Here is a 72,089-nt window from a genome sequence, read left to right as displayed (position 1 = left end):
CATAGCAAAAGTTAAAAGACAACACCAGCCATAGTATTAAAAATCATTACAATTTTACAATGGGTTTGAACAACTTTTAAAAGAAATTACAATGTAAATTGAAATACAACACATGCGAATGCTCCTAAAAGTGAAGTGTCCCTAAGTGCCACTTACTCGATGATTCCTGAAAAAGCATGTAAAACGAGCGTCAACTATAAAAATAGTTGGTGAGTACTCACAGATAAACAAAATAATATTGGTTCCATGAATTGAAATCAAAGTTTTGATAAAAGTTTCCAATAATAAAAGTATATTGTTAAAATGAGTAAATAAGTTTGTAAAAACAAAGTTCTTTGTCATCATGAGAGATAAAGTATGTTGCCCAAATAAGATGCAACATTCATATTCTCATGGAAGATAAAGTTCGTTACTCAAACGAGTAAACAAGTTTCATTGCTAAAATGAGCAATCAATTTCGTTGCTACAAGGAGCAAACAATTTCATTGCTAAAACATGTATATAAGTTTTCAGAAATAAAAGTTCGTTGTTGTAATGAGAAACAAAGTTCATTGCTATAATTAATAACAAGTTTATTGCTATAACGAGAAACGAGTTTGTATGTGTATGAGCAAACAATGAGTCTCAACCAAACCTATGACTGAAGCCCTATCAAGATCTATGCTTATCGTTCCATAGATGAATATGGTATCATGCACTCCAGCAATAGGGCGAGTGAGGAGTTGTCAATTCCTAATAGCGCTATCCATAATGACCATTGGCTCAAAGAGTTAATGGTTAGAGATAAGGGAAGGGCCTTAGTACGATAAGTTCTCATGTTCCGTGTTGCATAGACATACATAGAGAGACATAGCAATAAAATAACAATCATGTTTGATACAAATCAATATAAATACAACATTCAAATAATAGTTTTTCGGGACATGCTTTTCCACCCCAAAACATAAAAACTGAAAATAGGGGAGTGCATGAATACTCACAATGCATTTAGATGATGCAAATGGTGCCTTGAACTACGTTCCACGTGTACCACTACCGATTCCTACAATAATGGTATTCGCTAGTGAGTCTCTAATCGAGATCTAACACTAGTATACTTACTACTACGATAGAATAATGCCAATAATGTGTCAAAATTTAATATTGATAAGTTACAAACATTTTTCTGTGGAAATTAAGTTTCAAAGAATCAATTGTTATATAACAATTTAAGTGGAAAATTTCCATTATTGAAATGTTAATATTTAACATTTTAGAGGTGTTCCAATGATTAAATATTCAAAACTAAATCAATTTAGTTCTAAACTTTCCCAAACTTTGCATTTAAGTTTTAATTGAAGTCAAAGACCTTAAGATAAATTTTCTTGAATTTTTGATTTGTCTGACTATTTTTCACGATTTTAGTTTCTTGAATAACCATAAAATCATGAAAAATACTAAACAGTTAATAAAAACTACCAAACTTCAGATTTCGGTTCTAAATGTACTAAAAGACTTCTAGATAAATTTTCATGGATTATGAATATGTATAACCATTTTTCACATATTTAATTCTCTAAATAGATACAAATTCATGAAAAATAGAAATCAGTTATGAAAATACCCCAAACTTTTTATAACAATGTCATTACACATACTTAAGCTGGGAAAAATATAAAAAGGGGTTTCTAAACTGTTTAACCCAATTTTATGATTTTTATGCATTTATTCTAATAAAAATAGGGATAAATAGAAAACAGTTTCCAAAATTACCCAAACTTTTTGTGATATTGTTATTAAACATTCTTAAGTTGGGAAACATATAAAAATTGATTTCTAAACTGTTTAACCCAATTTTATGATTTTTGAGCATTTATTCTAATAAAAATTGAAATAAAGAGAAAACATTTTCCAAAATTGCCCAAAATTTTTGTAACACTTTTATTATACATGTAGAAGCTACGAAAAATATAAAAGATATTTTTCAATTAGTCTTTCTATTTTTCTTTGTTTTATCCTCTTAAATAATCATTAATTGGAGAATAATTATTAAACAGTTAAAGTAAATTACCAAAAATTTTGTAAAGTTCATGTACAGTGTAAATAATCTGGGAAAAATCCCAAATGTGGTTTTTATCTCCTGGAATCCGATTTTGTGTATTTAAGTGTATTTAATCTTAGAAAATAGGAGAAAAATAGTATATAGAAGGGAAAAGTCATCAAAAATTTTATGTAGCCTCCTAATGTACTAGAAGGTGTTCTGGTAAATTTTTATGAATTTTGGATAAGCAGAACTATTTTCCTGTTTTTAGTCCATAATATACACAAAAATCGGGGAAAAATAGGAATACATTATGAAAAATTCTGAAAATATTTTTCTAAGTCTTCCACAGAGAGTATAAGCTGTGAAAATTAATATATAACCTTTTCAAATTATCTAAAGCGGTTTTATGATTTATTGGGGCTAAACAAAAAGAAAATTCAAAACCATATTAAACAGTAACAAAAATCGATGAAGCTTAATGAGGTATCATTATTTAGCATAGGGGTCGTCCACGAATTTAACTAGGATTTATAGACCCTAGAAAGTATTTTATATGATTTATTGCCCTATTTTCTTTCATTAATTATAATAATTCTAGAAAAATGAATTATTTTCTGGAAATTTACAGATCATCTTATTTTGTTGATGGGAATCTAGGAAAAATCGGATTTGGTCAGAAAAGGAGTTTTAGATATTTATTTGGAAATAAATCCTTCATGAACATATTTGAAAGCTTTTAACAACATACTTTGATGATCTAGCATATTAGCTTGAAGATCATCACAAGGATGTTGGTTTGAAGATCATTCATGAGTTTGAAATGTTCAAAAATCGTTTTTGATAGAAAACATAGGGTGCATGTGGTGTTTTTCCACCAAAACATATAGAAAAGTGCATTTCCATGGTTTTGACTTAGGTTTAGGTCATCGATCTTCACCATTTTGTAACATGCAAGATGTTTTTGGTGAAAATCTACCACCATCATCATCAAAACTGAAGTGAATGAATATTCACACAAATTTTCTAAGAGAAAGGTGTAGAAGAAGAAGGAAATGCAAGAAAAACCTTGAAAACATGGAGGAAAATGAAAGGAAATCGTGTTCTACCTTAATGAACACCACTAGATGATGAAGATTTTGAGTTTGAGGTGTGTTCTTGGACTTATTCTCTGGAAAATTTCGTGGGTATAGAGAAATGAAGAGAGAAATGGAGTGGTGGTGATGAAGAGTGTGAGAGAGAATGAGGGGTAGAGTGAGAGAGAAGATGGAGTGTGAGGGTGAAGTGAATGATTAAAATTTTTGGGAAGAGGGTGCCTAGGAAAGAGGGGGGACGAATTTTGATGAGCAGAGAGGTTCCCTCACTCTTCCATTTTTATAAAATTCTAATTATTTTATAAAAACACCAAATTTTTATAAAATATGCACCTTAATATAGTTTTTACTCATAAAATATTGATTTTTGACTTATAAATTAAGGGTAAATGTTAATGACTTAAATTTTTATTTCCTTGATTATATTTCCTTGAATTTAATTATTTTAAGATAATATTATAAGTTTCATAAATAATTTTATAAAATTATTGATGTTAAACTTTATAAAATTTAGGTTTTAGGGCTTTTAGGGTTTTGGAGTTTAATAAACTTTGAATATCAAAATAAATTGAATATTTGAGACTTCAAATTATCTTATGGTATTATAACTCTTTTATAGTTATAAATAATGTTTGTAATTTATTTTTATCGGTTTATTGGCATTCTATGTAGTGATTCCGAGATTCAAGCGAAATTGAGGAATCAAGTATACTAGTCTTAGTCTTCAACTTTGACTTAAGTTTCTATGAGACTCTGACCTAATTTCTACCACTAGGTAAAGTGCATGATGTGTGTATATGATTCATGAAAAGGTGTTCGAGTCAAAGAGTGACCTAAATATGGATATTCACTATAGTTAAGTAGTTGTAGAATTCACATATCAATGTGAAATCTAAGTATACTATCCATTGATTCTAATTGTTTCCAAGCTTCTAGTAGGTTATAACTTAGTTTCTAGTTACTTAGTCTAGTATGTGTCGTGCCTATACGTGCAACTAAGTTTAGTCAAATCTAGAACCGAATCGAATTTTGACGGTTGTCACAGTCTCCCCTGGTTGAAAGAATTTCGTCCCGAAATTCAATTCGTGACGTATTCTATTAGAACTCAGTCAAATACAATTGTATAGCTGGAGAGGTGGTGACTTCAAGTGTTCTTTGATTATTTTGGGTTTATTTCCTCAAAGGAAGAACCCAATTCTTTAGCTATAGTCAAATTAATGTTTCCTTAATTCGAGTTCTTTCGTCTAGATTATGGAAAATTTGATTCATGGAATCATGTTCCAACCACGGCGACCTAGTCGAAAAAGATCATCTAGTTAGATATTATCTGAATTAAGAGAGCGGTATAAGTTTTGCTGAAGCACCAACTACACTAAGCGTTAAATCCGCATTGATCCTTAAGTCGCGTTCTCAATCAACACTACGTGTAAATTTTCCGCCTAATAACGAAAAGATTAGGAACAATTTGTTCGCTTCCAGGTTGGCTACTAAATTCTAGAAAAAGATATATTCCAAAATACAAAGGGGTAGCACGAATGAAAAAGAAGCGATCGACGGTAAGTTCCTATTGATACACATTAAGGATAGGCAACGAAGTTTTGGTACATCTCGAATGTAAAGGCTATTTAACTCCCATCTACAAAAGAAATTACGAAACGATAAAGGATTTCTGAAGCTATAATTTCTACTACAGGTACTCTAACTATAATAGAACCATGATTGAAGAATACAGTTAGAGAGTCGTTGTTTCTAATGAAGGCGGTGAAACTTTATGATATTTTAAATCACATTATTTAGGTAGCATTTTGAGCGTTTAAAATGATAAGTAATCTCACTGCTCTCAAAATGTGTGTTTAGAAATGATAATTAATTTCACTATTATCAAAATGTGTAATAATTCCAAGATAATGAAGATACATGTGTGACGATCAAACGAAGTAGTAAAATAATATAAAGATTAATTAAGGTTAAAGGTTTAAGTCGCCATTAAAGGAATCTGTATAGAAATATTTGTATTTTTTTTTTTTTTGAGAAATTGTCCAATTGTCTAACTCAGGACAAATTCAAGTTTACGAGGATTCAGAATACTTATTAAAACAAGTTTGAGAGTTTAGGAATTCACTGAAATTTGCAAAGTAAAATACTATTTTAAGAAAGGTGTAAAAATGTCGATCATCGAAAACACTGCATTCTTAATTTAGTGATTCTACAAAAATATTCATTTGAAGGATAAATAATCATAACTTTTAAAACTTTTCATATTTTTAAAGAAAAGATGAAACATATGAAATGTATTCTTCACATATATTTTCTGGATTTTGAAAAATGATAAGAACAAGGCGGTCACCTTGTATATTAATTGTAAGGAAATACAATGAAAATTGTGCGTTTAATCAAAATTTTAATTTTAGAGCAAAAGGAGGAAATGTAATTAAGGATTACTTGTTTATTGTATATTTCAAAATAAAAAAAAACAAGATGTATATGATAAAAAGCGTAATTGAATATATCAAAGTTGACTAAATCAAAATTATGCCTCACAACTATACACGTATTAATCGCTCAAAACGCAAGGGTAGACTTCTAGTCTTTATGTATACAAACATGATACCAGGTGAAGCAAAATAGACAGAAACAAAGTTAGACAATGTATTATGTTAATATTATGGTGTGCGACATCTAAAGTCAGAAGGAGAGCGAAAAATAAGTTCGGGGGAAAGAAAAAGTAAAGTAGCGGCGGCAATGATTGTTATTGTTAAAATTATAAGAACAATACATATAGGTAAATTTAAAACCAGGTTGAGATATATTTCAAACTTCAATATTTTATGTATATTGATGATTAAATAGAAATGCAGAAGTTTCAAAGTGTTTTCTAAGGTTTGCTTAAAATTCACGATTTATCTATTAAGTTAAACTCCATTTGTGAAAAAAGAAGAAACACTAAAACTTGTAATTGAAAATCTGACAATTTTGACCTTTTTGACTGGAGTCTAACAATGGTTAAAACGGATAAGGTAAAGACTTAACATGTTTAGATGAATAATTATGCATTGTCAAAAGTACGTCGCTGGAAGTTTAAAAGTGAACACTAAGTTTTGCAATGTTGTAAGTTTTATAAACACAGATTATAAAACTAATTTGAAATAAAATAAACAAATAAGGTGTGTTTTGAAATGTAGGTATCAGTGATGTCTTGTAAACACATTTGGATTAGAAAGTTGTAAAAATACCATGTTAGGTTACTAGAAAACACATTTAAGTTAAGTACAATGCCTAAATGAGAAAGTAGTCAAAAGACTTAAAACAAAAGTGGTTTGAAGATCCGATGAAGCTTTTACACATACTATGAACTTTAATGTCATATGTTTAAGTTTTATAGCATAGAGTTTAAACACTTTTATAAAAGAAAATGTTTCTAAGTTTTTCGAAAACGTGTCAAAATGGTATGCAAGGTTTAAAATGGTTTATATGCCATTAAAAGCACATCTATCCATTGAAATGGATTTGAAATGAAATTGAAATAGCAAGGTTAAAACCAATATTGGTTAAATTGTGTTTTAAAGAAAATGTTAAGTTAAAACAAGTTGTCAAAAGTTTTTAGCGAGAATACGACTTACATTGTTAGGAAAGGTCTAGTAAGTTGTATGAAGTGGTTATAAAATATTTTATCGATGATAAGTAAAACCGATGAAGAGAATTAATTTTTCGATGGATGATTAAGAAGCGCAGAATAAGTATGTTAGTGTAGTTGATCGTACCTAAATACTAAGGCGAGTACAAGGCGAGTCTAAGGCGAGTACCAGTGTCTTTTCCTCAAAATAAAGGACAAGAAAAATTGTTTGTAAAACGTTTTATGGTGTCAATGTAGTTTCGTGGCCTTTTATAGAGGTCAAAGGGGCATCCTATGTTAAGTTTTAAGCTCAAGGTGGAAACAACCTAAAGCTAAATTCGTAGTGTAGGAGAGAAGTCTCATGTATGGGTTAAACCTCCTTGTGTCTCCTCGTTAGTCGAATCCAGAATGCCCGCCAATGGTATCCAAGTGATTACTTAGTGGTGACTCATCTACCTTTTTACGCGATGCTCTGATTCTCATCCGTGTTGGTATCGAAACGCTTTTTCCTAGTTGTAACTCTAGTACGAAGACGATGAAGAGGTATTGAGGAATAATTGGCATATGTTTCGACTTAAGATTATTACTAGTGTATATCTAACTACTAACCTTACATCTAAAGTCAATAGCTACCGATGAATACTCATTCTCAGTACTAAGTGCATTGCTACTAGAGTGGCTAGTGATACAACCTAAGTGGTTAACCTAGCACTTGATAAGGGGTAAGAATATTTCTAAATAAAGGCATTGTTATAAAAGTGCACTTAGTTTCTAAGTGTATCTAGATGAATGCCTATAATATGCAATGCCCGTACGCACACCGAAAAATTTTGTTTTTCAAAATTTTAAGTTGAAAATCGTTTTGAATATAATTCTACTATAACCGTTTCAAGCCTCACATTAAGTTTCCTTAATTAAGCATAGTTGGCCAGACTATACTTAATTAAAGTCTGATAATGCGTACTCGAATTAGTTATACCAGTAGTATGTTCAGTATTTTAAAAACGTTTAGAAAATTTTTGGCTATAGTTGTGGTTTTCCAAAGGAAAACCGGTATTCTCTATAACCTTCGGCTCTGATACCATTTTCTGTCACACCCCGCTAAAGCGGAAACACGACGCGTGGAAGTATAAAGGGTTTCATAGCAAAAGTTAAAAGACAACACCAGCCATAGTATTAAAAATCATTACAATTTTACAATGGGTTTGAACAACTTTTAAAAGAAATTACAATGTAAATTGAAATACAACACATGCGAATGCTCCTAAAAGTGAAGTGTCCCTAAGTGCCACTTACTCGATGATTCCTGAAAAAGCATGTAAAACGAGCGTTAACTATAAAAATAGTTGGTGAGTACTCACAGATAAACAAAATAATATTGGTTCCATGAATTGAAATCAAAGTTTTGATAAAAGTTTCCAATAATAAAAGTATATTGTTAAAATGAGTAAATAAGTTTGTAAAAACAAAGTTCTTTGTCATCATGAGAGATAAAGTATGTTGCCCAAATAAGATGCAACATTCATATTCTCATGGAAGATAAAGTTAGTTACTCAAACGAGTAAACAAGTTTCATTGCTAAAATGAGCAATCAATTTCGTTGCTACAAGGAGCAAACAATTTCATTGCTAAAACATGTATATAAGTTTTCAGTAATAAAAGTTCGTTGTTGTAATGAGAAACAAAGTTCATTGCTATAATTAATAACAAGTTTATTGCTATAACGAGAAACGAGTTTGTATGTGTATGAGCAAACAATGAGTCGCAACCAAACCTATGACTGAAGCCCTATCAAGATCTATGCTTATCGTTCCATGGATGAATATGGTATCATGCACTCCAGCAATAGGGCGAGTGAGGAGTTGTCAATTCCTAATAGTGCTATCCATAATGACCATTTGCTCAAAGAGTTAATGGTTAGAGATAAGGGAAGGGCCTTAGTACGATAAGTTCTCATGTTCCGTGTTGCATAGACATACATAGAGAGACATAGCAATAAAATAACAATCATGTTTGATACAAATCAATTTAAATACAACATTCAAATAATAGTTTTTCGGGACATGCTTTTCCACCCCAAAACATAAAAATTGAAAATAGGGGAGTGCGTGAATACTCACAATGCATTTAGATGATGCAAATGGTGCCTTGAACTACGTTCCACGTGTACCACTACCGATTCCTACAATAATGGTATTCGCTAGTATACTTACTACTACGATAGAATAATGCCAATAATGTGTCAAAATTTAATATTGATAAGTTACAAACATTTTTCTGTGGAAATTAAGTTTCAAAGAATCAATTGTTATATAACAATTTAAGTGGAAAATTTCCATTATTGAAATGTTAATATTTAACATTTTAGAGGTGTTCCAATGATTAAATATTCAAAACTAAATCAATTTAGTTCTAAACTTTCCCAAACTTTGCATTTAAGTTTTAATTGAAGTCAAATACCTTAAGATAAATTTTCTTGAATTTTTGATTTGTCTGACTATTTTTCACGATTTTAGTTTCTTGAATAACCATAAAATCATGAAAAATACTAAACAGTTAATAAAAATTACCAAACTTCAGATTTCGGTTCTAAATGTACGAAAAAACTTCTAGATAAAATTTCATGGATTATGAATATGTATAACCATTTTTCACATATTTAATTCTCTAAATAGATACAAATTCATGAAAAATAGAAATCAGTTATGAAAATACCCCAAACTTTTTATAACAATGTCATTACACATACTTAAGCTGGGAAAAATATAAAAAGGGGTTTCTAAACTGTTTAACCCAATTTTATGATTTTTATGCATTTATTCTAATAAAAATAGGGATAAATAGAAAACAGTTTCCAAAATTACCCAAACTTTTTGTGATATTGTTATTAAACATTCTTAAGTTGGGAAACATATAAAAATTGATTTCTAAACTGTTTAACCCAATTTTATGATTTTTGAGCATTTATTCTAATAAAAATTGAAATAAAGAGAAAAAATTTTCCAAAATTGCCCAAAATTTTTGTAACACTTTTATTATACATGTAGAAGCTGCGAAAAATATAAAAGATATTTCCATGCATGTTGGTTTGAAGATCATCACATGCATGTTGGTTTGAAGATCATTCATGAGTTTGAAATGTTCAAAAATCGTTTTTGATAGAAAACATAGGGTGCATGTGGTGTTTTTCCACCAAAACATATAGAAAAGTGCATTTCCATGGTTTTGACTTAGGTTTAGGTCATGGATCTTCACCATTTTGTAACATGCAAGATGTTTTTGGTGAAAATCTACCACCATCATCATCAAAACTGAAGTGAATGAATATTCACACAAATTTTCTAAGAGAAAGGTGTAGAAGAAGAAGGAAATGCAAGAAAAACCTTGAAAACATGGAGGAAAATGAAAGGAAATCGTGTTCTACCTTAATGAACACCACTAGATGATGAAGATTTTGAGTTTGAGGTGTGTTCTTGGACTTATTCTCTGGAAAATTTCGTGGGTATAGAGAAATGAAGAAAGAAATAGAGTGGTGGTGATGAAGAGTGTGAGAGAGAATGAGGGGTAGACTGAGAGAGAAGATGGAGTGTGAGGGTGAAGTGAATGATTAAAAATTTTGTGAAGAGGGTGCCTAGGAAAGAGGGGGGGGCGAATTTTGATGAGGAGTAAGGTTCCCTCACTCTTCCATTTTTATAAAATTCTAATTATTTTATAAAAACACCAAATTTTTATAAAATATGCACCTTAATATAGTTTTTACTCATAAAATATTGATTTTTGACTTATAAATTAAGGGTAAATGTTAATGACTTAAATTTTTATTTCCTTGATTATATTTCCTTGAATTTAATTATTTTAAGATAATATTATAAGTTTCATAACTAATTTTATAAAATTATTGATGTTAAACTTTATAAAATTTAGGTTTTAGGGCTTTTAGGGTTTTGGAGTTTAATAAACTTTGAATATCAAAATAAATTGAATATTTGAGACTTCAAATTATCTTACGGTATTATAACTCTTTTATAGTTATAAATAATGTTTGTAATTTATTTTTAGCGGTTTATTGGCATTCTATGTAGTGATTCCGAGATTCAAGCGAAATTGAGGAATCAAGTATACTAGTCTTAGTCTTCAACTTTGACTTAAGTTTCTATGAGACTCTGACCTAATTTCTACCACTAGGTAAAGTGCATGATGTGTGTATATGATTCATGAAAAGGTGTTCGAGTCAAAGAGTGACCTAAATATGGATATTCACTATAGTTAAGTAGTTGTAGAATTCACATATCAATGTGAAATCTAAGTATACTATCCACTGATTCTAATTGTTTCCAAGCTTCTAGTAGGTTATAACTTAGTTTCTAGTTACTTAGTCTAGTATGTGTCGTGCCTATACGTGCAACTAAGTTTAATCAAATCTAGAACCGAATCGAATTTTGACGGTTGTCACAGCTTCACAGGAGCATCTCTTGGATTGGACTTCTTGGCCGACATTCCCTTTTTGCCCTTGGGATTTTGATTCTTGGCCTTTTGCGCGTTCCAGTCGCCATTGTCTGAACGTTGCCTCAAAGGGTTTCTTTTGAAAGATCTCCCTCTTGGCGCGTTCTGCCAGCCTTGTGCGTAGTAGGGAACGTATGCGCGATTTGGACAATTTCTGGCAATGTGTCCAGGTGTTCCACAGTGAAAAAATGTCCTTTTCTTCCTGCCCCTGGTGGCGTATCCTTGCCTTGTCTTTTATTGTTCCCACAAACACACTGGCAACAGGCACTCTGTTTCACTGGAATTGGTGGCATGTATTTCTCAACAGCAGGTTGATCAGAAGCAACTGAGTTCGAAGCAACAGATTCAGAGTTCAAGGAGACATTGGTTTGTTCAATAGTTTTCTCCTTGTTCTCATCTTCCGTTACTTTACCTGCACAAGAAGTAGAAGCATTAGAATCGTTCAGCTCAACACTTTCTGGCACAACCACGGTAGAATTATCAAAGATATCATCAAATCTATCGAAAAAATTTAAGTCATCAGACTTTGATACAATTTCATTATCATACACACTCTCTTCAGCTGCTTGATTTGATTGACTTAAAGATTGATCTGCATGGGAAGTAGAAACATTAGTATTTTCAACATTAATACTACCTCCTGACACAAATCCATATTTAAGAAATGGCTCTCTGTCCTTTTCCTCTTTTGTCAAAGGGTTATTACAATAGGTATGATTAAAACGAGGAGGCACTTTATCATACCCTAAACCCTTTGACTGATTATTTTTAAATCTCAAATTATTTTCCATCGTTGTTTCACTCGACACATCAAATTTTCTAAAATTAAAATCTGCATTTTTAAATTTGTTTTTCCATGTGTCAAGCTCAGCAGTTAACTCAACATGTTGTTCAGTCACAAATCTATAGTTTGCACATTTATTACTGTATTCTTCTTGAAGTTTTCTAAATTCTTTTGTTTTGGTTTCTAATTGTGCTTTTAAGGGTTTTTGTAACAACGTAAATTTTCGAACAATTTTTCATTTTTCAAACACAATAAAACTCATATAATATACTCAAAATCTCATGTGTATCAAATGTCATCACAATAAAACATATCCCAGAATCTCAAAAACATAATCCTCTGCCAGTGTGTACAAATCATGTCGGCGCCTTCCCGCGATCCTCGCTAGTACCTGAAACACATATCACATAACACGGTAAGCATAAATGCTTAGTGAGTTCCCTAAAATACCACATACAACACATAAGCCACTCGAGGCTATAACTCGATAAGACCCTCTGGTCAATGTGTCTCAGCAGGACCCGCCAGTCCCGTAGCTCGTTCGACCCTCCGGTCCTGTCTAGCTCGTTGGACCCTCTGGTCCGGTCTAAATCGTTGGACCCCCCGATCCGTTCTAAATATCACATAGCATACATGAATCACAATACACATAATCTCAAGTAAACACATAACACATAAGACCCTCCGGTCTGCACATGGATACCACTCTAGGTAATGTATAGTGAGAAGACTCACCTCGGGTAATCTCGGAAAGTCTCGAACTTGAAATACTAATCTAGCCTCCGCCTAATCACATAAAGTAATTTACCTCTAATTATGAACGATTCTCAAAGGCTAGACTAATCCCTTCCTATAATCTCACAGAAGGGGAAAAAGACCATTTTACCCCTCCAATGGTCCAAATGTCCACTTGTTGACCAAACCCTAAAAGTCAACGAAAGTCAACTCCAGTCAACGGTCCAACATTGACCAGACTCGTCGAGTGCACTCGGGTGACTCGACGAGTCCATGCTCGTCCTCTGAATCCTTCTAAGGCCTCACTCAACTCCTCGAGTTATCCTTTCACTCGACGGGTTACCACTGATCACGAATCGCGGGGCAACCCGATCCGACTCGTCAAGTCCTCTCATGGACTCAGCGAGTTTCCTCCATGACAATGTTGAAAGGACCTTCTGAGGTCAAATCTGTTTCTCTAACTTATAGATCTGACCTTTTAACACCCAAAAGTCACGTAAAGGTCTGAACTTGGTGACCATGCATGGTGTATCTTGCATTATATACCATTGAAACCCCATTAATGCTTTCTAGCTTCAAAACCCCATGATTGCTCGACTAAATCTTCATACTTTATGGCTCTCTGGACCTAGAAAGGTCCAGATCTATAACACAACTAGGAAGAGGGATTTGATGCATTCAAGACCCCAAAAATGAAGTGATTCAAGCCCTAACCCCAAAAATGAAATCTACACAATAGGGAAGAAGAGGGGTTCGATTTGGTACCTCAGAATGAAGCTCCTTGCTTGACTAACTCAGAACAACAACCTCCTGTGGTCCTTCTTGCTGGAACTCTTCTCCTCCTTTGCAAAATCACACAAAAAAGCTCAAGATAGTTCTTCCTCTCACTCTACACACTCAAACTCGCTAGGGTTCTCTCTTCTGGAAAGGTAGCCGCAATTGAGGGCCATAAGTGCCTTTAAATAGGGCTCAAGCCTAAAGATTTAGGGTTTCTGCCAACAACGTGGACTCGTCGGGTCGACTCTCTGACTCGTCGAGTCTATTCATTAATCCGAGTCATCAGTCACGATCCTACTCGACGAGTTTAGGAGTCAACTCATCGAGTCCCTCTTCTCATCTAAAAAATAAATAATTAAATTATGATACCTGGAAATCCGGATGTTACAGTTTTTGACCTTTCCTAAGTTGATATCCTTCGTATTTTAGGTCCTCGTTCTCTCTGCATAATAATTCGATATGCTCAAGTAAATTTTTAACATTATCAATGCATGTTTGAGAACAAGAGATTTCATTGACTTTGGTGTTTGAAGAAGTCATTTTTTTATAAAAAAAATATGCCCTTTGACTAAAAACTCAAAAGTCAACTTGTTATATCTGCTCAGTCGTCTTAAGCACTATCTCAGTGCTACCCATCACTCGCTGCCCTACCTCTCCCCAACAGATGGGAGTCCGACACCTCCTCCCATATAAAAGCTCAAAGGGAGGCATACCAATACTCGAATGGTTGCTGTTTTTGTAAGAAAACTCAGCCAAAGGTAGTTATGCGTCGCAACTTCCCCCGAAGTCCATAACACATGCTCGAAGCATGTCCTCGAGTGTCTGTATCATTCGCTCACTCTGGCCATCCGTATGTGGGTGGTAAGCAGTACTGAAGTGCAATCTCGTACCCAACTCCTCAAGGAACTTCTTCCAGAACCTGGAAATGAAACGTACATCTCGGTCTGACACAATCGAGATCGGCACTCCATGTCGCGACACCACTTCTCTCACATATGTCTCTGCCAGTCTCTCCACAGAAAAGCTCTCACTGATAGCAAGGAAGTGAGCGCTCTTCGTCAGTCGGTCCACAATCACCCAAATCATATCAACACCTCTCGCAATCCTCGGCAACTTGGTGATAAAATCCATAGAAATATGTTCCCACTTCCACTGTGGAACCTCTAATGGCTGCAATTTGCCATGCGAACGCTGGTGCTCGGACTTAACCCGGCAACAGGTCAAGCACCTCTCGACTACCCATGCAACATCCCTCTTCATACAGGGCCAACAGTAGTCTCTCTTCAGGTCCAAATACATCTTAGTGGCCCCGGGATGGATCAAAAATCTCAATCTATGCGCCCCCTCCATCAAAATGCTACATCCCCGCCCGTATACGGCACCCAAATCCGACCACGAAAGGTGATAAGCCCTCGGCTATCCATCACAAACTCGGATACTTGTCCAATCACCCGCTCCCTCTTGCGGTTCTTCGGTCTCACGGCCTCTGCCTGGGCCTCTCGAATGGTATCCAACACCGGAGTCATTAACGTCATCCTCATACATATATCTCGAATCGGGGCACTCTCCGCCCTGCGGCTCAGAGCATCGACTACCACGTTAGCCTTGCCCGGGTCGTACATGATCTCACAGTCGTAATCCTTTACCACATCCAACCATCTCCTCTGGCGTATATTCAGGTTGGGCTGATCCATCAGATACTTCAAACTCTTGTGGTCCGTGTATATGGTACACCGAACCCCATACAAATAGTGGCGCCATATCTTGAGGGCGAACACCACTTCCCCCAACTCCAAATCATGGGTGGGATACCTCGTCTCATGAGGCTTCAGTTGCCTCGATGCGTATGCTATCACGTGCCCTCTCTGCATAAGCAGCGCACCCAACCCCGATATAGACGCATCACAATACACCACGAAATTATCCATTCCCTCCGGAAGGCTAACACCGGGGCTTCGCATACTCTCTGGCGAAGAGTCTCAAACGAGGTCTGCTGCTCGGGACCCCAAATAAAAGCAACACCCTTCCGGGTCAATCTGGTGAGGGGAACGGAAATCTTGGAGAAATCCCTGATGAATCTCCGATAGTAGCCGGCCAACCGTAGAAAACTCCTGATCTCGGTGGGGGATCTCGGCACCTCCCAACTCATGACAACCTTAATCTTGGCCGGATCGACCAATATCACATTCTGATTAACGAGATGTCCCAAGAACTGGACCTCTCGTAACCAGAAATCACACTTGGAGAATTTGGCATAAAGCCTCTCCGATCTCAACACTCCAAGGACCTCCCTCAGATGCTCCTCATGTTGCTCTCTGGATCTCGAATACACTAGAATATCGTCGATGAACACAATCACTGATCAATCCAACATCGGTCTGCACACTCGGTTCATGAGATCCATGAACGCCGCTGGTGCATTAGTGAGCCCAAAAGACATCACCACGAACTCGTAATACTCATAACGAGTCTTGAACGCCGTCTTCTCATCTGGTGATATCCAGACCTCAAGTCTATATTGGAAAACCAAGACGCTCCCCACATCTGATCGAACAGATCGTCGATCCTCGGTAGTGGATAACGGTTCTTAACCGTCAACTTGTTCAACTCTCGGTAATCAATGGACATCCGGTGTGAACCATCCTTTTTCTTGACAAAAAGGATCGGCGCTCCCCACGGCGAGCTACTCGGTCGGATGAATCCCTTCCCCAACAGCTCCTGAAGCTGCGAGGATAACTCTTGCATCTCCGGTGGTGCAAAGCGATAGGGTGCCTTGGCAATAGGCGCCGCCACCGGAACCAAATCGATGCGAAACTCCACCTGCCTCTCGGGAGGCACACCCGACAACTCCTCGAGGGGAAAACATACGGAAACTATCGCACTATCGGAACCTCACTCGTGTATCCATCACATAGGCTACAAACCCTCTACAGCCCTGATGTAGACTCTGTCTCGCTCTGGCAGCCGAGCAAAATGCTGACCCAGATCGGGTACCCTCGCCATATACCGTAAGTACTCCCCTACTAGGGTCTCGTATGGTCACCAACCGACGCTCGCAGTCGATAACAGCTCCAAATCGGCTCAACTAGTCCATGCCCACGATGACAATGACATCCCCTCATCACCATCGGTACCAAATCTATCGGGAAATCAACACCGAAAATCTCGAGTACACATCCTCGAATCACATCAGTAGCATACACCGCTCGCTCGTCGGTTATAGAAACTCACAGAGGTCGACTCAACACCTCTCATCGAACACTGATGTGCTGACTAAACGCTAATGACACGAAATATCGACTCGCACCCTAGTCAAATAACCCCAAAGCAGGTACATAATTCACAAGGAAAGTACCTAAGCATACAACAATATGAGCACAATACCTTGAACTCAGCATAAGTAAATAAAAAGAATACATACCAGCCACGACATCGGGCGTTGCGCGGACCTCCTCTGCTGTTAACTGAAAGGCTCTCCTGCGAGCGTTTGGTGCCTCGGCCTTCACTGGCCGGGCCTCGGTGGCTCTAGTAGCAGCAGGTGCAGATCCCTGAGCTGATCCCTGAAGTAGCTGTGGGCACTCGGCCTTCCGATGGCCAGTCTGGCTGCAGTGGAAGCAAACTGCAAACCCCTTGGGGCAATCCCTCGCGAAATGCCCCTCCTTGCCACACTTGTAGCACACCCCTGCTCTGCACACTCTCTCATGGCTCTTCCCGCACTTGCCCGCTTGCCTGCAGGCTGAGACTGTGTCGGCCGCCTGTCCCTCCTCTGAGACTCGGCCTCTTCCCTGGCCTAAGTCTCCAGCTCAATCTCCCTCTTCCGGTGATTTGCCTGGAGCTCGGCAAATGTCCGGTATGTCGAGTTTGCCACGAACTCACGAATGTCTCTCCTCAGTATGCTCATATATCGACTCATGCGTGCCTGCTCAGAAGACACATGTTCAGGGCAAAACAATGCCCTCTCGTGAAACATCCGAGTAATCATAGTCACGGACTCCGTCCCCTGCTCGAGGGACAAAAACTCCTGGGCTAGACATTCCCTCTCCACAGGGGGAACTGTTGGGTTTTGAGCATACTAACACTCCTAAGGTGTTCATGCAACCCTAGAAACCTTGGATCTATCTTTGACTAAAATACATGCAAAATAATTTCCCAAGGTCCATAACCTGTCTAGCATGGCATGGGGTACTTTTAAACATAAAAGATACTAGAAGAATTACATACCTTTAGTAGTGAATTAATTCCTTAGGAGTTTGAGAGCCTAGAACCAATAGTGTGAATGCCTCAAATGGAAATCACAAATCACTACAAACTTGGAAAACTTTATGAGAGAGTATACAAGCTCTAGAAATCGGCCACACTTATGCACACACACATAGTCTCCTTTCAAGTACCAAAAGCCTCTTTATATAGTGTAGATGATTAGGGTTATGAACCATGAAAACCCTAATAACCCATGTCTTTTCCTTTTCCAAGGATCCATGGGTTAAAAGCTCCTGAAAGGTTTTATACAAACAATCCTATGTGTGCATGCAACCCTAATTGGATCTATGTTTTCACCATAAGACATACAACTTTATGAACACATAAGGAACCCTAACATGCTTCTACTATTTTCGAAAATCATATAGAAGAGTAGAACCCATACCTTTGTTGTTATATTGCAATAACAACTAATTTCCTTGATCTCTTAGACTCTTGAAAGAAAGTACCACAAATGTAGTACCTCTAAGCTCACAAACACCAAGAAGCAAGAAGGCAATTATGAGAGAGGAGGGAGGATGCTAATTTTCGGCCCTAGGGTTTCTCTTGGAAGCAAGTGGCCGAACATTGCAAGCAAGGGTCTCTATTTATACTGTAGGCTGCTAGGGTTTCAATCTAAACCCTAATGGACAGCTTAGTCACCAAGCAGCCCAAGGAACCTTCTGGAATAAGGCCTTGGACGAAAATATGATGATCCTTCATCATAATTTCGTTCCCCCTTAGCCCATTAGTTTTCTCAGCCCAAAACTCAATTATCACACATTTGACAGTTTAAGCCCCTTTATTTAATTAATCTCTTTTAGTCACCAAATTAATTCTTAATTAATTTATGACTAATACTAATTAAACAAATATGATTTCTCCTTTAATATATTATTCTTACAATATATTAATAAACCATAATATCCTCTCTCTTTCCTTAAATTACCTTGTCAAGTTGCTTTCGTGAAGGCAGCCCAAAAGGACCATGCACAATCGGGTCAAGTACATACCAAATATAATTACGGACATAGACACTAATCCAATAGTCTCCCACTTGGATAAGTCTAGTAACTATATCTCACATATGACTTCAGTATCCGATTAGCAATCGTAGCTTTCAGTAGCCGCTGTCAACTCTGATCAGAAATCTGTCCTTCAGATAAGGGATCGTACAATCCTCTGTTCTAGATATCATGTTGACAATACTAGTTGTTCAGCATTTGTTCCTCGATCTCTGATTTGTTTGACAGAGAACTCAGTTTAACACATCAACTTCATCCTGACCGGCCCGACACATATGTCAAACCAAATCATCGAGTGGCCAAGATATCGCTTTTATCCTCTTAGAATAAAATGAACAGATAAACTTCGACTTATATGCTTTTATTATCCACTAACTAAGTTACACACAATAATACGTTTTATAACATCAAGTTACTGATGCGTTTTCGTATTATCAATGCATAATCAACTAGCAAACAATAACCATATCTCTAGATTTAAAGATTATATGATATTATCATCTTGCGATCACTTGTGATAACTTTCATGAAGTGATACTTGCAAGTGCGAGTTTATTCCAATGCTCAAATCATATTTCATAAGCACTCATAAAGTTTGTAGCAAACCTTTTCTATGTCTAAAACCTTTTAGACAATCTACAAACAAATTCATGACAATCTTCTTTCATATCTACTTCCAACATATGAGCGATTGTGGACCGTTTGAATAATCTTATTATTCAGGAAGTCAAAACATGCAAAATAGAAACAATAGATAAATAATCAACACAAGATAGCAACCTTTCTTATAAATAACACACCTTTATTTAATCATCAAATGTTGAATACAAAATTATCCATTACAAGTTTTATACCTATCTAATCTAGACTAATATCGTCCTTCAGCCCAACGCTCCTAGTGTGCTGCAAATGCTTGACCCTACTCAGTCCCTTCGTAAGGGGATCTGCTGGGTTATCTTCTGACGATACCCTCTTCACAACGAGGAGTCCCTCTTCTACCCGATGTCTAATAAAATGGTATTTCCTGTCGATATGTCGAGATCTGCCATGATCCCTTGGTTCCTTGTTTAAGGCAACCGCTCCTTCACTATCATAGAAAATTTCCATGGGCTTCTTTATGGATGGCACAACTCCAAGCTCTCCTATGAATTTCTTCAACCATATGGCCTCCTTTGATGCCTCGCTTGCCGCAATATACTCTGATTCGCACGTTGAATCAACTACGGTCTCTTGCTTGGAACTTTTCCAAGTCACTGCTCCTCCGTTCAGGGTAAAGACCCAGTCCGATTGCGATCGGTAGTGTTCCCGATCCGTCTGAAAACTAGCGTCACTGTACCCTCGTACCCTTAAGTCATCACTCCCACCGAGGACTAGAAACCATTCCTTGGTCCTTCGTAGGTACTTAAGAATATTCTTGACAGCAATCTAATGTGCTCTACCAGGGTTCCCTTGATATCTGCTGACCATGCTCAAAGTGTAGGCCACATCAGGGCGAGTACAGGTCATAGCGTACATAATTGAGCCAATTGCGGAAGCGTAAGGTACTCGGCTCATATAAGCTATCTCTGCCTCTGCACTCGGGCTCTGAGTCTTACTCAATTTGGTATTGCATTGAATTGGCAACTCCCCTTTCTTGGAATTCTCCATACTAAAACGCTTTAGTACCTTTTCCAAGTATGTATCCTGACTGAGTCCTATCAGTCTCTTACTTCTGTTTCTCACTATCCTTATTCCCATAATATATGTAGCCTCTCCGAGGTCCTTCATAGCGAAACATTTCCCAAGCCAGGGCTTGACCTCCAGCAAGGTCGGGATGTCGTTTCCTATGAGTAGTATGTCATCGACATACAATACGAGGAAGCTCACTATACTCCCACCGGCCTTGACATACACACATGACTCATCTTCGCTTCGTAGAAAACCAAACTCTTTGACCTTCTCGTCAAAACAAAGATTCAATCTGCGAGACGCTTGCTTTAATCCATAAATGGATTTCTCAAGCTTGCACACTCTATTGGGATTGTTCGCATTGACAAAACCCTCTGGCTGATTCATGTAAACATCCTCATCCAACTTCCCATTAAGGAAAGCAGTTTTAACGTTCATCTGCCATATTTCATAGTCATGAAACGCAGCTATTGCGAGCATTACCCTAATAGACTTTATCTTAGCAACTAGCGAGAAGGTCTCATCATAGTCAACTCCAGGAGTTTGAGTAAATCTCTTCGTGACCAATCGCGCTTTATAAGTGTGCACTTTCCCATCCATGTCCGTCTTCTTCTTGAAGATCCACTTGCACCCGACTGTCTTACGGCCTAGTACATTATCAACCAAAATTCCAAACTTGGTTGTCATACATGGACTGAATCTCGCTGTCCATTGCCTCTTTCCATTTAGCAGACTCCGCGCCTGCCATGGCTTCCTTGTAGCTATTAGGTTCGTCCAGATTTATTAGTGTACTATCACTAATAAACATATCCCCTTCAGTAGTAATATGGAAGCCATACAACTGGGGTGGAACACTAACTCTACTCGAACGTGTAAGAGGTAAGGACTGGTCAATTGGCTCAACAGGAGTTTCCTCCTCAGGTTGAACGCCAGTGTCAGAGGTTCCTTCATCTCCTGACTCTTGAAGCTCTTCAAGGTTAATCTGACTCCCACTGTCTCCTTGACTTATGATTTCTCTTTCTCTGAAAACCCCTCTCCTAGCAACAAAGACAACATTTTCACTTGGTCTATAGAAGAGATAGCCAAAAGACTTCTGTGGATAGCCGATGAAATAACACTTCTAACTACGAGGTTCTAGCTTGTCGTGAGTCTCTCGTCTTACGAAATCTTCACAACCCCAAACCTTGATATGTGCAAACGAGGGAGCTTTCCCTGTCCACATCTCGTGAGGTGTTTCGGCAACCTTCTTGGTGGGAACTAAGTTAAGGATATGGGCGGCTGTCTCTAAGGCATACCCCCATAATGAGATTGATAATGACGCACGACTCATCATAGAACGAACCATGTCCAACATGGTTCGATTACGTCTCTCAGCCACACCATTCAATTGTGGCGTTCTAGGAGGCGTCAATTGCGAAACTATTCCGCATTCTTTTTGATAGTCGTGAAACTCAAGACTTAGATACTCTCCCCCTCGATCAGATCGAAGCATCTTGATTTTCCTGCCCAGCTGATTCTCTACTTCATTCTTAAACTCTTTGAAGTTTTCAAAGGTTTCCGACTTTTGCTCGAGTAAGTAGATATATCCATATCTGTTATAATCATCTGTAAAAGTTACGTAGAAGCGACAAGCGTCCCTTGTGGTGGATCTAAAGGGTCCACATACATTAGTATGTATGAGATCCAATACACCCTCACCCCTTTCACATGTGCCAGTAAAGGGTGACTTGGTCATCTTCCCAAGTAAACAATATTCACACACGTCATCGTCCCTAAGGTCGAATGACTCCAAGACTCCATCCTTTTGGAGTTGGGCTATGCGTTTCTTGTTAACATGGCCAAGGCGACAATGCCACAGGCATGCTTTGTCCAAACTATTAGACGAATCAATATTCAAGACATCATTTCCTAAATTATCTACAATCAACACAGATTCATAAATCCCATTACAAGGTAATGCATTGAAATAAAAAACACCATTCAAATAAACATTAATAGAACCATTGCTATTATCAAATGAATATCTGAAACCTTGTCTATATAATCCATGAAAAGAAATGATGTTCCTTGCCATATCTGGCGAATAGAAACAATTATTTAAATCTAGCCCTAACCCATTACTCAACACTAAAGAATAAACTCCGATCTTGGTGACGGGTGATGACTTCTTGTTTCCCATGATCAGGTTTATTCTCCCATGCTCCACTTCCTTACTTTCTCTTAGCCCCTACAAATAAGAACAAATGTGGAAACCACATCCAGTATCAAGGACCCATGAAGTAGCAAGTGATGAGTTATTAGATTTAATTGAATACATACCTGCAAAGGTGGGCTTTATCTTCCCATCCTTAATATCTTGCAGATATTTAGGGCAACTTCGTTTCCAGTGGCCCTTCTGGTGGCAATAGAAGCACTCTGCTTCCTTGGGGTCAGAAGAGGGCTTAATAGAACCTGCTTTGGACCCACTAGAAGAGGAACCATCTTGGGTCTTACCCTTTTGGTGGCTCTTAGAAGGAGCCTTCCTCTTTTTACCCTTTCCTTGGCCAATTGCCAACACAGGAGCAGCTACAGTAGAGGATGTTGCAATAGATTTGTCCTTGAGGTTGCTCTCAGCAGTCCTAAGGAGCCCTTGAAGTTTACTTAGGGTGACCTCTTCCTTGTTCATATAGTAGGTCATTCTGAACTGGTTGTAGCAGGAAGGCAAGGAGTGGAGGATGAGGTTGATCGCCAAATCCTCATCAAACTTAACATTAAGTTTGAGAAGACAATCAACATACCTTTGCATCCTCTGCAAATGAGCGGTTAGGGATTCTCCACTCCCCATCCTAGCGGTGATCATGTTGGTAATGATCTCATAGCGCTCTTGCCTCGCGCTTTGGTGGTACCTGTCCAGCAAATCTTGATGCATCTCATATGGATACATGTCCTTATAGGACTTTTGGAGTTCGAGGTTCATGGTGGCCAGCATGATTCAATGAACTTTCGTAGCATTATGCTCGTGGGCCTCAAAGGCGGCCATTTCTTCAGGAGTAGCAACTTCTAGGTTGATCTTTTCTAATTTCTCATCGAGGACATATTCTTTGTCCTCGTATAAAGTTATCATGCTAATGTATCTCATCCACTCGTTGAAATTCGACCCATCAAATGTCACCTTTTGACATAGGTTCATTAGCGAGAATGACCCAGAAGCGTTGTTGTTTGCGTTTGCGTTAGACATCTGAAATAGAAAGGAACAAAGTTTGATTAGAAATGAATCCCCAATTAAACACCCAAATGAGAAATTGGGGATAGGATCCAACAACATTATTTACAACTTAGAAAAGGGATGTCGTAATCTAAAAGTAAATAATTTTAAGGTAAGTGAATGACGATTCACAAATTTTCATCATGAAAAACGAAAAGAGATTAAGTTTTAAATGTATGTTTAAACGAAAAGAAATTTTCCTAGATTTCTTTTGAGATTCATTGAACATTTCAATGGCATGTTTAAATCTCGATAATCACTTCAAATTTGCGACTGGGATGCCGAGGATCGCAAACAAGTTGTGAATAACCATGCGAATCAACATGGTGCACTCAATCTCTCTATCACCTAATCAATGTGCCGGTTAACCACGCACACTCCATCGATCTATGATAAACATCGAGCCACCCTTTTCCACCAATGACAATCCCAAATTAGTGTGCCGGTAAGCCACGCACGCTCCACTAACGTTTGACAAGGGTAGAAAGTGTAATTCCATGGAATAGCATCATTTTCAAATTTTACCCTAAAGTAACTAAGATTGGGAATTTATAAAACATTGTAGTTACTTTATTATTTCCATTATACTTATAATGAGGAATTAAGTGCCCTATCCTATTCGTTCGGCTAACGACCCTGCACCAGTCAAGCAAGCGGTGGGTGTGAGTGTACACCCATTAAGCGCCATTTTATAGGCATCAACCTTATACCCACCTTATAGACCGGCTTCGTCAATGAGGCCTACTAGCGATAAGACTAGCTTATTCTTATACACATATAATAATTAATCTTATAAATCATAATTGTATAAGGGTGTATTTTAAACATTTCAAAATACTCGTGTTTTAATCATATTTAAAATTTTTCAAAAATTAAAACTATTTAATTTTAAAATTTTAAACACCAAAACTTTGATTTAATAATTATCCAAAATTAAACAATTAATTTGACCTAATCCCTTTATCCCCTAGCTTTCGAAAATTATGGAAAGGGATAATTCAAAATCTTTAATTATTTAGTTTAAACAAATAAATTGATAATTACAAAGATGGCATTATCCAAATCCCTAAAATTTTGGGATCTTATCTTGGGGACATGTGATTTTTGAAAAACCCTAGGGTTACCCTGTTGGATTAATGTGTAAGTCCATAACTATAATTGGTAAGACTTGACCCAACCCGACATGGTCCATTTGGGTTGCATGGCATCATGCATTTGGATAGACTAAAATGAGAGAAATAACACTTAAGGTTTATTAATATATTATAAGTTCTAATATAATAATAAGGTTATTTAATTAGTATTGATCAAGAGTTAATTTAGATTTAATTAAGTGATCAAAAGGAGACTAATTAAATATATGGGTTGATTGTGTAAATCATTCATTCTTTTATATGTGGGCTTGTGATACAAGATTCCTTATGTTAGACTAAGTCCACGGGGTGACCCATGGATACTCCATGGAGGTTAAAATCCATGGAGCATAAGGAATGGGTAAAGTTATGAGTTACATGGTGTAACCCTAATAGCCACCATATAAAAGAATCCCATGGCTCAAGAAATCGGTGAATATGTGTGTGAGGAAAAAGGGCTAGCCGATTTTATGAAATGTTCCAATTTCTCTCAAGTCATTCCATGTGCATTTGATGTTGTGTGAACCATTTGAGGTGTCACACATGGGGCACTAGGCACTCAAGCTTCATGAAGACATTCTACATCAAAGAGGTATGTAATACTAACTTGAGATATTCATTTGAATCAGTGTTACTATGCTAGTTAGCATGTGTACCTTGGAAAGTTCATATTTGCATGTATAATACAGAAAACATAGATCCAAGGTATTTAGGGTTGCATGTAAACTTAGGAGTGTTAGAATTCTCAAAACCCAACAGTGGTATCAGAGCCTAGGCTTGTTTTCAATTATACTTGATGCGAATTGCTGAAAAATGCTGAAAAAGTCGAATTTCGGGCATTCTGGGCACTAGACTCGCCGAGTTCACTGATGAACTCGCCGAGTCCATGAAGAAAATCATCCTACTCGTCGAGTAGGTTCATACACTCGACGAGTAGGAGCCCCTGTCAGCATATCTTCGAGTTTTTTTGGCTAGAAATGGACTAGGAACATTACCATAAGCTGTTTTTGAACCTATAAACCTGTTTTTGATGTGGTAATGTTCATTCTAATCCAATTTCAAAGATAATTGTCAATAGATTCATGTTTTGTATTAGTTTAATGGTTAGTCTAATTACATGAAAAAGTTTGATTAAATTATCTTGTTCTTATGAGTTGCTTAGATTAATAGAAAAATTATTAGAAAATGTTGTTTTCAATCCATTTTAATCTAAGAGATGATTCTAAAATGTGTTTGTGTAACTTGTCCTCAAGTTACATGAAAAGTCACATTAAAGTTTCTTAAAACTCATAAAAGTTGGCAAAGGTTACAAAATGAAGAGTCTTGTCTTCATTGAATGGTTTTATGACTCCATAACTTGTCCTCAAGTTATGGAGGTTCAAGAGTCACTTCATTAAGTAATAAAATGTGTAACCTTAATTAGTTCCATAAGTTACAAAAATAAAGAAAAGTTACATTCTTTCATTAGTTTAAAGTCTTCCATAACTTCTCCTCAAGTTATGGAACTTGAAGAGTTTTTTAATTAAAACTACTTTAAACACATAAGTTATGGAATTAATTAGTTTTGAATAGTTTCAAAACTTGCCCTCAAGTTTTGGAATTTGAAAAGTTTTCTCTTATGAATACTTTAATTCCAAGTTAAGCCCTTAGAATTTTAAAAGTTAAAATTCAACCCTTATACTTTATAATATTATAAGTTAATAATATATATATATATATATATATATATATATATATATATATATATATATATAAGAGAAAGTCAGTCTTACCGTTAGTAGGCCTCATTCACGAAGCCGGTCTATAAGGGGGGTATAAGGTTACTGCCTATAAAATGGCAGTTTAATGGGTGTCCACTCTCACCCACCGCTTCCTTGACTGGTGGAGGGTCGTTAGCCGAACGGGTAGGACAAGGACTATAATTCTCCCTTCATTAAAAGTATTAATGATAAATACTAAGTAACTAAACATTTATAAATTCCCAATCTTAGTTACTTAGGAAAATGTGAATTTGGTGCTAACCCATGAAATTACACTTTGCACTTTGTTTAAGTCGGTTAGTGGAGCGTGTGTGGTTAACCGGCACACTAAATCGTATTTAACAAGGTAGGCGAAGGGTAACTTAATGTTTATCATAGTATCGATGGAGCGTGTGTGGTTAACCGGCACATCGATTGAGGGGTAAACACTTAAGGGTACCAAGTATATTTGCATGGTTATTCACACCTTGTTTTGTGATCCTCGGCATCCCAGTCACAAAACCTGAAGGGCACACTCGAGAATGAAACATGCCATTGAATAGTTCAATGAATCTCAAAAGAATATAGGAGTTTCAAAACCAATTAAAACCTAATAATACATTTCGTTTATCTTGGTGGAAATTGGTGAATCGTCATTCACCTACCTTCAAATATTTTATAGCTTCGATTACGGCATCCCTCTTCCAAGTTATAAAAGTATTGTGTTGGGTCCTAGCCTTAATATTTCATATTGGGTGTTATATTAAGGACTTTAAATCAACTATCTTGAATATCTCCCAAAAGATGATCTTCCCAAATCTCTTGAAACAAGTTTTCCTAAAATGAAGATGATGTCCCATGGAAATCATACTTCTTTCACCTCCTCCAATTATTCTCCCTAACCCACAAGTTCCTGAAAAGTATAAGGTCACTCAAGCCATATTGGCAAGCAAAGGTCTATGTGTGATCACATCTTAGAGAGTAGTCACATATTAACAAGCCGAGAGAGTTGGGTGTCAAAGTCTAGAGGAAGCTGATGATCAATCACTTTCTAAGTCACATAGTGAGTTCCTTTGGGACTCCTATGAAACAGACTATGACAAGACCCTTAATGATCTTATCTATTTGCTAAGATCAACTTCCTAAAACTTTATGGACATTGACAATGATGACATTGGATATCCAGTAAAGCTCTCTCTTCCCAATGGAAAGGGATCGGCCATAGTCAACTCGGTTGACCAAATGGTAAAGAGAAAGGCTAGTTTCTCTACTTCACGAAAAGTCCACTATCTAACTCTGCTAAGTTTCTCTTCTGAGATTCTTGATACATGATGTGACTGGGTCACATGGTGATGTTTTAAGAATCAAAGAAAAAGTGAAGAAACTTAAAGAAAGAACATGTTGAATCTGATCGTGTAGATGGATTTCTATCACATAGTTTGAAAATCGGATTCTTGAGCTACTTCTTAGGAGTTATGATATTTTGCTTAGGAATAGATAACAACAAGTTTTCATATGGATTGTAAGGATGAGTTTTTCCGCAAAGTTTTAAAATAAAGGTAAATCTTTTGATTTTATTTATTTTAAAATATCCTTACAATGGCATTTGTGAAAAACTGTGTTGCTTATAAGATTCCATTAAGAGCAAGAGTAGAAATATGAATTTGATTCTTTCATTTGTGGTAGTGTCTAAATTTACCAAATAAGGAAAGATTCTCATCACCCAAGTTTCAATTAGACCGAAACTTGGAATCATGCAATTTGTAGAGCATGTTGAATGAGAACCTTCAAACATTGGAAAAATTAAGACTAACTACTTGTTCACATGGATGTGTGAGTCAAGTAACGGACTACGGGATCGAGTACACATTCTTGTGCACTGATTAAGTCCACCACAAAAGATCGATAAGACTATTCGTCATGATTTACTAAAGTTCAGTAAATATGGTTATACTTACAGGCTTAAGTATAATTCTGAAGCATTGGAAAAAATTTCAGTGTATGGCGGAACGAATGAGAAGAATCAAATTAGGCAGAAAGATAAAAGTTTCTCAAATCTGAAAAGATGGGAGAGTACTTTAGTATCATGTTATATAATCATCTTAATGATTAAGAGACCTTATCACAATTCATCCTCTAAGTGCATTCTGGTAGCTAAGAAGAGGAGTTATGAATTTTTGAAGTGGTTAAATCGAGAAGATGAGTCATATTTCATTCCAAAACAATTCCTAGAGTCATACTCCAAGATTGTAACTTGAGTGATATGTCTTAAAGAAGGTTTAAAAAACACTTGTCAAATGTAAGAGTAAAAGGTTTCTACTCTTGTACATTTGAAATTGGTAAGTTGTGATGTTTTGGATAAAACAAAGACCAACTAAGGCCAATTGTGTGAAGTGTCTGTCTTGATTAGAATCCACACTATCTCTTGAATATTTGACAAGAGAGTCTTATATGTCAAGAGGACAGTGGGAGTCTTAAAAGGTCTTGAAAGTCTCAAGAACTAATCAAGAGTAAAACCTAAAGTTCTTCACTAGCACACGACTTGAGGTTTATAACCTATCGTGTTGACTATTTCTGTGTCCATTCCAATTAAAGTTGGCTTTGCATATGAGTTCTTAGAGTTCTCTATTAGTTGCACAGCAACTTGGAAGCAATGTCAGACCCTTGAGCTGCCAGATGGCAAGAAATTAAGATTGAGTTCAGTCCATATGAGTTTGAATTTGTCATTATCCTTGTCTTGTGACTATGGTTTTTACAATTCACATGGATAATAACACATACACCATTAAATCTAAGTGTAATAAGGTTTCTCTCCGATTCATGAAAATGATGGTGAGGAAACACTTTCACTAAGTAGATTTTAGCTAGATAGCAATTGTGATATTTGCATTCTCAAAGTCGTTAGTGGAGCATGTGTGGTTAACCGACACACTAACATGGACTTGTGAGAAGTGGGAAAGGTCTAAACAATTGAGACTATGATTACGGCATCCCTTTTCATAGTTCTTAAACTTGTTTAGACACACAAGTGTGCTAACTAAGGCAAGGTGTATGATTTTGATAAAGTTTTATCAAAGCAATCTAGTATCAGAAATCTGAACTTTGGTAAGAAAGTCAATAAAGTATTGTTTTTCTAGAAGTTCAGCTGATTTCTGAGTACATGTCAAAGCTAGTGGGAGCATAAGTGTTATGCTAAAAATCATCGTGTTAGTGGGAGCATGATAATTATGATAAAGGTTGCAAGTTAGCAATTTTAATTATAGAAAACAAAAGGTTTCAATTGGGAAAAAGTTGTTCTGCTATAATTAAGGGAGAGGAAATTATACTTCATCTCAAATCTAAAAGTTTAGATTGAGGTTTTAAATCGTATTTAGTCAAGGATATATATATGAATTTCATGTTGGAATGGCTCAAAATAAGGAAATTCTATATATGGGTCCATTATTTGCGTTCTAAAATTCGATTATGATTACGGCATCCCTTTTCATAATCTGAATTATGAGAACTTGGCAAATTGAAATGGAAATATTATAGCAAAAGACTGGTTTAGTCTTTATGTGAGACATCATGAATTGTGTCCCATATGCTTCGGATATAGGATCGATTACATGTGCTATATTCATCCTTTCTAAAATTTTCCAAATGTCTGGGGCATTAAGAAGGGAAAAGGTCTAGAACTGGATATGACTAAAAGGATTAAGCAATTGTCGAGGACAATCTAAGGTTTACCAAAGATTGGTTGCTCAAGGACAGTTGGAATTATGGTGTTAATTCTGGAAGGACCATATTGACATAATCTGTAAGGAGGCAACTCTTGTTCAGAAGTGATAGTCAAAATGGAATATGGAAATGTTTCAAAGTTAGAAATTATTCAATCTGTGTAAGATTAGGAAACTTAATGCAAGAAGGATGTTTCCAAGGAGTTGATCTCCTTGGAATGCTCTGTAATGTTTCTTGTCAAGTCCTTGTGACTTTGTGCATAATCATTACAAGAGGATCAATGCATATAAGTTTAGAATCTAACAGATTTCAGTAAATGGCATGAATTTGGAATTCTTGCATTTACAGTAAGGATTTGGGACTGTGAAAAGAGAATCATTGAAGTTATGTTTAGTTGATCTATTTCACAAAGTAAAGATCATAGACAAACATAGTATGCATACTTGGTGTATGGCATGACTAGTGTTTAGAAAACATAGTGTACATGCTTGGAGCATGGGACAACTATTGTTTTAATTCAAGTATAAAGTTGATAGTTTGAAACAGTATACAATGAATAATGTGTAATCATATGGTGAAAAATAAAAGTTGTTTTATTTATATTCATAAGTTCTGAGACCATATTGGATTCGATTCTTATTGTGTTTCACTTTGCATGTTTTGACTTCCAGAATAACTAGGTCATTCTTCCTGAATGATTAAGTTATTCAAACCATCCACAGTCGGTCATATGTTGGAAGTAGATATGACTCAAGACTGTCATGGGTTGGGCATGTAGAGGTGTAAGATGTGGGACAAGGTGGTGCTACAACACTCATGAGTGCTCATAAGTTCTGAGTATTGGATTCAACCCGCGCTCATTGGAATCACTTCATGGATTTTATCACGAGTGATCATGAGACGATAATATCTTATATTCTTCAAACCTAGAGATATGAGTTATTACTATGAGTTGGTTATACATTGATTGCACGAAAACGCATTGGCAACTCGATGTTATAAAACGTGCCTTTGTGTATGATTCAACAAGTAGTAGAACAAGCCATATGAGTCGAAGTTTATCCATTCCTTTTACCTTCGGGATAAAAGCGATATCTGTGGGCCCCTCGATGATTTGGTGATGACAAATGTAAGTGCTCGGCCGGGCCTGGACTGATTTGATTTGTTCAATTAGTCAGTCGTCATAAATCGGAAATCGGGAAACAACAAATGGACAGAGAGAATGATTATAATCCATGTCTGAGTCCATATGATATCTAGAATAGAGGAATATATGATCCCTTATCTAATGGACAAGTCATTGACAAAGGTCAGAGATCATCGGCAAGGTCAGAGTTCGACAGAAGCTTTTGAGAGCTACGATTGCCAGTTGGTTCTTGAAGTCGTACGCAATAATATTTTTAGACTTACCCAAGTGGGAGACTGTTGGATTAATGTTTAAGTCCATAACTATAATTGGTAAGACTTGACCCGACCCGGCATGGTCCACTTGGGTTGCATGGCATCATGCATTTGGATAGACTAAAATGAGAGAAATAACACTTAAGGTTTATTAATATATTATAAGTTCTAATATATTAATAAGGTTATTTAATTAGTATTGATCAAGAATTAATTAAGTGATCAAAAGGAGACTAATTAAATATATGGGTTGATTGTGTAAATCATTCATTCTTTTATATGTGGGCTTGTGATCCAAGATTCCTTATGTTGGACTAAGTCCATGGGGTGACCCATGGATACTCCATGGAGATTAAAATCCACGGAGCATAAGGAATGGGTAAAGTTATGAGTTACATGGTGTAACCCTAATAGCCACCATATAAAAGAATCCCATGGCTCAAGAAATCAGTGACTATGTGTGTGAGGAAAAAGGGCTAGCCGATTTTATGAAGTGTTCCAATTTCTCTCAAGTCATTCCATGTGCATTTGATGTTGTGTGAACCGTTTGAGGTGTCACACTTGGGGCACTAGGCACTCAAGCTTCATGAAGACATTCTACATCAAAGAGGTATGTAATTCTAACTTGAGATATTTTTTTGAATCAGTGTTATTATGCTAGTTAGCATTAATACCTTGGAAAGTTCATATTTGCATGTATAATAGAGAAAACATAGATCCAAGGTATTTAGGGTTGCATGTACACTTAGGAGTGTTAGAATGCTCAAAACCGAACATACCCAACCCTAATTTCGAAAATATGGAGGCAAAGGAAAAAGGTTTAAGAACCCTATCAAAAAATCGCCAACTAGGGTTTTACAACCCTAATTGCGAAAATTACCAAGCCCTAGGGTTTACTAGCTATAAACCCTAATTTGTCAAGTTTATATTATGTATCAAATCCAATTGAAAATATAACCGAAGGCTGTGATACCACTGAAAGGTTTTATACAAACAATCCTATGTATGCATGCAACCCTAATTGGATCTATCTTTTCACTATAAGACATACAACTTTATGAACACATAAGCAACCCTAACATGCTTGTACTATTTTCGAAAATCATATAGAAGAGTAGAACACATACCTTTGTTGTTATATTGCAACAACAACTAATTTCCTTGATCTCTTAGACTCTTGAAAGCAAATACCACAAATGTAGTACCACTAATGGCTCACAAACACCAAGAAGCAAGAAGGCAATTATGAGAGAGGAGGGAGGATGCTAATTTTCGGCCCTATGGTTTCTCTTGGAAGCAAGTGGCCGAAAATTGCACGCAAGGGTCTCTATTTATACTGTAGGCTGCTAGGGTTTCAGTCTAAACCCTAATGGACAGCTTAGTCACCAAGCAGCCGAAGGAACCTTCTGGAATAAGGCCTTGGACGAAAATATGATGATCCTTCATCATAATTTCGTTCCCCCTTAGCCCATTAGGTTTCTCAGCCCAAAACTCAACTATCACACATTTGACAGTTTAAGCCCCTTTATTTAATTAATCTCTTTTAGTCACCAAATTAATTCTTAATTAATTTATGACTAATACTAATTAAACAAATATGATTTCTCCTTTAATATATTATTCTTACAATATATTAATAAACCATAATATCCTCTATGTTTCCTTAAATTACCTTGTCAAGTTGCTTTGGTGAAGGCAACCCAAAAGGACCATGCACAATCGGGTCAAGTACATACCAAATATAGTTACGGACTTAGACACTAATCCAACAGCTCCATGGATCATCCATGGACTCCCATGCAAGCTAAGCCCATTTCCTAATGAGTATTAGCCCACACTATATAAATATAATAGCCCATTATTTAATTAGTCACCTTTTGATCACTAGATTAATTCATAATTAATTTAAGATCAATACTAATTAAATAATATGATTTCATATATAAATATATTAAAACATACTATTCTCATAAAATTATCCATACAAATAGTTCGGGTGAAGTGCAACCCAAATGGACCATGCCGGGTCGGGTCAAGTATATACCAAATAAGTTATGGACTTAGACACCTTATCTAACAGGAACATACTCATCTCGGAACATGGTGGTGAACCTCTCCCAGGTCACCGATGTAATATCTGCAGGAGTAAAGTCACCTGTCACACCCCAAAACCAAGAACGGCGGAAACGTTCTGGGGCGGAGGACGTCATGTAAAGTATCACAACAATGCAAAGTAGTAAACAAGCAACAACATCATCCATTGCATTAATAGTATAATTTTAATTACAAGTGTGTTCTTTCATAGAATAAAACAATATAACGAATATTCAAAATAAAAGACGAGTCTTGACTGCTCCGTCTTCACAAACCCTGATCGTCGTACCTGTCTATTGGTGACCTGAGAATACAAGTTATTTTGAAAGCGAGTATCAGCATAAAGCTGGTGAATTCATAAGTATTTAATGTCATTATTTATATAAGTACCAATGAAAAGGTTTGTAAGTAATTATAAACATTTGATTTCCTAAAAAATCCCATATTTCCTACTAGTATAAAAAGGAGTCATCTACTGAGACCCGAATGAAAGTATGTAAGTAGTCCTCTAACGAGACTCGCTGTAAGTAGGTAGTCTTCTCACAAGACCCGCTGTAAGTAGGTAGTCTTCTCACGAGACCCGCTGTAAGTAAGTAGTCTTCTCATGAGACCCGCTGTAAGTAAGTAATAATGTGGTTGATAGTCCCCATTCTAAAAGTTCTCCATATAAAAGATTCTAGGAACTAAAGGTGACTTCCGCAACGAATTGCTAGGTCTAATAATCCACATTAATGATACGAAATCTTATATATATACCCAACACTATACCTATAATAGCTTACTAGGAATTATATATATATATATATATATATATATATATATATATATATATATATATATATATATATATATATATATATATATATATATATATATATATATATATATGAATATATGAAAGTGTACCTTTGATACCCAAAGGTACTGAACTTAATGATTAGAACCATTATATCTACATATGTATACATAATATATAAGTAATATTTAGACGACCTTCAGACAACTAACCGATACCTTAAGTACACATTCAAACAAGGAAAAGGAAATAAAGTGAGTTAGCAGTTCTAAGTCCTGTAAACATTATTTATATAACTATACATATCTAGGCATGCTTTTAACAATTGTACTAAGAATAGTAAATAGTATCTCCTAACTATACCTATTATAGTTACTAGTAATGTATGTGAATAACCGAAAGTATGCCTTTGCTACCCAAAGGTATTGAATTGACGGATAGAACTTTTATGTCTATATATGTATACATAATATGTAACTAATATTTAGATGACATTTGGACAGATAACCGATACTCTAAGACCACATCCAAACAAGGAAAAGGAATTAAAGCAAGCTAGCAGTCTTAAGTCCTTTAAACATTACTTATATAACTATACATATATAGGCATGCAATTTACAATTTAAAAGTATAAAATAAGTATTGGTAAAACCTTTGAAAAGTTTAATAAATAAGAATCGATGACTTGATGTCAGTTTATAAAATTATTTGAAAGCAGTTTGTTTGATAAGAACATTTTAAAGTATAAGAAAGCATTTTGAAGTAGTTTACTTGATAAAACAACTAACAGTGTAGTACATTCATGGTTTGATAGTTATTAATCACATGTGATTGATATGATAACTATCATGATTCAACTTGTATTCCCCCCATAAAAGCATTTGAAAACATTTAAAAGGTTAATTAAGGGGTATGAACTCACCTGTAGTGGGTGGTTGTGGATAACAGAATGATGTAGGATCCTAAGTGTCCAGTGAAGACTTGTACACACACAATGATCCTAGTCAACATATAATCACATATATGTATCCAATTAGTCATAAAACAACTAATTAACCAAGTTTAAGACATCCTAAGACATGTAAAACACTTGTTTTAAGTGCTATAAGTCATAAGGATTGCATCTAAGGGTGGTAGGACCTTGCTATTGAGTTTGGGGTTCAAGTGTAAACTCCCTTGGAGTTTACGGTTTTGTGACCATAACTCCTTGAGTTTACGGTCGTAAACCCATGAGTTTACGGCCGTAAACTCATGTTTCTTTGACCATTTGTGTTTTTGAAGCCTTAAAGATCACAAGAAGCATTCCTACTTCATGTTTAAGCCTTAGGAAGGGATTAGGGCACCATTTCACTCCTTTTTAGGAGTTTACGGTCCTTAGACCATTTCCCTTTGGGTTTACGGCCGTAAACCCAAATGATTATGGTCTTTTGGTTGTTTTGAGTCCTAAGCACAATAAGGAAGGGGTCTAGACTAGTTTCCAAGGTATAGAAGGGACTAGAGTACACCTTGGCACCCTTAATAGGGTTTACGGTCCAAGAACATCTTGGACCGTAAACACCTTGATCTTGCGTTTCTTGGGTGTTTTCTTGATGTTTAGAAGTGTAACAAGCCTTATTATACTCTAGGATAAAAGTACTTACAAGATAGAGGCTTGAAAAGGTGCTAAAAGTCCAAGAACACTAGTGTGTGTTCTTGGTGAAACATGAAGATCTAACCTTTTGGAATGATTTCACGGATGGATGTGCGTTAAATCACTAGATTAAGTAATATATCAACTTATTAGGGCTAGAAACACTTACAAGTTGAAGATCTTGAAGAATTGTTGGATGATACTTGAGAGAGAATTGAGTTTGGATCTTGAATTTGTGAAAAATGGTAAATAATGACTAAGTGTCATATATATACCCCCAATTTAGGGTTTACGGCCGTAAACACCTTTGTTTAGGCCGTAAACTCCAAACTCTTGGAGCTTTGGGACTTTATTGTTGCACAATAAACCCTACATCATCCTCTCTCCTGGTATCTCCTGAAGTACTAATCTTAAAATACTCAAACTTATTCCAAAAAACTTGAAAATTAGCAGAAACAGTTTTGACTCCTATTGAAGTGACTGGTTGTACAGAATAGAAATTTTGGGTTGTCACATCATCCCCCCGTTAGAGGGAATTTCATCCCGAAATTCAGATTCGTAGGTGAATACTCCTATATCATAAAAAAAAGAGTAGGTACTTCTGTTCCATCTGCATCTCCTGTCCTGATCGATGGGAAGTTCTAAGTTTGGCTTCTAAGTTTATCTGTATGGTAGCACAATTACTCGTTGTCTGGAGACAGTCTCCGTCCTGAAATTCATTTTAGAACTCATACATGGTTCATCAATCACCGTCTCGGGTATACGAGTCGTATATAATTAAGATTGAAAAGGTAGTCGAATAAATGATTCTTCTCTAAACTCACATCCAAACAAGGAAAAGAAGTTAAAGTGGAATCATCAATTCTAAACCTGTAGAATCTTGATTATGTACCACCCTAGTGTATACTTTCCTCCGTGATAGGTTCACCGTATGGGCCTTTGGATTGAACTTGACGTACTGTACGAGTAGTTCTCCAGAGAGGTTTGCTGAAGTTACTTCGGGAAGGCTACGAATCATAAGGTACTCTATGCATGAGTACTTCGGAGTTCTGGAATGACGGCTTCGCTAGAAAGGTGATTTCGAGCAAGAGATGTGCGCACGAAACTGGTATTGTGTGGATCGAATTGATTCAAGTCAAATGACGACGTCGAACTACTCGAAATTACAGGCGTTAGACTGGATCAAAAGGTGTTACAAAACAATACGATGCAATCTATGAAAGAGTTTTCGGTACTTTAGTTTCAGCTATGCTACTACAGCTGTGAACAAAGTATACTGCAAAAAGCCAGTACAAGCAGCACGAGAGTCCCTAACACTGATGGGATCTCGCAAAAGATAAGACTCTAATTGCACTAGTTTAGGAGTCTAACATAAACGTTACTGAACGTAATAGATTTTTAACGTGGGTCCGGAGTAGTCTCTTCTATGGCGGTGATCGTTAGCATCCTTCCGTCTGTGCCAGCATTAGATGTCCCCTGGCAGTTTCTTTTGTAGTGACCCACCTCGCCACAACGGTAGCAAGCCTGGCCTACACTAGCGTTGGGTACTTGGTTGATCGGTCTTGCTGGATTCTTGCAGTAACGGATGGTGTGTCCCTTTTTGTTGCAGTTTAAGCACTACATTTCCCGACAAGGTCCATGATGGTGATAGTTGCATTTGTTGCACTTTGGGAGATTACCAGCATAAGGCTTTGCTGGTAATGGGTTAGCAGAGACTATTGTAGGTACTATAACAGCATTGACTGTAACTAGTTGTTGTTTCCTTGAGGATTCTTGTGAGAACTCGTCTTTCCTCTAGTTCCAACCTTGCTTCCTGTTGTTTTTTCCTTTTTGTTGATCTTGTACAGCAATTATCGAGTTCTGATAGTTTTCGTGGTCAATAATAGATTGTGCTAGTTCTTTGGCACTATCGAAAGTATCAGGCCTTGATGCTAACACACTTGACTGAATCTGGGGAGACAGTCCCCAAATATACCTCTCTATCTTCTTGTTCTCAGGAGCAACCATATCCGGGCACAGAATTGCTAGATCACAGAATTTACTCGTATAGGCTGATATATCAGTACCAACCATTCTAAGATTCCAGAGTTCCTGCTCGAGTTTTTGAATTTCTCCCCGTGGATAGTACTCTCTCATTAGCATGATTTTTAAGTTCTCCCAGCTTATCGAATTTGCCACTATTAGAGTCAGTACCTTAACGTGTCCATTCCACCATGTTAAAGCTCTTTCTGAAAAGGTACAAGTAGCAAACTTGACCTTGTTGTTCTCTAGGCACGCGCAGATCTCAAAGACTGCTTCTGTCTTTTCTATCCATTGTCTTAATATCATAACCCCTCCAGTTCCATTAAAATTTAGGGGTTTGGCGTTCGTAAAATCTTTATAGGTGCACTCTCGTGGGTGCCCATGACTCTCGCCATGGTTCGAAGGAAGTACCCCAATTCCCGAACCAGTAGCGCCAGAAGTATTGATATGTGTCATGGCAGCCGCTACAGCCGCCGTGACTGCTGCTTGGAACATAGCAGCATCGAACTGAGGAGGTGGTGGTGGGGGTGGGATCGGTGCTTCAGTACCATTGTTATGTCTTGGATACCTTCTTGGATGCATCTTTCAACTATAAGTTTAGAAAGATGAAGATATTGATAAGAATTTAATAGGAAAGTTGATGAGAATGACTCATGGACTAACTCTCATAGTCCAACAGCACGATTGAATGTAGATCAAGAACTAACAGATGATAGCATTTGGATAATAATTCCCATGAGATTAGGTACCTGACAATATTACTGGAATTACAGATGTAACAAGTTGGGGAAAAATGGCCTAGAAGTAGGCCTTACATCAACCAAGATGGGAAAATTCTGTCAGGACTACGACCTAATCAAGACCTAACAGGTCTAAGATTTAAAAAGATAGGAAATTAGACCAGAGTTTTTACATCAACTACTTTATATCCAAAAGAGAAGTCGATGAGATTCTATCGGCGACGAGAACTACTAGAGTGAGTTCTTGATTCCGACAGAAGGCGTTCTATGTCCCTCACATGCTTGTCAGATCTTACTTGTTGAGCTCGAAGTTCCCTGAATTTAGCTTGGGTTCCAGTAAGTTCTCTCTGCAGAGCTGCATTGTGGACCAGAGTCCTTTCATGAGCAGACTCTAGTTGGTGAATGCGGACTGTGTTAACGCCAGAGATGGCGTCAATCTCCACGACTCAGTCGATAGCTGCTCGACCTTGTTCGGTGTTCCGGGAAATCCTACGAACCATGATGGGTAGGACCCTGTCAGCTGAACCTCCCTCAGTGAGGTTGTAGAAGCTTCTGTCTCTATTGTAGGGGATGGGTTGACTCTGTTCCTGACTCCATCTATTTAAGTTTGTGGCCCACAGAGGTGTGGGTCCTTGAAATGCTTGGCGAGGGTTTGGGTCTTGAGCAGCTGGGGGTAGGTTGTTGACTTCTGGTTCTGAGTCAGAACTATCAGAAAAGCCTTCAGCTTCGTGATCATCCAAAGGAATTAGGTGATCATCTCCTAGTTCTTCCTCTAGCCATCCATCATTGCCTTGGTTTGGATAGTACGGGTCGTCGTGGGGATGAAATCCAGCCATAATATCTACGCGAGAAAAGGGTATAAGAAATAACTAAATAGACGAACTAATTAGATAATTTTAAGATGATCTTTATCAATTACTTCAATACTTGTTTAGTGCATACCAGTTATATGTATTCAGGACAGGATAGACCTTCGAATAAGTGACCCTAACTCTAAGCCCACAACCAAACAAGGAACAGGAACTAAAGCAAAGATCACGAATTCTAAGTCTATGATATCCAAGATACATATAACCTTAGTGTATCCACTCAACAACTATTGACCTACTGATAAAGTCCCTTTTTAGTTCTCAGATAAGTAATTATAGTAACACCAAATACCCCTATGGTATTTCATTGTGGTAGTGTTGGTAAGTTTTTTAGACTTGTTGCCATATCACAACCATTCTTGGGCATATGCTAATCACTCCTCGGACCAGCATAGTTGATCAGGATATGCCACTTCCAGGACTGACTATACATCCCCGAGCTTACTTGTGATATTCAACAATCGTAATACTTTTGTTTTTGAAATTGTGACACTGATTTTAGTATGAATGCAGGCATGTATACTTAGTTAAATATTTTATTATTTAAAAGTATAAACTCTTGGTCAGAGTATTTGAATCACATTGTATTTATAGTTAGTATATCTTTTATGGGTTGATATACTCCATTCACTATAAACAATGCTCTGATACCAATCTGTCACACCCCAAAACCAAGAACGGTGGAAACGTTCTGGGGCGGAGGACGTCATGTAAAATATCACAACAATGCAAAGTAGTAAACAAGCAACAACATCATCCATTGCATTAATAGTATAATTTTAATTACAAGTGTGTTCTTTCATATAATAAAACAATATAACGAATATTCAAAATAAAAGACGAGTCTTGACTGCTCCGTCTTCACAAAACCTGATCGTCGTACCTGTCTATTGGTGACCTGAGAATACAAGTTATTTTGAAAGCGAGTATCAGCATAAAGCTGGTGAATTCATAAGTATTTAATGTCATTATTTATATAAGTACCAATGAAAAGGTTTGTAAGTAATTATAAACGTTTGATTTCCAATAAAATCCCATATTTCCTACTAGTATAAAAAGGAGTCATCTACTGAGACCCGAATGAAAGTATGTAAGTTGTCTTCTAACGAGACTCGCTGTAAGTAGGTAGTCTTCTCACGAGACCCGCTGTAAGTAGGTAGTCTTCTCACGAGACCCACTGTAAGTAAGTAGTCTTCTCATGAGACCCGCTGTAAGTAAGTAATAATGTGGTTGATAGTCCCCATTCTAAAAGTTCTCCATATAAGAGATTCTGGGAACTAAAGGTGACTTCCGCAACAAATTACTAGGTCTAATAATCCACATTAATGATACGAAATCCTATATATATACCCAACACTATACCTATAATAGCTTACTAGGAATTTTATATATATATATATATATATATATATATATATATACATACATATATATATATATATATATATATATATATATATATATATATATATGAATACATGAACGTATACCTTTTCTACCCAAAGGTACTGAACTTACTGATTAAAACCATTATATCTACATATGTATACATTATATATAAGTAATATTTAGACGACCTTCGGACAACTAACCGATACCTTAAGTACACATCCAAACAAGGAAAAGGAAATAAAGCGAGTTAGCAGTTCTAAGTCCTTTAAACATTATTTATATAACTATACATATCTAGACATGCTTTTAACAATTGTACTAAGATTAGTAAATAGTATCTCCTAACTATACCTATTATAGTTACTAGTAATGTATGTGAATAACCGAAAGTATACCTTTGCTACCCAAAGGTACTGAATTGACTGATAGAACTTTTATGTCTATATATGTATACATAATATGTAACTAATATTTAGACGACATTCGGACAAATAACCGATACTCTAAGACCACATCGAAACAAGGAAAAGGAATTAAAGCAAGCTAGAAGTCCTAAGTCCTTTAAACATTACTTATATAACTATACATATATAGGCATGCAATTTACAATTTAAAAGTATAAAAGAAGTATTGGTAAAACCTTTGAAAAGTTTAATAAATAAGAATCGATGACTTGATGTCAGTTTATAAAATGATTTGAAAGTAGTTTGTATGATAAGAACATTTTAAAGTATAAGAAAGCATTTTGAAGTAGTTTACTTGATAAAACAACTAACAGTGTACTCAATTCATGGTTTGATAGTTATTAATCACATGTGATTGATATGATAACTATCATGATTCAACTTGTATTCCCCCCCATAAAAGCATTTGAAAACATTTAAAAGGTTAATTAAGGGGTATGAACTCACCTGTAGTGGGTGGTTGTGGATGAACTGAATGATGTAGGATCCTAAGTGTCAAGTGAAGACTTGTACACACACAATGATCCTAGTCAACATATAATCACATATATGTATCCAATTAGTCATAAAACAACTAATTAACCAAGTTTAAGACATCCTAAGACATGTAAAACACTTGTTTTAAGTGCTATAAGTCATAAGGATTGCATTTAAGGGTGGTAGGACCTTGCTTTTGAGTTTGGGGTTCAAGGGTAAACTCCCTTGGAGTTTAAGGTTTTGTGACCATAACTCCTTGAGTTTACGGTCGTAAACCCATGAGTTTACGGTCGTAAACCCATGAGTTTACGGCCGTAAACTCATATTTCTTTGACCATTTGTGTTTTGAAGCCTTAAAGATCACAAGAAGCATTCCTACTTCATGTTTAAGCCTTAGGAAGGGATTAGGGCACCATTTCACTCTTTTTTAGGAGTTTACGGTCCATAGACCATTTCCTTTTGGGTTTACGGCCGTAAACCCAAATGATTATGGTCTTTTGGTTGTTTTGAGTCCTAAGCATAATAAGGAAGGGGTCTATACTAGTTTCCAAGGTTTAGAAGGGACTAGGGCACACTTTGGCACCCTTAATAGGGTTTACGGTCCAAGAACATCTTGGACCGTAAACACCTTGATCTTGCATTTCTTAGGTGTTTTCTTGATGTTTAGAAGTGTAACAAGCCTTATTATACTCTAGGATAGAAGTACTTACAAGATAGAGGCTTGAAAAGGTGCTAAAAGTCCAAGAACACTAGTGTGTGTTCTTGGTGATCTTCGTGAAACTTGAAGATCTAACCTTTTGGAATGATTTCACGGATGGAAGTGTGTTAAATCACTAGATTAAGTAATATATCAACTTATTAGGGCTAGAAACACTTACAAGTTGAAGATCTTGAAGAATTGTTGGATGATACTTGAGAGAGAATTGAGTTTGGATCTTGAATTTGTGAAAAATGGTAAATAATGACTAAGTGTCATATATATACCCCCAATTTAGGGTTTACGGCCGTAAACACCTTTGTTTAGGCCGTAAACTCCAAACTCTTGGAGCTTTGGGACTTTATTGTTGCACAATAAAGCCTAGAGCATCCTCGCTCCTGGTATCTCCTGAAGTACTAATCTTAAAATACTCAAACTTATTCCAAAAAGCTTGAAAATTAGCAGAAACAATTTTTATTCGTATTGAAGTGACTGGTTGTACAGAATAGAAATTTTGGGTTGTCACATCAGCCGTCACAAACTTCCACCAATCCTTCGCTCCCAAGCAAAGCTGGTTCAGCGCGAACCGTTCCCTCAGATACTCCGGACAAGAACATGTATAGAATCACCCCTCAATGTCAGAGATCCATCTCATCGCGGCTATCGGATCCTGAGTCCCATCAAACTCTGGCGGCTTCGTGTTGCTGAACTCCCGGTACAGCAACAAGTCACCCCCCTGTGGCCTAGCAGCGGTAACGGCTGCGGTGGCCGCAGCAACAACATCATCGGTAAGAGCAGCGTACCGCTCGTCAAATGTCTCAATCAGCGTGGTCTTGATGGACCCAAACATCTCTGGTATCTCAGCTCGAATGGATGCAACCACCTCATCATGAATCATCCTGCGAATCTTATCATCGCTAACACCGCTGCTCTCTGGAGTGTGGCGCGTACCCACCATAATGTCTCTGAAATACAACACAAAAGAAATCTGAGACTCGCTCGAGAATTTTCGCACTCTATCACTCAATCCTACTTGCTCCTTAGTACCCTAAGGATTCTTACTTAGGCTGCTCACTGATCCAGTGTTTCTAGTTGTACGGGCCCTTATACTACCTTCCACACCACATCAGTAATCACCCCAAGTCCTCCTCCTAGGATTCTAGTTCACAAGTACCCTATATCTCGCTGAGCGTAGGCTACCACCCAGTAGACCTCTCATAAGCTCCTCCCTGCTACCTACTCACACTCAAAGAAATTCACAGTAGCAGTAACTCGTAGGCTAAGGCATCACGAATCAGGCCCACTCTAGTCCTAAATATGAATACCTAGCCTACACTAGCATGAATAGCATATCAGATAATATCTCATAACACATAATGTAAGGGTATTTTGGGAAATCACTGTTCGGGCGCTGGCTGATCGTACACACTGCTCTGTTCTGCTTTTCTCGAAATCTTTTATTCTTTTTAAAAAAATTGTTTCCTTTATGAAATTTTTTCTCAAATCCTCAGTTTGACTTCAGATACGCCCGGAGGTGCATCCGAATCCCTCAAACCAAGTCTCTGATACCAACTTGTAACAACGTAAATTTTCGAACAATTTTTCATTTTTCAAACACAATAAAACTCGTATAATATACTCAAAATCTCATGTGTATCAAATGTCATCATAATAAAACATATCCCAGAATCTCAAAAACATAATCCTCCGCCAGTGTGTAAAAATCATGTCGGCGCCTTCCCGCGATCCTCGCTAGTACCTGAAACACATATCATATAACACGGTAAGCATAAATGCTTAGTGAGTTCCCCAAAATACCACGTACAGCACATAAGCCACTCGAGGCTATAACTCGATAAGACCCTCTGGTCAATGTGTCTCAGCGGGACCCGCTAGTCCCGTAGCTCGTTGGACCCTCCGGTCCGGTCTAGCTCGTTGGACCCTCTGGTCCGGTCTAAATCATTGGACCCTCCAATCCGGTCTAAATATCACATATCATACATGAATCACAATACACATAATCTCAAGTAAACACATAACACATAAGTGATGGATTTTATGCATAAGAACAATCCTATGTGCTCATACAAACCCTAATGCTTGGATCTAGGTTTCTCTATTGTACATGCAATGAATCCATGACTTATAAACCCTAATCTAGCATACATGATTTCGAAATTAGCTAATTACATCAGATCTAGATGTTTACCTCTTCAAATAGTAGCATGAATCTTCTTCTCTTGAGCCTAGAGTCACAATTGTAACTCCTCTAATGGATCACAAACACCACACAAGCAAGAAGGCAACTTTGAGAGAGAGAGGAGGATGCTAATTTTCGGCCTAGGGTTTTCTATTGGGAACAAGTGGCCGAAATTGCATGCAAGGGTCTCTATTTATACTATAGGCTGCTAGGGTTTCAGTCTAAACCCTAATGGATAGCTTATTGACCAAGCAGCCCAAGGAACCTACTGGAATAGGGCCCTTGGACGAAAATATGATGATCCTTCATCATAATTTCGTTCCCCCTTAGTCCATTACGTTTCCCAGCCCAAAACTCAACTATCACACACTTGACAGTTTAAGTCCCTTTATTTAATTAATCTCTTGTAGTCACCAAATTAATTCCTAATTAATTTATGACTAATACTAATTAAATAAATATGATTTCTCTTTTAATATATTATTATTATAATATATTAATAAACCATAATATCCTCTCTCTTTCCTTAAATTACCTTGTCAAGTTGCTTTGGTGAAGGCAACCCAAAAGGACCATGGATAACCGGGTCAAGTACATACCAAATATACTTACGGGCTTAGACACTAATCCAACAGTCTCCCACTTGGATAAGTCTAGTAACTATATCTCACATACGACTTCAAGATTCGGTTAGCAATCGTAGCTCTTATACGCTTCTGTCAACTCTGATCAAAATCCTGTCCTTCAGATAAGGGACCGTATAATCCTCTATTCTAGATATCATGCCGACAATACTTATTGTCCAGCATTTTGTTTCTCGATCTCTGATTCGTTCGACATAGAATTCAGTTGAACACATCAACCTCATCCTGACCGAGCTTGGCACATAAGTCAAACCAAATCATTGAGTGGCCAAGATATCGCTTTTATACTCTTAGAATAAAAGGAACAGAAAACTTCGACTTATATGCTTTTATTATCTACTAGCTAAGTTACACACAATAATATGTTTTATAACATCAAGTTACTGATGTGTTTTCGTATTATCAATGCATAATCAACTAGCAAACAATAACCATATCTCTAGGTTTAAAGATTATATGATATTATCATCTTGCGATCACTTGTGATAACTTTCATGAAGTGATACTAGCAAGTGCGGGTTTATTCCAATGCTCAAAACAAATTTCATAAGCACTCATAAACTTTGTAGCAAATCTTTGCTATGTCTAAAATCTTTTAGACAATCTACAAACAAATTTATGATAATCTTCTTTCATATCTACTTCCAACACATGAACGATTGTGGTCTGTTCGAATAATGTTATTATTCAGGAAGTCAAAACATGCAAAATCGAAACAATAGATAAATAATCAACACAAGATAGAAACTTTCTTATAAATAACACACCTCTATTTAATCATCAAATGTTGAATACAAAATATTTCATTACAAGTTTCCTACCTATCTAATCTAAACTAATATCGTCCTTTAGCCCAACGCTCCTAGCGTGCTTCAAATGCTTGACCCTACGCAGTCCCTTCGTAAGGGGATCTGCTGGGTTATCTTCTGACGATACCCTATTCACAACGAGGAGTCCCTCTTCTACCCGATGTCTAATAAAATGGTATTTCCTGTTGATATGTCGAGATCTACCATGATCCCTTGGTTCCTTGGTCAAGGCGACCGCTCCTTCATTATCACAGAAAATTTCCATGGGCTCCTTTATGGATGGCACAACTCCAAGGTCTCCTATGAAGTTCTTCAACGATATATCCTCTTTTGACGCCTCGCTTGCCTCAATGTACTCTGATTCGCACGTTGAATCAGCTACAGTCTCTTGCTTGGAACTTTTCCAAGTCACTGCTCCTCCGTTCAGGGTAAAGACCCAGCCTGACTGCGATCGGTAATTATCCCGATCCGTCTGAAAACTAGCGTCACTGTACCCTCGCACCCTTAAGTCATCACTCCCACCGAGGAATAGAAACTATTCCATCGTCCTTTGTAGGTACTTAAGAATATTCTTGACAGCAATCCAATGCGCTCTACCAGGGTTCCCTTGATATCTGCTGACCATGCTCAAAGCGAAGGCCACATCAGGGCGAGTACAGGTCATAGCATACATAATCGAGCCAACTGCGAAAGCGTAAGGTACTCGGCTCATATCAGCTATCTTTGCCTCTGTACTCGGGCTCTGAGTCTTACTCAGTTTGGTATTGTATTGAATTGGCAACTCCCCTTTCTTGGAATTTTCCATACTAAAACGTTTTAGTACCTTTTCCAAGTATGTATCCTGACTGAGTCCTATCAGTCTCTTACTTCTGTCTCTCACTATCCTTATTCCCAGAATATATGTAGCCTCTCCGAGGTCCTTCATAGCGAAACACTTCCCAAGCCAGGACTTGACCTCCTACAAGGTTGGGATGTCCTTTCCTATGAGCAGTATGTCATCGACATACAATACGAGGAAGCTCACTATACTACCACTGGCCTTGACATACACACATGACTCATCTTCATTTTGCAGAAAGCCAAACTTTTTGACCTTCTCGTCAAAACAAAGATTCCATCTGCGAGATGCTTGCTTCAATCCATAAATGGATTTCTCTAGCTTGCACACTCTATTTGGATACTTCGCATCGACAAAACCCTCTGGCTGATTCATGTAAACATCCTCAGCCAACTTTCCATTTAGAAAAGCGGTTTTTACGTCCATCTGCCAGATTTCATAATCATGAAACGCAGCTATTGCGAGCATTACCCTAATAGACTTTATTTTAGCAACTGGCGAGAAGGTCTCATCATAGTCAACTCCAGGAGTTTGAGTAAAGCCCTTCGCGACCAATCGCGCCTAATAAGTGTGCACTTTCCCATCCATGTCTGTCTTCTTCTTGAAGATCCACTTGCACCCAACTGTCTTACGACCTCGTACATTATCAACCAAATTCCAAACTTGGTTGTCATACATGGATTGAATCTCGCTGTCCATTGCCTCTTTCCATTTAGCAGACTCTGGGCCTGCCATGGCTTCGTTATAGCTATTAGGTTCGTCCAGATTTACTAGTGTACTATCACTAATAAACGTATCCCCGTCAATAGTAATATGGAAACCATAAAACTGGGGTGGAACACTAACTCTATTGGAACGTCTAAGAGGTAAGGACTGGTCAATTGGTTCAACAGGAGTTTCCTCCTCAGGTTGAGCGCCAGTGTTAGAGGTTCCTTCATCTCCTGACTCTTGATGCTCTTCAAGGTCAATCTGACTCCCACTGTCTCCTTGACTTATGAGTTCTCTCTCTCTGAAAACCCCTCTCCTTGGAACAAAAACAACATTGTCACTTGGTCTATAGAAGAGATAGCCAAAAGACTTATGTGGATAGCCGATGAAATAACACATCTCACTATGAGGTTCTAGCTTGTCGTGAGTCTCTCGTCTTACGAAAGCTTCACAACCCCAAACCTTGATCTGTGCTAACGAGGGAGCTTTCCATGTCCACATCTCATGAGGTGTTTTGGCAACCTTCTTGGTGGGAACTAAGTTAAGGATATGGGCGGCAGTCTCTAAGGCATACCCCCAGAATGAGATTGGTAACGAAGCACGACTCATCATAGAACGAACCATGTCCAACAAGGTTCAATTACGTCTCTCAGCCACACCATTCAATTGTGGCGTTCTAGGAGGCATCAATTGCGAAACTATTCCACATTCTTTTACATAGTCGTGAAACTCAAGACTTATGTACTCTCCCCCTCGATCAGATCGAAGAATCTTGATTTTTCTGCCCAGCTGATTCTCCACTTCATTCTTAAACTCTTTGAACTTTTCAAAGGTTTCTGACTTTTGCTTGATCAAGTAGATATATCCATATCTGCTATAATCGTCTGTAAAAGTCACGTAGAAGCGACAAGCGTCCCTTGTGGTGGATGTAAAGGGTCCACATACATCAGTATGTATGAGATCCAATACACCCTCACCCCTTTCACATGTGCCAGTAAAGGGTGACTTGGTCATCTTCCCAAGTAAACAAGACTCACACACGTCCTCGTCCCTAAGGTCGAATGACTCCAAGACTCCATCCTTTTGGAGTTGGGCTATGCGTTTCTTGTTAACATGGCCAAGGCAACAATGCCACAAGCATGCTTTATCCAAACTTGTGAACGAATCAATATTCAAAACATCATTTCCTAAAGTATCTATAATTAACACATATTCATAAATACCATTACAAGGTAATGCATTAAAATAAAAGACACCATTCAAATAAGCATTAATAGAACCATTACTATTATCAAACGAATATCTGAAACCTTGTCTAAATAATCCATGAAAAGAAATGATGTTCCTTGACATATCTGGCAAATAGCAACAATTATTTAAATCTAGCCCTAACCCATTACTCAACACTAAGGAATAAACTCCGATCTTGGTTACTGGTGAAGACTTCTTGTTTCCCATGATCAAGTTTATCCTTCCATGCTCCACTTCCCTACTTTCTCTTAGCCCCTGCAAATCAGAACAAATATGGTAACCACATCCAGTATCAAGGACACATGAAGTAGCAAGTGATGAGTTATTAGATTTAATTAAATACATACCTGCAAAGGTGGGCTTTATCTTCCCATCCTTAATATCCTGGAGATATTTAGGGCAGCTTCGTTTCCAGTGGCCCTTCTGGTGGCAATAGAAGCACTCTGCTTCCTTGGGGTCAGAAGAGGGCTTAAAAGAACCTGCTTTGGTCCCGCTAGAAGAGGAACCATCTTGGGTCTTACCCTTTTGGTGGCTCTTAGAAGGAGCCTTCCTCTTTTTACCCTTTCCTTGGCCAATTGCCAACACAGGAGCAGCTACAGTAGAGGATGATGCAACAGATTTGTCCTTGAGGTTGCTCACAGCTGTCCTCCGGAGCCCTTGAAGTTTACTCAGGGTGACCTCTTCCTTATTCATGTGGTAGGTCATTCTAAACTGGTTGTAGCAGGAAGGCAAGGAGTGGAGGATGATGTCGATAGCCATATCCTCATCAAACTTAACATTAAGTTTGTGAAGACGATCAACACACCTTTGCATTCTTTGCAAATGAGCAGTTAGGGATTCTCCATCCCCATCCTAGCGGTGATCATGTTGGTAATGATCTCATAGCGCTCTTGCCTCGCGCTCTGGTGGTACCTGTCCAGCAAATCTTGATGCATCTCATATGGATACATGTCCTCATAGGACTTTTGGAGTTCGAGGTTCATGGTGGCCAGCATGATGCAATGAACTTTCGTCGCATCATGCTCGTGGGTCTCAAAGGCGGCCATTTCTTCAGGAGTAGCAACTTCTGGGTTGATCTTTTCTAGTTTCTCATCGAGGACATATGGGTTGATCTTTTCTAGTTTCTCATGCGAATGTATCTCATCCACTCGTTGAAGTTCGACCCATCAAATGTCACCTTTTGACACAGGTTCATCAACGAGAATGACCCAGAAGTGTTGTTGTTTGCGTTTGTGTTAGACATCTGAAATAGAAAGAGACAAAGTTTGATTAGAAATGAATCCCCAATTAAACACCCAAATGAGAAATTAGGGCTAGGATCCAACAACATTATTTACAACTTAGAAAGGGATGCCATAATCTAAAAGTAAATAATTTGAAGGTAAGTGAATGACGATTCACTAATTTTCACCATGAAAAACGAAATAGAGATTAAGTTTTAAATGTATTTCAAAATTCCTAGATTTCTTTTGAGATTCATTGAACATTTCAATGGCATGTTTAAATCTCGATATGCACTTCAAATTTGCGACTGGGATGCCGAGGATCGCAAACAAGTTGTGAATAACCATGGGAATGAACATGGTGCAGCCAATGTCTCTATCACCTAATCAATGTGTCGGTTAGCCACACAAGCTCCATTGATCTATGATAAACATCGAGCCACCCTTTGTCACCAATGTCAATCCCAAACTAGTGTGCCGGTTAGCCACGCACGCTCCACTAACGTTTGACAGGGGTACAAAGTGTAATTCCATGGAATAGCATCATTTTCACATTTTACCCTAAAGTAACTAAGATTGGGAATTTATAAAACAATGTAGTTACTTTAATATTTCCATTATACTTATAATGAGGAATTAAGTGCCCTATCCTATCCGTTCGGCTAACGACCCTCCACCAGTCAATCAAGCGGTGGGTGTGAGTGTACACCCATTAAGCGCCATTTTATAGGCATCAACCTTATACCCACCTTATAGACTGGCTTCGTGAATGAGGCCTACTAGCGATAAGACTAGCTTATTCTTATACATATATATATATATATATATATATATATATATATATATATATATATATATATATATATATATATATATATATATATATTAATCTTGTAATAGATAAAGTATAAGATTGAATGCTGAATACTGTGATCTATTTCAATATGCGAGTTATTATAATTACTTTTTAAGTGTTTTCCCCGAGTTTTAACCTTATATGAATATAAATTAATTTTCAAAGTAATTACTATTTCGAAAACGTACCGCTGCTCATCGACGACTTCGGGGTAGATTCTCCTGCGGTGATCATCAGAATTCGTCCATCCGCTCCTGAGTTCTTTGCTATCAGGCAATCCCTCTGTTTGTGTCCAGTCTCACCACAGCCACAACAGGCTTGGTTTTCTTCAGCTACGGGGACTTGGGAGATCGGTTGAGTCGGTGCCCTACAGAAACGGTTTGTGTGTCCCTTTCTGTGGCAGTTTAGACACTGCATTTCCCGGCATACTTTAGTGTGGTGATAGTTGCACTTTCCACACTTTGGGAGGGTTCCAGCATATCGACTGGCAGGTGTTGGAGCAGCATGCATTGTAGCGACGTACATAGTACTCGCTTGTTTCTCTTGCGGGGTGTCCTGTGTTGTTCGCTTCTTCTTCCTCTTGTTCCTTGAATTCTGATTATAGTCCTTTCCCTTTGATGGCTCGGGAACGAGGACTCCTACACCATGGCAGACTCCATGGTCAATGAGTCGTTGGGCCAGGCGTTTGGCACTATCGAATGTGGCTGGGTTAGAAGACAATGCATCTCCTTGGATCAGATCAGTCAGACCCCAAACATATCGTTCTAACTTCTTGCTCTCCGGGGTAACCATCACGGGGCATAGTGCTGCCAGGTCTCAAAACCTGTCAGTGTAGGTCACTATGTCTGAGCCGACCATCTTGAGCTCCCATAGTTCTTGTTCCAGCTTTTGTACTTCGCCCCTTGGGCAGTACTCTTCCAGCATTAACTTTTTTAGGTTTTCCCAACCTATTGAGTTAGACACTGATAGGGTCAGTGACTTAACATGGCTGTTCCACCATGTCAGGGCTCTATTGGAGAAGGTGCAGGCAGCAAACTTCACTTTGCTCCCTTCTGGGCACGAACAGATTTCGAAGACCGAATATGTTCTTTCGAACCATTGCATCAGAGCGATGACTCCACCTTTTCCATTAAAGGAAAGGGGTTTGCAGTTGGTGAAGTCCTTGTAGGAGCACTCCCTCGAGCGCACAGGGACCTCACCTTGAGTAGAATGAGCGGGTGTTCCACCTCCGTTGGAACTGGTAGGATGATATTGAGCCATGGCTGTTGCCACAGGCGCAGCCACTACAGCGTTTATAGCTGCCATATCGATTTGTGAAGAAGGTGGCGTTGGAGTTTTCGGAGTAGTGCATCTATTCGATCTGCGAGGAGGCATCTTTGCTAAAAGAAAACAAAGATGAGACGGAATAAGTCTAAAGCAATGGACACAAGCCTAAAGCTGAAAAGACAAGGTTATCCTAGTTCTCGGTGTATCGGGTCCTGACTTCCACAGGGTACTAGAAACAATTCATAAAAGAGTCTATAACAAATAAACTCTATGAATTTGAAATGGCTATCCTCGAATGAATATCTGTTACCTAAATAACTGTTACCAGCTGCATGTAAGAAAATAATCCTAACACAGAATGTGAGCAGTGTTTCCACTCGCTCATTTCGTTATCAAGATTATTATTTATTAGAGTGACGCATAAGACGTTTTGGTTACTTTGGTTGATCCCTCTTTGAAAACTTCTCATGAACTTGCTCTTGTTCCTCCTGACTCTTCTATTGTCTACTACGAGGAAGTGGTTACATCTATCTGGGTTTGTCGTGCGAGAATGGATGTGACTAAAGAATCTATGAGATTTAAGGTAACTTTATGGGGTGATCCTTACAGAGTCCTCCTATAATTGTACAATGTGTACAAGTTGTATATAACTTAAGATTAAATAGACCTTCGAATAAGTGATCCTACTCTAAAACCACAACCAAACAACAAACAGGTAGTGGGGCGTAGATCACAAATTCTGAGTCTATAAAATCTCAATTATATATTGTGACAACCCGAAACTTTTTCCGTTATCCTTACCCAATTTCCGTTAATAAAATTTGGGTTTTTATTTATTTTCCGTTCACGTTAGTATTATTTTTGGTCTAGCGGAATATTCTAAGCTCAGTTCGATTGAGTTTCGTATTCAAAAACGAGGTTTTCTAAGTCAAAGCATAGCATCCGGGCCAATCGACCCTTCGAGAGGAGCTTACGGCTGCAAACATAGTTTATGGTCGTAAACTCTGTTTACGACCGTAAACCCTATTTACGGCCGTAAACCCTCCACCCCACCCCTTGACCGTAAACTCACCCCTATATAAGGGATGAGTGGCCTTCATTTATCACTTTACGCACTCCAGAAGCTTTCTCTCTCTACTCTCTCTCTCTCCCTCTCTCTCTCTACAAACTTCGAATTTGCCCAAGGATCCTTAGGAATGTAAGTGATTCTTCACCTTGATTGTGTTTCTATCTCCCTTGTAGTGGCAAATCCATGTTCTTAGCTCATAAATATCATCTTTTTCTGGATTTTCTCTCTCACCAAGAACACACACTAGTTCTTGGTGGCTAAAAACCTCATTTCAAGCTTCTACTACGTAAGTACACTACCCCTACCTTGTTGGATACAAGAATCACTTGTTAGAACACCTAGAAATCGTGACCAGAAGGGTGTTTACGGTCAAGGTAATCTCCCTTGACCGTAAACTCTATTTATAGGGTGAAAAGTTGCCACAACACCCTCCTAAGCCTAGGAACGAGGCTTAGAACACCTCCAGAAGGCTAGAAAGGACCCTGAAACACCGAAAATCACATCTTTTCGCCAAAGTCGTTTACGGCCGTGAACCCATGGACCGTAAACACCTGGACCGTAAACACCTGGACCGTAAACCCATGGACCGTAAACCCATGGACCGTAAACACCTGGACCGTAAACATCTGGACCGTAAACCCATGGACCGTAACCCCATGGACCGTAAACCCATGGACCGTAAACCCATGGACCGTAAACCAATGGACCGTAAACCCATGGACCGTAAACACCTGGACCGTAAACCCATGGACCGTAAACACCTGGACCGTAAACCCATGGACCGTAAACTCCTAGACCGTAAACTCCTGATTACGGCCGCAAACTCCCCTCTTCAAACACATGTAATTCAAACACTTAGTTTTAAGTGTTTCCTAGTCCCTAAGGTGGTTTCCTTCCATAACAAATAGTGTTATGCCCTCACCTAATGTATATATGTACTTTTACATGCTAAATAGGATCCGTTTGTATCTGAAGCTTTATTTGACACTCAGCAATTCCTAGAAACTTACACTCGAATCCCACGTCAAAACAGTGAGTTCATACCCCTACGCTTTTTCCGAGTTTTTCATGTTTTCGGGGGGGGGGGGGGGAATACAAGCAAAAGTACAAGGAAACTTGTACTCAAGTATATTATTTTGTTTAAAATTAATTATATGTTCAATATGCTTTTAACTCAGAAAACCGGTTTTACCAATCGATTAAGAAATCAACTCGTAGAAACAGTTTTCAAAACCAAAGCAAGGAACTTGTAAATCTTATCATAGAATGTGATATTTTCTAAAGGATTCATGTAAATCATAAGAAGGATTTTCGTACTATTACTTGTAAATTTGTTAGGCAAAATTTGAGACATGTCCTTGGTAACACTCCATCGGATTCGTGAGTGAAGGACTACGACTTATAACCAGAATCTCTTGGAGGGAGAGCGTGACTATTGTGTATAGATCTATATGGGACTGACTATCCCGCACCCTCGCTGCTAGCTACAGTGGAACCGTTAGGTTCAGGGGTGACAAAGTCATAAAAGATACTGGCCCCCGTTACGTGCCTTATCCAGTCTAAGTACGGTTATGGCACTCACAACTTAGGTAGCGAAAACTTACTTATGTAATAATGAAACAAGTGAAATAACCTCAAAGTAATAACCGATTTGATTACTATAGGGCATCAGTAACGACCTTAGGATCTAGTTCATTACCTATTTTATTAATTTTATTTATGTAATAAGGCTAATACATCTCACAGCGACTAACCAGGTTTTTTTCAAGGAAACTACATCTACCGATACACGTATGGTAGATACTTGTACACCTCGTATCAGAATCAAAAATCAACTATCAACTTTTAAGGAAAATATAGGATTTTCCTGGGATAACTTAACCTTTCATAAACAGGCTGTTTAACATTTAACTAATGGATAATCAAACCTCTTTCATAAGAAAATATAGGATTTTCTTGGGAAAACAACTTTTCAAAGAATCAAAGAAACATTTCTTTCACCAAAATTAAACGCTTATGAACTCACCAGCTTTATGCTGATATTTTTTTTAAAACTGCTTGTATTCTCAGGGCATCAATAGACAGGTACTCTTGCCAACTTTTGGAGAAGACGAAACATTCTGAAGTCATGTCTTTTACTTTTGTTATATACTGTTATGTATAAACTATGTTTTGATCAATGTAAATACTCATATTATGATGTAATGGTTGTGTTTACTTCGCTTACTATGATACAACTGTTGTGATACTCCGCATGAGGTCCTCCGACCCGGAACGTTTCCGCCATCGGTTTCGGGGTGTGACATATATAACCTTGGAAGTATACATTGCAAGACTATAGACCTTTCCGTAAGAGTCTTTTAAGTTATCACATAAGTTGTTTATATAGTGCCTAAAATACTCCTATAGTATTTTTAATGTAATCTTCTTGGTATGTTTCAAACTTGTTATTGCGTTATAGTATCATAGAATACTCGTATAGTATTCTAACTCAAATGTACTTATTCTAGTATTCTCTTGACTTAGTATTTGGTATGTTTTAAGACTGTTGCAACACCACATCACTCCCAAACATATGTCGGTCACATCTCGAATTAATATAGTTGATCAGGCTATATTGATCCTAGCTATGATTACATAACTGTTCAGGTTTGACGACAGTGTCCAACCTTTAAATACTTTTAGTTATGTTCTTCTTGTGACACTTGGTCTAGTATGTACATGTATAAGCAAGTAGGTATATTTTTATAACTTATTGTTATACCCCTAAAATATACCATTATCCGGAGCACTTAAGCCCCATTGTATTTATAGTTGTATATCTTTTATTGGTTGATATACTTAGTTCACTATAAACAATGCTCTGATACCAATCTGTCACACCCCAAAACCGGAACGGCGGAATCGTTCGGGGGTGGAGGACGACATGTTTAGTATCACGAGATATGTATATGGTAAGCAAGTAATGAACAACCATTTCATTTAGAAAGAAAGTGTTTACAATGTGTGTGTTCACAAACATAGAATTCATAAACAAATAACAAAACAAGACTTGAAGCCATAATGCTCCATCTTCTGAATTCCCAGCACGAGCACCTGTCTAATAGTCTCCTGAGAATACAAGTTATTTGAAAGAGTTGATCAGCAATTAAGCTGGTGAGTTCATAAGATTTTAGTGATGTAATTGAGTTGTAGAAAGTTGTTGAAAAATGTAGTAAGTCGTAGTAAGTTCTGTTTACAAAAGTTTGCCTGTTCCTCCAGAAAATCCTATATTTCCTGCTTTGATGAAAGATAAGTAAAAATGACTCTACAGTCCTTTCTATGAGTATTAAATGGATACAAGTTATATAAAACCCAGAGTAAACAAACAATGGGTTGTGTGTATCTGCCTTAAGCCCACAACCAAACAAGGAATAGGGAATGAGGCGGAAGGCACACAGTCCATTGGTCGTTTGATCATCGTTGTATATAACCCTGGCGTATTCACTTGGTACTCATGGAGTTAACTGTAATAGTTCCGTTATATTTAATTAAAAGATTCTTTAAGAAAACCCTTATTTCTTATAATAAAATGGTGACCACAGTGATTACTTCTATAATAACTTAGTTATACTGGCTATATATGATCTAATATCGAATAGATAGTTAATTGGGTGAATCTGCCCTAAGCCCACAACCAAACAAGGAACATGAAGTAAGGAGGAAAGCACACATCCAACTATCTGTTGGGTATTAACGATATATAATCATGATGTATAAACTAAGGTATTATATAGTTAATCACCTAAAGTCCTTTAAGTTTATACTGGTTTAATAAAATGGATTAAACCCTTTACTGGGAAGTTTCTAGTTTTGTATACCAAAAGTTCTGATTTGGAAAGTATGTTTTGTACTAGAAAACTGTGCATTGACTTTGAGTTCTATGACTTGACCCATACCTGGTACCCTTATGATGACTTAATGTATACAGAGCATATATATATATATATATCTAGAATCGAATAGATAATAGATTGGGTGAATCCGTTCCAAGCCCACAACCAAACAAGGAACAGGAAGTGAAGCGGAGAGCACACATCCTATTATCTGTCGGATTCTATTGTTATATATATATATATATATATATATATATATATATATATATATATATATATATATCCTTTGATGTATACATTAAGGAATCATATGGTTAGCATTATGGTCCCTTTCTACTGAATGTACTAGACTCGACTGTTCTGTTGTCGTTTGTAAAATGTAAGTTTTCCCTAGTTTATAGCTATCTTAACTCGAAAATAGTTTGCATTTGACTTTCAAGTGGAACTGTCACTTTATGAAAGTAATGGGAATTAAGGCCATAATGTGAAAGCTGGTACCCCTACTATACGCTCTCCATGTCTGGAGATTAAGGGAACCAAACGCGACTGTTTAGAAAACCAGTTGCTACGCCGTGTAATTCACATTAAAGATTTATGATCATGTATACCCAATATAACTATCACCTTTTGTTTAGAACAATGAGTTAGTGATTCATTGGTATAATTAGATCCTGTAGTAGTTCCATGCTATAGCAACTTAATTTGTTTGTTCTGTATGGTATTGTTTGTTTCTCATCATAGTAGGTTCGTTCTGTTATCATGTATTGTACCTAGTATGAACTGAATCTCTAAACTATACCCATTATAGTTTACTAATGTTTTACTTGAACTGTTGTTGAAAAGTCTCATTTATCTACTAACTTATGCATGTACTTTAAAAACGGAGTTTTGCTAAACTATGAAGTAACATAACTTTAAAAGAGTTTTTGAAATGTTTTGGTCACTTATAAAAGACACAAGCAACATTTTGAAAGATGTTTATAACAAACAATTTACACAATTATCATTGTGTTCAACTTGTATTCCCCCCCCCCCCTTAAAAGCATTTAAAACAGTTAAAAGATTCATAACGGGGTATGAACTCACCTGATGTGGGTGATTCAAACAGGTATGCATGTAAGGATGAGAAGTTCCACGAATGAAGTCCCGAGACACAACAAGTCCTAAATGACATATATTGACATATATTGGCATGAATATAGTGCTTATAAGCAACTATATGAAAGGAAACACCTTCCGGGACTAGGAAACACTTTGACCAAGTGTTGGAATCACATGTGATTCATCAAAGGAGAGTGGAATGGTACTAACTTGAGTTTACTACCATGGGTTTACGGCCCAAGGGAGTTTACGGCCGTAAACTCACGGTCAAACATGCCTAATGTTGGTTTGAAAGCCATGGAAACTTTAGGGACTTTTGTTCTACACTTGTATGAAAAAGACCAACCCATTGAAAGCTTTTGATGAGTTTACGGCCGTAAACTCATAATCATTTATGTGTTTGAGAGAAGTTTAAGGTCCTTCAATCATCAAGGAAGGGTTCTGGGTCACTAGCTTTGCATCTTATAGGGTTTATGGTCCATACATGCTTCAACATTGAGTTTACGGCTAAGGGAGATCTTGGGCCGTAAACTCAAGATGTTCTTAGGAAAATGCATGTTTCAAGGGTGTGATTCAAGGCTTCCTAGGAAAATGCATGTTTTAAGGGTGTGATTCAAGATGTTCTTAGGAAAATGCATGTTTCTAGAAGCTTGAAATGGTCGGTTTTGGCCAAGAACACTAGTGTGTGTTCTTGGTGTTCTTGGTGAAACTTGAAGATCTAATAAAATAGTGATTTCTATGGATGAAATCATGGAAGGAGACTAGATTAAGAGATGTATCAACAAATCTAGGAAGAATACTTACTTAAGGAGACTAGATTAAGAGATGTATCAACAAATCTAGGAAGAATACTTACTTATATGAAGATCTTGGAAGAAAGACTTGATGATACTTGAGAGGATTTGAAGGAATATCGGCCAAGGAAGGAAAGAATGAGAAAAATGGCGAAGTATCATCTATATACTCTTGAGTTTACGGCCACATGAGTTTACGGCCGTAAACTCATGGTCTTGTGGCCGTGAACTCATTTAGATGAGGTTATGGTTTGATTTGCTACACTGTGGTTCTAGCAGGTACTTTCTAACACTTATTCCTTAAGTGTATTAAGCTCAAAACTCCTTAGAATGACCTTTTACCGGGCTAGAACTCAGTACTAATGAGTTTGACACTCAGTTGAGTTGATTGACTGGGTCTTAAAACCAAAAATTTTCCGGGTTTTCACATCATCCCCCCATTAGATGGAATTTCGTCCCGAAATTAGCTTTCTTAGCAGTACTACTGGGGTTGCGCTCCTCTGATTGGCAGAATACGTACTCGTAGACCTGGCAACTTTGCCCTGGTGTTCATGATAGGATTCGTACTTGGTCCATCTATCATTACCTCGTGTATACAAGTTGTATATAATTAGGATTAATAAGATGGTCGGATGTGCGACTCTGACCCAGGTCCACAACCAAACAAGGAACAGGAATTAAGGCGGAATCACTCACTCTAAGTCTGCAGCCTCTTAGTTATTCACAACCGTGATGTATATGTCACGCCATCATAGCTTCTCTAAACGGATCTTTTAGTTCTCTTGAATACTGTGATCTATTTCAATATGTGAGTTATTATATTTACTTTTTAAGGTTTTTCCCCAAGTTTTAATCTTATATGAATATAAATTAATTTTCAAAGTAATTACTATTTCGAAAACGTACCGCTGCTCATCGACGACTCCGGGGTAGATTCTCCTGCGGTGATCATCCACACTTCGGGAGGGTTCCAGCATATCGACTAGCAGGTGCTGGAGCAGCATGCGTTGTAGCGACGTACATGGTACTCGCTTGTTTCTCTTGCGGGGTATCCTGGGGGCAGTTGTTTTCGCCCTCAAGATTTGGCGTCATTACCTCTATGGGGTCTGTTGTACCATTTACACGGACCATAAGAGTTTAAGGTACCTCATGGATCAGCCAAATATGAATATGAGACATCGTCGATGGCTAGATGTGGTGAAGGATTACGATTGTGAGATCCTCTACCACCCGGCGAAGGCCAATGTTGTGGCCGATGCGCTTAGCCGCAAGGCAGCGCCGATCATAGATATCTGCTTGAGGATGACCGTGGTGACTCCGCTGTTGGATCGGATTCGAGAGGCCCATCAGGAGGCTATGAAGGAGGTACATCGCAAGAGTGAGCGTATTACGGGTCAGGTTTCCTCCTTCGATTATGACAATTGTGGATTGTCGACACTACACCGGAGGGTGTGGGTTCCATATCTTTGAGGTGTGTGCCAGGTATTGACGGAGGAGGTGCACAAATCCAGGTTTTCCATCCATCTTGGGGCGACGAAGATGTACAGGGATCTTCGTCTTGATTATTGGTGGCCCTGCATGAAGCGGGATGTAGCTTGGTACGTTGAGAGATGCCTAACCTGCAGGAAGGTCAAGGCTGAGCATCAGAGGCCCCATGGGAGGACCCAGCCGTTGTATATCCCAATGTGGAAATGCGAAGATATCACTATGGATTTCATCACGAAGCTTCCCAGGACCGCGCGGGGAGTGGATTCGATTTGGGTCATCGTGGATCGGTTGACCAAGACTGCCTATTTCATTCTGATTCAGGAAAGCATTCCGGCCGAAAAGTTGGCCGACATCTACATCAGAGAGGTAGTGGTTCGGCACGGGGTTCCAGTCTTGGTGGTTTCTGATAGAGAGGTGCGGTTTACTTTCAGATTCTGGAAGAAGTTTCACAACGAGTTGGGTACTCATCTACACTTTAGCACCGCTTTTCACCCGCAGACAGATGGTCAGAGCGAGCGGACCATCCAGAATTTAGAGGATATGTTGCGGGCATGCGTTTTAGACATCAGAGGTAGTTGGGATACTTACCTTCCCTTGGCAGAGTTTTCCTACAATAACAACTATCACGCGAGTATCGATCGTCCTCCCTTCGAGATGTTGTATGGGAGGAAGTGCAGGACCCCGATATGCTGGGGTGAGGTTGGACAAAGGTTCATGGGGAGTACCGAAGTGGTAGTCAAGACTACAGAGACAATCCAGCAGGTTCGAAGCAGGCTTCAGACTGCTCAGAGTTGGCAGAAGAGTTATGCCGACAAGCGTTGTTCGTACCTGGAGTTCCAGGTCGGGGATATGGTACTCCTGAAGGTGTCACATTGGAAAGCTATCATTCGGTTCATGAAACGGGGCAAGTTGGGCCCCAGGTACATTGGACCTTTCAGGGTTGTAGCCCGGGTGGGCAAGGTGGCATATAGGTTGGACCTACCAGCCGAACTGACTCAGATTCACAGTACTTTTCACGTCTCCCAGCTGCGGAAGTGTCTGGTAGACGATTCAGCGGTGGTGCCTTTAGAGGATATTCAGGTGGATGACAGCCTGAACTTGTCACAACTAGCATTTTAGCTAGAAATTCTATTCCTGTGTAACCATTCAACTATTGTAAAACTTATATTCTAAGTAAATCTCACTCAATGCACATTTAGATTCACCATTCATGTTCATCAAAGAGTCTGAAGCCCTAAGATCCATGGTTTAAGTCCATATTAGACTAGGAGTTTGTCACACCCCAAACCAGACGGTGGAAACACCCGGGGGTGGAGGACTTCATTTGTAGTATCACAACACATGTATAATAGTAATCAAAGTACAAACAACCACTGTATTATAAAGTATAAATATTTACATCAGTTTCACTAATGTATACAATAACTAAAAAGTTGTACAAAAGAAGAAGACAAGATATAAACAGCTCCATCTTCTCAAAAGCTCGGGTGTACCTGTCTACTGGGTTCCTGAGAACACAAGTAATTTGAAAAGAGAGTATCAACATAAAGTTGAGTGAGTGCATAAGTGTTTATGTTTTGAAAGAAGGTTTTCTGTTTCTTGAATATGTATAATGTTTCCAGAAAATCCTATATTTTCTGCTGTATGAGAAAGTAGTTTTAGTTACACAAACTGAAATACTGTAAACTGTAACCTGTAAATTGTATCTTGTAAAACTAGTACTTTTAAAAAGGTACTTAAGTTTAGTTAATTATACATTAACGTGTTGTTAATATCTTAAATGAGTTTTTATAACCATACTGACTAGGTGGCCTGACCCAACGCTATGAATGCGCTGAAAGTTGATGATAACAATTGTCACTCACAGGCGTGTATGCCTGACTGTAGCTAGCAGTCCGAGTGCAGGGTTGTCAATCCCAATATAGATCTATACACACATTGTTTCGATCCCCTGCTGGAGATTTTGGTCATAATATCAGGACTTTACTATATTGTATAAAATGAATTAAACAAACTGTACTACTTGACTCATAAAAGCATATAACGTTATTTGTATAATAGATATGAAAATCTAATCCTTCTGAAATGAATGATTGTTGTATGTTCTTGAATTAGTATCCTTATCATGAATATTGAAAGAATGTATACCCTTAAATAGTTTTGAATTATCCTTTGTTCTTGTAAAATAATGTACTCTAGTATACTTTGAATTGTAAATCAATGTACTATGAATCATAAATTACACCTACTATAATTTATATGGACATTCTGAATTGATAATAAGTATTCGTGAATGTAACCCCTTGCTCAACATGTTACAAAGGGTCATTGAAATTTATTGAACTAACTTTTATATTTGTATACATATACAAATATATATAAGTAAAATTTAAATGACACTCGGACAGACAACTGTTACTTATAATCCCACATCCAAACAAGGAAAAGGAACCAAAGTGGGTTGTCAGTCCTAAACCTTTTAAATCTTATTTATATAAATGTATATATACAAACGTCATTTTTTTTGGAGGAAAATATAAGTTTATAAAACATTTAAAAGAAGTTTCATATTTTGAAATCCATTTTGGTGACTTGATGTCTTTTTTTGAAACAATCACTTAAAACCACTTGATTTGATGATACTGAAATTCATTTCGATAAGATGTTTGAAACCATTTGTTTTGATAACTGTAATCCATTTGAAATTATTTATTATAACACAAAATCTTTGTGTTAGACTTGTATGCCCCCCCCCCTTAAAACAGTAAAAACTATGAAAATACGGGGGTATGAACTCACCTGTAGTGAGTAGTTTGGATGAAAGAGTGGTATACGATGCTAGGTGTCGAGTGAAGACTTGAGTACACACACGAATCCTATTTAGCATATAATGACACATATATGTATATAATTTGTGCATAAACAACTAATCATCAAAGGTAACACTCTATTAGACTAGGAAATCCTAAGATTGAAGTGCTACAATCACATCTGATTGCATACAATGGGTGTATGGCCATTCTATGGAGTTTACGGCCAAAATGGTATGACCAAGGGAGTTCACGGCCATGAGTTTACGGCCCTATGTGATTTCGGCCAATGAGTTTACGGCACCATGAGTTTACGGCCGTAAACTCATGCTACTTTTGTGCATATGGGTGTTTTAAAGGGCTTAAAGCATTGAGGAAGGGTTCTAGGTTCATCTCCAAGCCTTAGGAAGAGTTTAAGGTCCAAATGCACCCATATTAAGGGTTTACGGCCAAGGGAGATGCTCTTGGCAGTAAACTCTTGTTGTTCTTGGGAAAAGCTTGATTTCAAGGCTAGAATCAAGGGTCTTAACTAGATAGCAAGTATATAAGAGGGTACTTACGATTTAGAAGCTTAGAATAGTAGATTTCAGCCCAAAGAACTTATGTGTTCTTGATGTTCTTGAGGATCTTGAAGATCTAGACCCAAAAAATGGAATTTATGGATGAATTCAAAGGTGATTCAAGAATAAGAGATGTACTAACACATAGATGGAAGAAATCACTTACATTTTTTAGGGTTTTGAAGCAAGATCCTATGATACATGAGAGAGTTTTCGAGTTCCTAGCCTTGGAAATGGTAGAAGTGGAGAAAAATGGCCCAAGCTTCATACTTATAGGCTAGAGTTTACGGCCACCATGAGTTTACGGCCGTAAACTCATGTGTCCTGGTCGTAATCTCCTCATTGAGGGGTTTATGGCTTGATTGATGGTTTTGAACTTCAGTTGACCCAATCTAACACTTGATCCATTGAGATACTAGGCTTAGAATGCTCAAACAGACTCGAAACAGTGCTAAAAGTTAGCAGAAACAAGTCTGACGTTGACTGAATTGAATGGTTGTGCAAGATAGAAATTTTGGGTTGTCACATCATCCCCCCGTTAGAGAGAATTTCGTCCCAAAATTAGAGTTTAAGCAATTAAGTAGTTACAAATAACTAAGCGAAAAGTTGAGGATATTTCAATTTCATTTGATCCTTGCGCTCCCAAGTGAATTCGGGTCCCCGCTTGGCATTCCAGCGAACCTTCACTATAGGAATACGGCTTTGCTTTGTTTGTTTGACTTCTCGGTCCATGATTTCTACTGGTTAATCCATGAAGTTGAGGCTCTCGTCGATCTCGATTTCATCGAGTGGAATAACAAGAGTCTCGTCGGACAGACACTTTTTCAAGTTCGAGACGTGGAAAACAGGATGTATGTTACTTAACTCTTGAGGTAGATGGAGTTTGTAAGCTACTGAATCAATTCTAGCAAGAATCTCGAATGGTCCTATGTATCTTGGACTTAACTTGTCACGCTTCCCAAAGCGTATCATGCCTTTTTAGGGTGAGACCTTTAACATGACGCGGTCACCAACCTGGAATTCCAAAGGTTTTCTTCTTTTGTTTGCATAGCTTTTCTGTCTATCTCTAGAAGCTTTGAGTCGCTCCCGGATTTGTACTATTTTCTCCGTGGTTTCACGAATAATATCCGGACCAGTGAGGGCACCGTCGGGAACATGATTTCTAGCTAACTGTGTATCACCCACTTCAGCCCAGCACAGAGGGGATCTGCACTTACGGCCATAGAGAGCTTCGAAAGGAGCAGCCTTTATGCTAGTGTGATAACTGTTGTTGTAAGAGAATTCGACAAGGGGTAAATGAGTATCTCATTCCTTACCAAAGTCTATCACGCAAGCTCGCAACATATCTTCTAAAGTTTGAATTGTCCTCTCACTTTTTCCGTCAGTCTGAGGGTGTTAGGCCGTACTCATGTCCAGCCTAGTTCCTAGGGAACTTTGTAGCGATTGCCAGAACCTTGAAGTGAATCTACTATCTCTATCCGAGATAATAGATATAGGAACACCATGCAGTCGTACTATCTCCCTAATGTAAGTTCTTGTTAGCTTCTCCATCTTGTCAGTTTCTTTGATCGGCAAGAAGTGTGCGGATTTGGTTAATCTATCGACGATTACCCAAATAGTATCATAACCACCCGATGTCTTGGGTAACTTGTCACACCCCAAAACCGGAACGGCAGAAACGTTCTGGGGTGGAGGACGTCATGTCAAGTATCACAACACATGCACTATAGTAATCCAAGTACAACAGCCATTGCACTAATAGTATAAGTTTTTACATAGGTTACATTTAGCAACAACATCAAAAGTAGATATAGAGAATAACATAAGATGCAGCTCGATACAAGGCTGACTTCGCAAAAGCTCCCGGAGTGTACCTGTCTACTGACGACTGGAGAATACAAGTTATTTTGAAAGAGAGTATCAACATTTTAATGCTGGTGAGTTCATAAGTATTTTAATGACATTGATATAAATACATGTTTTTCCTTAAAATAATCTCATTAGATGATGGTGATAAAAGTTTATAGAGTATTTAAATTCCTTCCCGAAATCCTATATTTTCTACTAAAAGTAGCCTTCTACCAAGACCCCAATGTTTCATGTTTAAAAGAATGAGTTCCTCTACTGAAAGCACTCTTCTACCAGGACCCGACTGTTTTGTGTTTTAAAGGAATGAGTTTCTCTAATAAAAGCAGTCTTCTACCAAGACCGGACTGTTTTGTGTTTAAAGGAATGAGTTTCTCTAATAAAAGCAGTCTTCTACCAAGACCCGACGGTTTTGTGTTTAAAGGAAATGAGTTTCTCTACTAAAAGCAGTCTTCTACCAATACCCGAATGTTTTGTGTTTAAAGGACATTTTTCCCAATGTTACTATCATTATCAACAATATAGTTTTACATTATCGTTTCATATAAAAAACGTTCTATGTTTAATGTATTAGGTAAAATATTATAGTACCGTAGTTTTGTATGTAGAAACTACCGTGATACTAATTACCTTAAAGCCATGAATTATATGCTAAATGTAAAGATACTCGTAACCATACTGAATGACGGAAGTAAACACGACGACCTGCTGGCGTCGAAATGAACGTGACATTTGTCACCCCTTGGCTTGGTCGGTCGGGACTGTAGCTAGCAGTCAGGATGTGGGATGGTCTGTCCCGTATAGATCTATACACACAATGGCCGCTCTTCCTCTAGGAGACTCTGGTTACCCACTTGACAATGGTGAAATCTACGTCATGAGGATGTATCTCGCGTTTTGATTTCTATGTACATTTCTTTTTACTAAAAGTACAAGTTTTAGAATATTGATATAGCTAAGTTCTCCTCACGAAAGTTATTGTTGATTTCTAAACTATACCTATTATAGTTTACTTGAGAGGTTATCTAGGTACCTTTGCTACTCAAAGGTGTTGAACTGAAGTAAGAGTTTTAATATCCAAACAGATATACATAATATATAACTAGGACTTCAACGACACTCGGACAAATAACCGGATACTCTAAGTCCACAACCAAACAAGGAACATGAAATAAAGCGGGCTATCAGTCCTAAGTCCTTCAAATCCTACTTATATAACTATATCTATATAGACATGAACCTAATAAGAATATGAGTTTAAAAGACTTTGATAAAATCTTAGTAATTTAAAAAGAGTTTATAGTACTTTAAAAGAGATTTGAAAGTAATATATGAAAACCTTTAGCTGGATAAAACAGTTAATCATGCAAAAATCTATTTGCTTAACAGTTATTAATCACATGTGATTGATATAATAACTTATTAGTTCAACTTGTATTCCCCCCCATAAAAACATTTAAAATCATCTCAAACATTGATTAAGGGGTATGAACTCACCTGCAGTGAGTGATTTGGATGAAAGTGCCGGATAGGATGCTAAGTGTCAAGTGAAGACTTGAACACACACACGGATCCTATTTAACATGTAATGACACACATAGGTATCTAATTAATCATTTAACAACTAATTCATCAAGTATGGACACCCTAGAACATGTATAACACTTTGATTCAAGTTCTAGGAGTACAAAAGGGTTGCATCCAAAGAGAGTATGGCCCCACATTGGAGTTTACTGCCCATATGGTAACACAACATGAGTTTATGGTTTATGGTCATTTCCCCCATGAGTTTACGTCCGTAAACTCATGGTAATTAGTACCATTGTGTGTTTTATAGTCTTACAAGTCAAGGTTAAGCATCCTATGATCAAGTCCAAGCCTTACGAAGTAGTAGTGGCACAATTTGCACCAACTTTTAGAGTTTACGGCCCATGGTCATAACCCCATGAGTTTACGGCCGTAAACTCATGTGTGCTTGCTTCTTTTGCTTGTTTAAGGTGCTATACTCCTCAAAGAAGTGATCTAGACTTGGTTCCAACGCTTTAGAAGTGACTAGGGCTCATAATGGCCCCCATATTAGGGTTTACGGTTCATGGAGCAACTCCCATCGAGTTTACGGTTTTGGGTTTACGGTCCAAGTGGGTTTACGGTCGTAAACCCATGGTAACTCCTACCATTTCGTGGTTTAAGGTCCTTTGCTCATTCATGCAAGGTTCTAGTCCAATATCCAAGACCTACAAGGTAATGGTGGCACATATGAACCACCTAATGGTGTTTACGGTCCAAGGAGATTGCCTTGGCCGTAAACCCATGTGTTCATGGGACTTCTTGGTGTTTTTCAATGGTTTAGCAAGTACTCTAAGCACATAACTAGTTAAGAGGGGTGTACTTACTTATAGGAAGCTTGCAAGAGTGTTTAAGGTCCAAGAACACTAGTGTGTGTTCTTGGTGTTCTTGGTGAAATCAAGAACACTTGAAGATCTATGAAAAAGAGAAGATTTCATGGATGAAATCATGTATAACTACTAGATGGAGTGTTGTATCAACAAATTAAGAGAAGAAACACTTACATTTTTGGAAAATTTGGAAGAAGACCTTATGATACTTGAGAGAGAATGTGGGTGTTCTTGAGCTTGGAAGGTGAAGAATGAGTCAAAAATGACTAAGTGTTATATTTATACTCTTTAGAGTTTACGGCCGTAAACTCCATGTTTGGGGCCGTAAACTCCAAACTCTTGGAGTGTTGAGACATAAATGATGCACAACAGACTCTAAAGTATACTTCCTATAATTACCTCTTGAAGTATTAGGCTTTAGAACACTCAAAATGACTCCAAACAGCTTAAAAGTTAGCAAAAATAAATCTGACTTCTAATTAGGTGAATGGTTGTACCAGATAGAAATTTCGAGTTGTCACATCATCCCCCCGTTAGAGGTAATTTCATCCCCAAATTTAGAGTTTAAGCAAATAAGTAGTTACAATTAACTAAGCAAAAAGATGAGGATATTTCAGTTTCATCTGATCCTCTCGCTCCTAAGTGAATTCAGGTCCTCGCTTGGCGTTCCAGCGAACCTTCACTATCGGGATATGGCTTTGTTTTGTTCGCTTGACCTCTCGGTCCATGATCTTTACAGGTTCTTCCAAGAAATTGAGGCTCTCATTGATTTCGATCTCGTCGAGTGGGATTACGAGAGTCTCGTTGGACAAGCACTTTTTCAAGTTTGAGATGTGGATAGATTAGGGTGGAATTTATGGAATCCCTAAAGTAGTTGAGGTCTGACGGATGCTGGACCAATTCTTATCAAGAATCTCTGATGATCCTAAGTTCTTGGGAAAATAGAACGTTTCAGTACTTAGAACCTAATGTACTTTCATGGTGAGATCATCACTTGATGTGATCGCCATTCTGAAGTTCCAAAAGTTTTCTCTTACTGGAGGTGTAGTCCTTCTGATTGGTTCTTAGGAGGCTCAGGTCGTCTTCGAATTCGTATTTCCTACTGGTTGGCTTTCGGAGGTTTTCTGGATCATTGAAGGTGCCGACTATATGCTGACATCTATTGGTTGCATGGCATCTACCTCAGCCCAGTGCAGAAAGGACCTGCACTTTCGAATCATGAAGTGTTTCTAACGGAATACCTCAATGTTAGGATGATAGAGGTTTTACCAGATGATGCTTAGATAATTCCAATTTTCACAGCATGATCCCTAATCGGAAGGAATCATTCTCTCACTCGGTTCGCTATTTCATGGATAGCAGTCTCTGATCAGGGCTAGTTTCGCCCTTAGAGATTTTCTGAAGTGATTGACTATTTTGGGAGGTGGTTCTACTACCTTTTTAGAGATAATATTCCTTGGAACACCTAGTAGTCTAACAATATCTATGACATGCTCCATTAGTTTTTCCATTGTGTCTACTTCCTCAAGCGTGTAGGGAGCACGTGATCCTGTATAACCCGTCGACTAACACCTAGACTGGTGTCTAGTCCACAATCTCTTTATGATCTGGGTTATAAAGCTTAACACAACTTGCTGCCTACTTTACTCAATTATTCCTGGTCGTGGAGGAAATCATGTTGTTCTTTGTATCCTAGTATTAACTTTGGTGAATCCAGACTATCATTTATAGGGGCGATGGTAACTTTCTCATATGACGAGGCACTATCACAACTCTTTATGACCTAGGCGCTTCTTGTCTGTATCTGGATGAACGAAGTGCTTGAGTAGTGTGGGCATCCCTTGCAGCTACTCTTCCGATGTTACCGAGTTTCTCTATCCAGATTAAATCTAGACGGCATAAGAATCTGTCACTCAGAACCTCTAATTTCCCATCCATTCCTCTCAGCGTTTAACCTGTCAGAGCTTTCCAGGTTTCTTGGCCCACTACTGAGATTGCTTAATTTGTGGGATCAGGCGTGAATGGAGGGTTGTAGTTAATGTTTTGACTCTTACGACTTCAGTTACTTTTCCTAACTGAGGGTGCCAGCTACCATGTTGGCTTAACTAGGGATGACAACAAATTTTGAATTTGTAGTCATTCTAGTAGCTCAACCCACAATTGTTTTCTTGACTTCAACTCCTTCTCTATGGGTATATAATGAAGGGTTTTATTTTACGGTTTGCGGTAGACCTCATACTCGGCTCAAACACTATTACTCAGTGTATATAAGTCGTATATAATTGAGACTGACAGGATGTTCAGATGTGTGGCCCCACCCCAAACCCACAACCAAACAAGGAACAGAGAGTAGGGCAGAAGCACACATCTTAAATCTTATCGACCTAAATTATATACCACCCAAATGCTTATACCCAGTAGTAGTAAGTTAATCCCATGAGTTCTTTCTCTTGATTCGTGAGCTAGATCGTGCGGTGCAAGTGGTCTTTCTGGGGGATCTACTGAGTAGGCCTCGGGCGGTTATTGTCTTCCGGAATATCTGCAGTGCCTTTCGCTTCTGGTTTTAATGTCTAAGGGGGGTCTGGTTAACAGCGCGTGGTACCCCTCTCCTGGGTACTTCTAAAGGTTGGATGGAAGAGACAACAGATGGTTCTCATTAGGTTTTCTATTAGGTTCGAAATGATTTTATTTGACTCTTAGGATAAGGTGGAAGTTCTTTTTACACAGCACTAGGAATTCTCGTATGGTCGAACAACGTCGAACCATGGCTGACGGTAGTGTCGAAATTAATAAACATCGACACGATATAGAATGAAGATTGATAGGACCATGTGCTGAACAGAGCACACAAGTTCTTAGCGTTTTGGGTTCGTCCATGGTATTAGTATCGCGAATACTTGGACCGACATGATTGACGCTGAACGCTAGGGGTCCCGATACTTTGGAAAGATGTACTTTTCATGAATAGGTTTCTCACGAGGCCTCTCTATAATCGCCTAATATACACTACTCATGTATAATTAAGATTAAAAGGACTGTTGACTGAGTGACTCTGCCCTAAATCCACAACCAAACAAGGAACAGGAGATAAGGCCGCATCACTCACTCGAGGTCTATGAATCCTAATTATAAATGGCCTTAACGTATATACTAAGCCATCATAGCTTTACCTGATGGGTTTTAAGTTTTACAACAGTGCTGCTACTTTTTCCTTAACGAGGGAGTAATTACAATTAGAATTGATTTTTAAAGTTTTTGATTAGCTATTTAAGGTTGAGAAGCGTACCAAAATTCTACCGGGTTCCTTGATGTTCCTCTAGGCATTAGGGCTAAACTCCTCCTGGGTCCTTGTCATTTCTTTCAGTTGGGCAGTCCCTCTTGAGATGCCTAATTTCGCCACATAGGTGGCATATTGGACTAGTCCCAACATTGGTGGTTGATGTAATGAACTCAACCGGG

Source organism: Lactuca virosa, chromosome 3, assembly GCF_052849685.1.
Source record: "Lactuca virosa cultivar CGN04683 chromosome 3, Lactuca_virosa_CGN04683_v6, whole genome shotgun sequence".
Taxonomy (NCBI): domain Eukaryota; kingdom Viridiplantae; phylum Streptophyta; class Magnoliopsida; order Asterales; family Asteraceae; genus Lactuca; species Lactuca virosa.
The sequence above is the reverse complement of the archived record's forward strand: the minus strand, read 5'-3'. Positions refer to the sequence as shown.